The following is a 70,544-nucleotide window of genomic DNA, read 5'->3' as shown; positions in this document are numbered from 1 at the left end:
GTACCCCTGACACATTATGACATCATTTGTATCTACTCTCACCAGCTAAAATCCCTCACCCTGTTGTCCAGATCAGCTGAAACCCTAACCCACAAGCCCTCTGGGGCTCCACTTCTGTCTATATAAGGAGCTCTCTCCTCCCCAGTTGTCAGCTCCTCAGCTCAGTACTCCCCAGTTATTTACATACCACCTTCACACTTACCATCACATCTATACCTCACCACAGCCCTCATATGTGCAAATAACTACTGAACTCACTCTCAACTCTCACATACCTGTCATCGAACAACTTCATCTGGAACTAGACCAGACCTATCACTTGATTAAAACTTGCCAAGCATAGCTTGGTGGGTCTTGTTGACTGATAGCATAGAAGGGCAGAGTTTGCACCTCCATCATCCCCTTCTCCATTCAGCAAAAGGTTCTCAGGAACGCTTTTGAGTCTTACAGCGGTCTGGTTGACTTGGGCTGTCGCGGCTTGAGTGGTTTGAGCGGGTTGTGTGGTGTTAGACACTAGACCTGGTCGAGTGCGGAGAGGAAAAAAGGACAAAACGTATCAGATATGTTTTTAATGGTTTTGTATGTATATGTGTTGTTTTTTGGTTTTTATTATACTTTTGTTCGCGCGCTATGTCGGAAATAAAGAGAAAAAACTTGTCGTTTTTATTGGGTTTTACTTGTTTTTATGTAAAGAAACTGGTCTGTTTGCGGTAAAAACTTTGGATAATTGCTAATTCTAGCGGAAAAAAAAATGAGCAAAAATCAATTTAAGGTCAGTTTTGTCCGTGACAGGTACTCTAGGTAAAAGACACGATGAGGCCCCCAATTGTCAGCTATGTTTATGAAACTTAGGGTAAAAACCCGTCAGAAATAAGGGTTTTTGCCCTAGTGCTATAACTGTACTGAAATAAAACACTGGCAATAATGTGCCAAACTTGTTACGTGGTATTTAGCCACTACAAGGGTTTAAACACTCTTATATAAGAGGAAGGTATTTGTACTTAATAAGGTCTACTTATTAAGAACAGGGATAAATAAGGTTTTGGAGTAGAAATAGCTGGTAAGCGCTTAAACTGATTGGCTGCGCGTCAGAGGCGGTAGTCTTACAGCAACTATTTATAAAGATTTAACTGTAATAAATGCTTATAAGGGATATTGGCAATTTTTAAAGTTAAGATCTAGTGGGTTTCGTGCCAAAAGGGCAGAAATAAAGGAAGTGGTGGCTTTTAACAAGCCAGGGGAGAATTTTCACGAGTTAACTTACAGGTTAATGGGTGGTGAAATGTCTGAGGGGACAATACCAGTGGACCAGTTACCTCCTTATACTGGAGAGGTCACTGAGGGCGCTGAAATGTTCCCATTGGTTTTGGCTATGGGTAAATGCCAAGGGTAGACGTGTAATCTGCCTTGGTTATGGGTATTTTATTTGTACAATAGTACACAACTTCCCTTACTCCCACACGTGACATTTGTATAACCAATTGTCATGTGAAATAGCTTAATATGAAGTGTAATATCAATTTGTTATAAGTGTTACTCTCACCCGTGGTTCCTGTTTCACGGGGGAAAGGTATTTTACTAATTAATACAATTTTATGTATTTTAATTTATGTAAAGATTTTTTATGTAGTTTTCCTGCTCTTTGGAGCGCTTTATGGCTATATGTACATATATGAAAAAATGTATGAAGGAGTAGGAATGAGGGGTTCCTTTGAGTGGGTGACCCCCCTTAATTTAGGGTCATGCTAAATGCACCCCAAGAAATTACTTCATGTACACCAATAAAATGGGGTACCACGAGGGGTACCCCAAGAAAGTTGGGGTTCACCATTGTGCACCCCAAGTGCAATGGGGTTCCCACCTGGGCACCCCAAATATCTTGGGGTGGGGGACAGAAATCTCATGGAGAGGCTACATTTTGGGGTATAGGTTCCTGTACCCCAGATAAAATGGTGTACATTGTGGGTGCACCCCATATTCACAACTGGTCAACAAACTTGCACCCCAATTTCAAGTATGCAGCACAGCTTTTGGGGTGCATACAAGCCCCGAGATCGGTGTGTATTCAAGAGCATGTACCCCAAACAGTTTTTTTGTTTTTGAGCATTATTTCAACATTATTTCAACTTCAGATTGATAGTGAAGAAAGAAATAAAAACTAAAACACTATGAGATTGAGGTAAGAAAAAAAAATACAACCAAAGGCCGTCATCAAGAGGACAAAGACTGAGTAATCCCATCGCAGTAGAGAGCACGGCGTGCCTGGATATGATTCAACCAACTTTTCGCGTTTTTAGAAGTCACTCGGTTTGCCAATATAGGAGGCGGGATGGGTTTGACACCATCCTTTCCCACCACATTGGCTAAAACCCAATGATTGCCGTTGACATAGAGCAGATAAACCGGGTCAGATTGGCCCGAGGGGCCAACACGTAGCGGAAGGAAGGTGCAGGATTCTTCATTAGAGAGGAAAACAATTGGTCGCCCATAAGTGTTTGCGATTATCTGACCGTGACCTAACTTGGAAAGCCATTTGTTGGGCCCAATGGCTGATTCCTTGCATTCCACCTGTAGGCCTTCAAGAGCGGTTTTCATGGGTCCTTTGCCGCCCTGTAATTTTGTGTAAACATTCTTGTAATCGGTTGCTTCTTTGATCATCTCTGTCCTGACTTGGAACCACCCATCTTCTTTGTAACCAAGCGCTCGAGAAACACAATGAAAACCACAATTACCATTGGCGGTGGGATTGTAAACATTGGGAATGAACTGTTGGAGATGTTTGGGAATCTGGGATATGTATTCGGGCTAACCAATCAAAGCTCAAATAAGCACAATCCCAACAAAATACACAAGTTTAAAAGAAAGGAATACCTTAATGAGACCTGCCATCAGCCCATCTGGCCCGGTACCGTCGTTTTTGAAACTAGTTTCTTGGTATTTTTCAGTCGTGTCTCTAGTTTCTCCATCATCGTCGCTGTTGCTGCCATCATCGTTGCTCTTGCTGGAAGATTCTGTGTTTCCTGTGTCCGAATTTTCACTGTTTTCAAGCTACTCGTCTTCGGAAGGGTGAATATCTTTGCCTTCTATCTTGACTCATTTGGATTGCTTTCGTCTGGGCGCCTTCAAGGCATGTTTATTGGCCGCATTCTCACACTTTAGCTTTGCTTCAATAATCTCGAAACTGGAAGGATCTCTCTTCGTGGATGTGGAAGATCGTTTCTTGCCCGAAGGCCGACCTTTCTTTTTGGTTTTGACTTCGGGAGCTTGCACTGCAACTGCAATGTGAGTTCCTGCAACGATATTTTTGATTTGATCAAACAAATCCACAAGTTTTGTTGGTGTTTCGTGCGAGAGCGCCACGGCAAGCATCTTGAGTTCTTCATCCAAGTCAATTTCGGGTGTGTCAGACTTCTGAAATGGCACACGTTTTTAAACTCACATCAGTGATTGGATGGGATTCTTGTGGAGAAAGTAGGGACCTACCGTTATCTTGGGATTATACTTCAGATGCCACTGAAGGTGGAAATCATCTGGAGCCAAAGAATCACCGCTTTCCAGGATCTCTGCAATCTTATGCGTGCATGGTATTCCAAGTCCGATTTCTACTGTATGCGAGCATGGTTCTGTTCGATCAAAGTCTTTGAGATGGCCGAATTGCTGGAGCGATTCCTTGAGTGCAAATGTTGAGATGTTACCAAGAAGTGGGATGAAACACTTTGGCACGTTCACAAGAGTCTTGACAGTATCCCGACCGATTGACTCGTGTACCTGGTTGATTTGTGAGTCAACTGCAAGGGCTAATGACTTGAACACTGTTAGTAAGTCCCCGGTCGAGTTTTGGATGAAGGTTTTGAGGTAGGCATGGCCAGATTCAACACGAGAGGTGTTGAGGTTTCGGAGGTGGGGATACTGACAAGCCCATGCCACGATGAAGAGCTCCTTTACCGGGAGGATCGACGTCTCAATGTATTCCATTACAGCTGGACGTTTTGCAAGATGTTTCCTCAGAGCTTCAAGCCGTTCCAAATATATCGCAGGGGTTTTTGCTTGGGTGACTTGGCCCCAAACCTTCATGAATTCCTTCCACGGATTGGTTTTTGGTTTTTCTTGAGATTTGTTGTTTAACGATCAAGGTTTTGCTTTTTCTGGAGGTGGCGCAGGGAAATATCGTTTGCAATTTGTGGTGATGTTCTTGTTAAGGTGCCAAGTACAGAGATTCGCTCGAGAATCAGGAAAAACTTTGGCCAAAGCGGTGCGTAAGGTGCTGTCGCAATCGGTGATGAAAACTTTTGGGATCCGTTGGGGTCGCCAGACATGCTTCCTAAGGCTGTTGACTGCCCATACATAGCTCGGTATGTCTTCGTGAGCCATAACACAAAAACCAATGGAGAACAATCGGTTTGAAGCAGCCTGTCCAATGATGTGGAGCAATGGCAGATCATATTTGTTGGTCTTGTAAGTTGAATCTAACAGCGCCACGTGGTGATTTATCCAAGCAAGGTGGATCGAGCCGGGGTGAGCAAAGAAAATGTTTTCAATCGCACCAGTATCTTTTACTTTTACATCAAAGGACCAGTTGGATTCCTTCAAAACACACAAAAGAGCTTCGGTTGGCGATCTTCCGTCTAAATCCTCCCGACGAATTTTTTGGAGTGCATTGCTAACTGTCTTGTTTGTTGCAAAGGTTTCGTTATCGGAGGTTTGGAGTTGGAGTAAAATCTGAGCCGGCTTCAGATTTGATTGTGACAGCTTTCGAATTTCCTCAACTTGATCTGGAAGAAGCTGTTTGTGCGCGGAATGGGAAGAGGCTCCAGCTGATGCTTTGTGGTTGTGCTCGCCATGTCGGATCTCTAAGGTCCACGTCTTATTGGTAATCTTTTTGCTGGTGGGAATCGAGCCTTTCAGTTCAAACGGGCACATGATCTTTGATGTCGCAGTTTTGTGTCCAGACTTATTCATTACTGAGCCACAAAATTCCCCAGAACGATCGCACCAGATGTATACGTTTTTGTTTGCATTTGAGCGGGCCTTGAAGATCGCATATCCATGATGTCTGGCCCAGTTTTGACAGAATCTCACCAAGTCGTCCATGGAAACAAACTGAGCAGAAGGGGGAGGTTCTAATGGTTCTGAAAAATTAATATGAACGATAAATTGAATTTCAGCTTTGGTTGCTCTGGGAAAATAATCCAATTGAGAAAATCTTACCACCAGTTGTGTAATTGTAGTCTTTGAGATTGGTTACCACACCATTTTGAGAGGTTGGATTGGTGACAAGAGTATCATATTTGGTTGCTTGATCCGCGGATTCTTCCAAAGGTGAAATCGATTGGGCCGGAGTCGTGGATGCAGCTGTTTGAGAATCTATTTTTGCCAATCAAACAGTTGCAGCCGGTGTATCATCTGATTGAGACAAGGGAGGGATGATCAAAGACAATGAATTTGATGGAGGAGGTGACGGAGCCAAGGGAAGGTCCGAGGGAGGAGCCAAGGGGGGAGCAGAAGGAGCCAACGGGAGAGTCGAGGGAGCCAACGGGGGAGCCAAGGGAGCCAACGGAGGAGCCAAAGTAGCCAACGGAGGAGCCAAGGTAGTCAACGGTGTAAGACTCAAAAGTGGTAATGAAACCCTTTTGCTGAATGGTGAAGGGTATGATGGAGTTGCAAGCTCTGCCCTTCTGTTATCAGTCAACAAGACCCACCAAGCTCAGCTTGGCAAGTTTTATTAAGTGATAGGTCTGGTCTGTTCCAGATGAAATCTGTTTGACTGGCAACGTGTAAGTGTTTCAATTACTTTGTTATAAGGGTTGAATTGTTGTTATAAGGGTTGATTTATTGTTATAAGGGTTTTAGGATTTGAGTGTGGATGAGTGTTGGGTGACTTGTGAGTTCTGGGTGAGGAACTGGGGAGTAGGCCACTGGGGGTGGAGAGAGCTCCTTTTATAGACAAAAGTGGAGCCCGAAAGGGGCTTGTGGGTTAGGGTTTCAGCTAATCTAGACAACAGGGTGAGGGATTTTAGCCGGTGGGAGTAGATACAAATGATGTCATAACCCCTCAGGGGCGCATGAATGGTGTCAGAATATACAACAGAACATTCTAATGCATGCATGAGGTGACAGTAGACTGCATGAGCTGTCATACAGGGGTAATTAGTGTATACACAAAGTCTGAGGCTGCAGAAACAGTGTAAATGATGTCATACTATGTATATAAAGGAGTGTATGTAGTTAATATGTAATGAGTGTAGCCTGACAGGGAGATGTATGTTTGTATCCTGTGATATGTATAAGTGTACTACTGTGAAACTTGGGTTGAGGCAGGTGACAGCTGAGTTACTGGGGCTGGCCGTGTGATATGTGTCCATGAGGTGTAACTTCCACACCAGAGGGGGTCCAGGGGTGCTTCCAGTGGTGACTAGGGGTGAAATTGGCCGTAGAATCCATTTCTGGGGTCCATTTGGTGGTATCTTGAGGCCTAGTATGAGTAATTATGTGGCATAGAAAAAAACTTTTATTTTTCCACTTTTCCGTCTACCACAACGGAGGAGCCAAGGTAGCCAACGGAGGAGCTGAGGGATCGATTGGACAAGCCGAGGGAGGCCCTGGACCAAAATTTGCAAGAAGTTGTTGCATCTGTGCCCATACCTCTGGAGGTACGGTTATGCCGGTGGTTAATGGGGTGCTTGCAATGGTTTGTGATTTGTTTGGTAGGTTTGTCATTTTTGCAGATGAGGTCTGAGGTTTTGGCTTGCTTGGTGGTGTTGATTTCTCTGGGCTGAAGTATTTGCGGAGGGATCTAGTACATCGGAGACCGGTGAGATGAGACTGAGTTATGCACCCCAGATATTGATGGGTTGGTGTACGCGGGTGTGACACCCCAGATATATCTGGGGTTCCAAGCAGCTCACCCCTTTCGTGGGGGGTCACTCTATCATGAATTGGGTGTGGGGTATATGCACCCCAGCTATGATGGGGTTCCGGGGCTGTTCACCCCATTGATTTCATTGTGCTTGGTGTACCCTAGGGCTCACCCCAGGAGGCATGGGGTACAGGGGACGATACCCAATTTTTACTGGGGTGTGTGGATGTACACCCCAATTTATTTGGGGTATGGATGGGCTGCACCCCCTTTTGGTGTGCATGAAGTAATTTCTTGGGGTGCATTTAGCATGCCCCTTAATTTAACACGAGGATTTTGAATATTCAATAATATTTCAGGATTTGTAAATGGTTTACTAGTTTTTGCAGACTTTAGGATACTTGTTGTATCTCTAAGGCTGACAAGCAGAGCCAAGCTCCTTGGCTAATATTGTCTGTCCGGCATTTGGATATCTCACTGGAGCTGAGGGCGCTACCAAGCACTTACGCATGGTCCTGGACTCGGGAGCAAGTCATCATATGCTCAACTCCTTTGAGCTTTTCAATACGTCAACCCCAGTCCGAGTCAGTATTGCCACGGGCAATAAATGGGATCAAAAAGAGCTATTCGCCGTAGCAAAAGGCAACGCAACCTTACGCTTCTCAAATGGGGCATCCATAGTGTTGAAGGATGCCTTATACGTCCCAAACCTGACGCGCAGTCTCATTTCCTTTGCTCAGCTGATGGAGAACCAAGCCGCGATCACACCCTCGCCAACGGGCTTTGAAGTGAAGATTGACAACCTAAGCTCTCTTGCAATTGATACATCAAACTTCATCTTTGAGATCATCGGTCTTTGTGATTTGCAAGAGCAACCATCAGCAAATCTGACTGAAGTCAAAGCCGCCCCTACGCTTAGCGACTTCAAACTCTGGCACCGGCGCATGGGTCACGCAAGTAGAAAGCGCATTGAGACAATGCTCGGCAAGGCTCTACCCGCAGAGGAGACCAAGGCATGCAATTCTTGTATGAAAGGGAAGATTACTCGATTACCCTTTAATAGCCACTGCAAGCCAGCTCCTGTGCCTCTGGACACTGTCCATGCAGACTTGGTCGGTCCGATCTCCCCCGCAACCAATAGTGGGGCTCGTTACTTCCTGATGATAGTCGACCAATACTCCGGCTACATTCACACGGAGATTTTGAAGGAGAAGAGCGGAGCGTTGGCAGCCATATTGGAATTCAAGACGTTCTTCGAAAATCATACTGGCAAGTCAGTCAAGCGATTGATAACGGACGGCGGGGGCGAGTTCGTAAGCAAGAACCTTAGTGAAATACTGAAGGAGGCCGGCATTCAACATCACGTGTCACCGCCCTACACACCTCAACACAATGGATTCGCCGAAAGGGCCAATTGCACAGTCATTGGAATGACGAGGACGCAGATGATGCAGGCCAATATGGCCCCTGAATGGTGGGGCGAGGCGGTGAAGGCGGCAACAGCAACAACCAACAGCCTACCGTTGTTGTCAAAGAGCCGAGCTTCGCCTATCAAGCTCATGTTTCAAATGAAGCCAAATCTCAAGTTTTTCAGGCCGTTCGGCTGTTGGGCATGGATTGTCAAGCCCAAACAGAACAGGGGTCAGAAGTTTGGCCCTATCACGTGGGACGGTGTCATTCTAGGTTATGACAACGATTTTTCTTCTTATCGGATATATCGACCGGATGACAGAACTATTGTAACGTCAAAGCAAGTTCACTTTGACGAAACCGCTTTTCCGCAATGTGCGGCTCTGCGCAAAAGTCTCAATGTCTACGATCTCGACAAGCTACCGTCTTTCACCTCCTCCGAGCCAATGCCCTTCGCAGAGGAGCAGGACCTGGCTGATCAGCAAAGAGCCAAAGATGAGGAGCGCGAGGAGGAAGATGAGATCAATCAAATTCTAGGTGACATGCCCCCAGGGCCTCGTTTGGAAGATCAGGATGAGCTCACTGACGATGATGAAGGAGCAAGCCCTCGTCAAGAAGGAATCATTCCGGAGCCGCGGCAACCCAGAACCATCAAGGTCATCGGCCCAAAACACCCTACTCAGATTGTCAGTGACATTGATCCGGCTAATATTCGGAATTACAGTCGTCGGCAAATGTACCACACCACGGCTTTGACCGATCCGGCCAACCACAAGCAAGCCATGCGCTCAGCTGAATCGCTGAACTGGAAGGAGGCGGAATTGAAGGAAGCCGCTAACATGATCCAGCACGATGTCTGGCTGCAACGAGCTCAAGAACCCGCTGATGCTCCCATACCTGCCACATGGGCATTTTGGAAGAAGCTCGGTCCTGACAATCAGGTCACCGAGTTCAAGGCGCGCATCTGTGCGCAGGGCTTTTGACAGACTCACGGCGTTAACTTTGAATCAAGATTTGCCCCAACCGGTCGACCGTGCGCGCTGCGTCTTTTCATCTCTTTTGCAGTGGACAACAACCTTGCGATACATCAACTGGATGTTTGCAGTGCTTTTCTCACGTGTCCCCTCAAGGACAAAGTTACTCTTCTACCGCCACCCGGCCTTGAATTCCCGCCAAACACTGTTCTGGAGCTGAAGAAAGCGATATACGGCCTTTGACAAGCGCCTCTAGTCTGGTACAACCGACTGTTGACTTATCTGAAGAAAATCGGATTCACAATTTCAGTAGTGGACCCCTGTGTCTTCTATCGACGGGGTGTGTCCGGCCAAGAAGATATGTATGTATTTGCTCATGTAGATGATCTTGTCTTTGTTAGCAAGAACCCTCTGAAATTCAAGGCCAAGATGGAGGCCAAATTCAAGATCAAATACATGGCGGAGGCGGTATTCCTGCTGGGCATGAACATCAAGTGTTCTGTCGACGGCGTCCAAATAAATCAATCGCAGTTCATTGATTGCAAGCTGGAAGGATTTGGCTTTGATAAGCTTCATCCGGCCAGCTGTCCTCTGAATCCAAAGGCGTATCTCCGGAAAGCAACGCAGAAAGAAATCATTGAGTTTTGCAAGACCGGTGTCAATTACAGAGCGCTCATCGGCTCGCTTAACTACTTAAGCGTTCTGACTCGTCCCGACATCGCCTACGCGGTGAGCTTGTTATCACAGTATCTGGAATCTCCAGGCATGCTACACTATCATGCAGCAGTTCAGGTATATCGGTATCTTTCCTGCACTCGCAACTTGGGATTAACCTACGTTAAAAACAAGGATAACGCATTGAAGGCTTACGTTGACGCGGACTGGGGGAACTGTCCCGACACTCGCCGCTCATCTACTGGCTTTGCAATCATGTCCGGTACTCATTTGCTGGCATGGAAATCTTCTAAGCAAGCAACTGTCTCCTTGTCAACGACGGAGGCCAAGTACAAGGCGCTCTCGGACCTAGGCCGGGAGCTTGCCTGGTTATCGAATCTAATCTCCGAAGTGAAGATCAGACCAGAAGAACAGCACATTCAGGTCCTAGTGGACAACAAAGGGGCGATTGATCTGGCAAACAGCGAGACTTCGCAGAATAGTTTCAGGACCAAGCATATGTCAATACGCCTGCACTTTGTTCGGGAACTTGTGGTCCAAAAGCTCATCAAACTTGGCTACATCTGGTCAGAAGCCAATGCGGCTAATTTTCTCACTAAGCCCGTCAGCCGCGTTATCATTTGCAGAGCGCTGGAGCTCATTGGCATCAAATCCTTATCTCAGTCTGCTTCCAGCCTACCGGCTCGAAGCATGGCGGGATGTCAGGATTTGGGTACATCCCCGAATCAGAGGAAGCACAAGGCTAATAGATCTAACCCTATTGGGGACCAAGGTGAGCCCGCGCGACCTCCAGGTGCATGCAATATGCATGTCGCCCTCAGGCGGATGAAGCAGGCTAAAGCTAATTCATCCGCTCCCAATCCTTTAGCCACGTCAGCAACCGACGAAGCGCCCAAGCGACCCAAACAGGACAAAACACCTATCAGTTATGTGAGTCCGTTTGGGATAGCCTCAGCTAGGACAGATGGAGCTGATCAGAGCATCTTTACGATCTCGCAGCCCACTCGCATCCGACGCCATAGACCGACAAGGTTTCAGCCTCAGCAATAGAATCTCTAACCCCAACAACGGAGGTAAGATTATCGCTGTAGTGCCATAGTCATAAATGACTTTAGACTGACGGTTGTTCTTGTGCACAGCAACAGGAAACCGCGGTCCCAGATCCCTCCTTGCTTGTATTGGTGAATCTTGAGGAACAAGACCCACGAGCCTAAGTAACATAAATCTTACTTATCAGTGCATCCAACGGAGCGCAATCACTGACAAGATAAATCTTGTCAGCTCCCAGAACCCAAAGGTTTCTCCAGCTACACAGTAGCACTTTAGATTTACCAAATCTTATTCTTTCTCAGTACCGAGCGGATCTGCTCTTAGGTACACAATTGTTTTCCATTTCCATCTCTGTCTCCAAGATTGTTGGATTGACCATTCACTTACAAGAAATGAAATAACCTCTTAGTTGTGCAAAATCTAACACAGTCAAAGAGGCTGTAGAGCCCCTTCGACCGGAAGGGAATCCTTCCAGTTGAAGAGGCTGCAGAGCCCCTTTGACCGGAAGGGAATCCTTCCAGTCGCAGAGTCTGTAGAGCCCCTTTGACCGGAAGGGAATCCTTCCAGTCGAAGAGGCTGCAGAGCCCCTTGGACTGGTAGGGAATCCTTCCAGTCGAAGAGGCTGTAGAGCCCCTTCGACCGGAAGGGAATCCTTCCAGTCGTAGAGGCTGTAGAGCCCCTTCGACCGGAAGGGAATCCTTCCAGTTGAAGAGGCTGCAGAGCCCCCTCGACCGGAAGGGAATCCTTCCAGTCGAAGAGGCTGCAGAGCCCCTTCGACTGGAAGGCAATCCTTCCAGTCGAAGGCTGCAGCAATGGTGAAAGGCTGCGCTGCGCTACAAAAAGAGCCCGTTTTAGCGCAGCGCAGCGGGCGCCCGCTACGTGCCCGCCCCAAAAAGCTGTAGCGCAGCCATAAACCACTGCGCTACGGCTAAATGTAGCTCACTTGCGCTATTCCCCAGGTGAAAAAGCGCAAGCGCAGCGGGAAAAGCTGCGCTTTTGAGCTAATATAGTGCAGCGCAGCTGAAAAAAGCTTTTTGGCGCTAAAGTTGCGCTGCATGTGCTTTTCTGCTGTGAAAGCGCAATAGCGCAGCAGCTCTGATTTTTTTCGAGGCGGCAGCATAGCCCACAGTCGAGGTCTTGGATATGATGGATCCCAAGACCTCTGCTGTGCGCTGCAAGAGACTCCGGAGAGGGTGGCTGCTGGCTTTTCCAAATACCCCTTGGCTCCTCCAATTCATACATCCCACTGTGGTTTGGTACCTCAAGCTCTACTTCCCTCCCCTTCCTCAGTCTGTCGCCCCCATCATCTGTTCTTTCAGAGTTTTTGCTTCTCAATTTTTTTAGTTATGGCTGCCAAAGACAAAGACCCCAGACAATCAACCCCTCCAAACAATCCCGCCCTCGCCAGTGATCAACATCAATCAAACCACAGAGAATCTTCCCGTATGCGCACCCCAATTGCTTGTGACTGTCTTGCTTGTCCTGCGAGCTCTGCTTTGGTGAAACAAACATTCTATGGCGCAGCAAAGGTGTGCTCATCAGGTTGGTCTATTCTTTTGGTCCAAACAATCAAGCACTGCATTAGCAGCCACATGGGGCTGTGAAAAAATGTTATGTATACTTTTCCTCAACACTGATTCATTGTTTATTTCAAAATCATCTGATGTCCCCAAATGAAATGGTTTCACTTATTAAATTATATTTCTTCAGTGGCTGTGAGGGAGACTTTGCAATAGTGTCTGAATTAAACCTGATCTTAATGCACAGTCTGAGACAAGCAGCGGCGAAGCCGCCCTAAAAGTCTAGTCATAGGTAAGTGTGTATAGTCAGTGTGTTTTGGGCTTAACAGGTGGGAGAGACAGACCTTTGGAGAAGTTCTTGGTGGGGTTAATGGTGTGTTTGGTGAGGATTTTGGTGCCGTAGGCCACAAGCGCACAGAGAATCATTGTGTTTGGATCAAAGTGGTTGAGGGTGGAACGGCGGGCCGGGCGGGGTTGGAGTGCTACTTAGAGCATCTCCACCGCGGGTGCTAAACTGTGTTGCCAAATCTTTACAGATGGCCATTTTGCACCCGCTGGCGGGTACCCGCCACCTTTCAGGATGCAACTGTGTACCCTGGCAGGTACCCAGGGCTGTTGTGGAGTGAATTCCTTGAATTTTTACTATGATTGAACATCTCACACCGCCATGGGTACCTGCAAGGGGACACAGTTGCCTTGTGAAAGGTGGCGGGTACCTGCCAGCGGGTGCAAAATGGCCATCTCTACAAATCTTTGAGTTCCGTGACTGGGGCGCAGTTTTAGCAACCTGCAGCAAGGCAGCTTTGCACTGCGAGTTGCTATGATTGGCAGCTTGTGGTTTTGTGTTGCTGTTGGGGGAGAAGGTGAGAGTATCACATGAGAGATGTGTGATACTTGCAAGGGTGGCGCGAGGTTGGGGTGCTATCCTGTTTCCAAATTTGCGAACAGGATAGCTCCCAAGAGGCGAGTTGGCAGATTTGATGTATGTTTGGCACCCGCGGTGGCATTGCTAAAGCGGGTTTGGGGTGCTATATCTGGTTTAGCACCCGCGGTTGAGATGCTCTTAACACAAGTCCCGTCGTTTCAGGGGGCAAGCGGCGGGAAGCGCAGGCGGAGTGTGCCGCGGGGACGCGGGGTCCCTTCGGGACCCTCCGTTCAAGAGGCAGTTAAGCTATGTTGGAGGCCGGGATGACCAAGGTGGTAAACTTTAATCATCTTAGTCTAGAGTTATGCATATACCAAACATTGTACATATATGCATAACTGCGGCTGTGCAGCTCTTGTACTTAGTCTAATCATTGCGCCCGGTACCGGTCCTCTCTTTTTCTTCACCAAGATTGGACCAATACTGAGCGTACATGAGCTTACCCGTGACGCATCTCTTTCCGTCAGGTAAGCGTAATCAATACCAAGATTGGACCAATACCGAGCGTACATGAGCTTACCCGTGACACATCTCTTTCCGTCAGATTTGCATTCACTCATCCCTGAGTGTCTTACAAGCTACACCACCGGGTCAATTGGAGTGGGAGTGCCGCGCACGGACAGGCGTAGATCTTCAACCTTCAACCCAATCAAACCTTGTCTTCCTTTGACGGACAAATCAACCAACCAACAATTGGCGATATCATTGTAAGTACCTTTCTTCACTTATAACATCAATGAGCGCTGATCACTCGCTCTCTTAAACACAGCCCAACCAGTCTTGTAGACCGCATTAGCTCGCCAGCAAAACCTCAGCCCACCTCTCCCCACCCACAATGGCCACACCGAGCGCTGGACCGGACGATGCGGATAATGGATCCAAGCAGTCATTCTTGGAACTCGCCCAACAAGCCCAGGCGGCGCGAAATCTAATCATCAAATCTAGGGCCAAGATAGAAAGTCATAAATTCAAAGAGGCTTACCTCAAGAGGAAAATTAAAGCTTCTGAGCAGCACAGTAAGGAGCTCGACCTGATCATCCACAAAAAACAAATAATAGCAGATAAATTAAAACAAAACTCAGAGATGCAGGGCATGTAAGCAAAAACTAGACATGATCCACAGCTACGAGATAACTGCTTGCTGACTTTCTTTTTCTTCTTTCTTCTTTCTTTCTCCTTTCCAGACTCCTGTAATGGAAGAGCCATAACCTGCAAAAGCTCCACCTGCGCCAAAGGAAGCCAGATCAACTGGCATGGGTTGCTACAAAAAAATGGAAAGGGCTGCAATTCTGGAGGAAATAGAGAATTTCTGTGTCTCCAAAAAAAATCACACTCTATCTTTGTCTTTCCAAACCACAAACAACACTTCAGCTAATTTTGAATGTTTCTGCCAAGTTGCCCTTAAGAAAAGAAGAATCAATCATCAAAAAGCTACAAGAATTTTGCCAGAATCCAGATGGTGTTGTTGAACATTTGGAAATCTATGTATTAGCGGTTGAATTCACATGTTCAACAACACCGTCTGGATTCTGGCACATTTCTTGTAGCTTTTTGATGATTGATTCTTCTTTTCTTAAGGGCAACTTGGCCAAAACATTTGAAATTAGTTGAAGTGTCAGCCTTAGAGCCAGCGCAGCTGGCCTAAAGTCTGCCTTTTATCTCCATTTTATACCTAAATGTGTTTATATCTTTTTATCCTTAAGAAATAAGGTTGTTTTGACTTCAGACTCTGATTTCTCATGCAATTTTGACCCTAGTGCTCACTGATCACTTTCCAATATCTCTACTCCTTCATAGAGTTTGTGGTTTGTGACATGCATGGGCAGCAGCGCCCTGTAGTCGCGCCTGAGCGCTCCAAACCACATGTACAGGTGTGATTATGTCATCCAACTTTGAAAATTTTCGAAGTTAGGATTCTCCATGCAGCTGGAGGATCCACAGACTTCAGCACACCAGAACCACAACCCAGATAACCCCAGGATCACCACCAAAGAGTTGACAACACTCCCAGTATACCTACCGTCACAGGCGCCTAGGATATTGACAGTAAGTAACCTCTTTCACTGAACCTTTTTTATCTCAGAGGTACAACTCTGTGTCTTGCTTGATCTGCTCTTTTCTGCTGGCCTTTGCCTTCTCTTGATCACAGGGCTGTCCCTCCATAGCCGCTGGCCTTTGCCTCTTCTTGATCACAGGGCTGTCCCTTCATATCTGTTGGCCTTTGCCTCTTCTTGACCAAAGGGCTTTCCCTTCATATCTGCTGGCCTTTGCCTCAATCTTGGTCACAGGGCTGTCCCTTCATATCTGCCAGGATCCCTCCATGTTTCTTTGGTGAGAGGATGCTGTAGCACTCTCTAGCACAGCTTGGCAGCACTCTTCTGAAGAGGTAGCATTGCCAGTGGACGTGCATTCCCACCTGAATAACCTTGAATATCTGCTCATCTTGATCCTGCTCAGTTTCTCTCTCTCTTTCTCTCTCTCTCTTATATTTGTATTTTTCTTTATCCATAGAAATTCAAATATTCCCCCCTTCTTTCTTGTGTCCTGCTGTCACTATAGAGACTCAGGCTCACATGAAGTGTTGTTTATGGTTTGGAAAGACAAAGACAGAGTTGAGTGTTTGTGATTTTCTCAGAGACACAGAACTTCTCTATTTCCTCCAGGATGGCAGTCCTTTCCATTTTTGTGTAGCAACCCATACCAGTTGATCTGGCTTCCTTTGACGCAGGTGGAGCTTTTGCAGGTTATGGCTCTTTTGTTTCAGGAGTCTGGACTCTGGAAAGGAGAAAGAAAGAAGAAAGAAGAAAAAGAAAGTCAGCAAGCGGTTATCTTGTAGCTGTGGATCATGACTTGCTGATACAATTAAAATTATTTATCCTGCATTATCAGAATAAGACTCAGTATAACCTATTAGGGGGGTTCACAATTGAAATTTACAAAACTTTGGGACACATTTTTATAAGGTGTTTATGAACATTTTTTTTAGAATTGATAAATTGCACTGATTGATCAGTACTACCTGCTGCTGTGCATTTTCCCCAAATTTTGAAGTTTTGTTCATAAAGGCCTTAAATTTGGCTCCAAAGTTTAGTAAAATTCAATTATGAACCCCCCTATTGGGAGAGGATTTATGATTGATTATTCAAAGGAATGGCTAATCCAAGTTTATTAAAGACACAGTTTTATCTGAATGGTAAAAAACAAGATCAAGGGTTCCCCCTATAAAATAACAAAAGAGAGAAAAAAAAATCAAGGGTTTCCCCTTATGTAAAACTTCCAAAATATGACCGCAATAATCTCCATACAACACCAGGGGAGATATGTTCCCACTCCCCAGGGAGTGCCAGAGCTGACTTTTATGTGAGTTTTGGTTGGATGTGAGCCTGATGTGGATTAGTAACTCATCCCCAAAATAGTAAATTGCACTGCAAGAAAAACTCTAGAAACTGCTTGCAGTTGAGATGCAAGAGCTCAAGGCAAGCTGTGCCTCATGCAAGAATCAAGCACTGGTTGATTCAATTTCCATGCACATTGCATAATTTATGCAAGAGGGAGTCTAAGGTACAAAAAACTGAGTAAAGGCTCCAAAATACTGAGTCGATACCTGTGCAAATTCCCCTTTCATGTGAAAATTCCCCTTTCATGTGCACATACCCCTTTCATGTGCACATACCCCTTTCATTTGGATATATCCCTTTTGTATGTATTGACCCCTTTCATATAAATGTGTACATACCCCTTTATGTGCAAATACCCCTTTCATGTGCATGTATCCCTTTCATGTGTGTGTATCCTTTTCATGTGCGTGTATCCCTTTCATGTGCGTGTATCCCTTTCATGTGAGTGTATCCCTTTCACAATGTGTACATACCCCTTTCATCATGCTTTCATGACCCTTTCATGTTTACATGTCCCCTTTGAGTTTTTTACATCCTTTTCAACCCTTTCATTATTCAGGTTTACATACCCCTTTGATGTTTACATATCCCTTTCATGTGCAAATACCCCTTACTGCACATACCCCTTTCATGCATATATACCCCTTTCATGAATACATACCCCTTTCATGCATACATACCCCTTTCATCATGTGTACATATCCCTTCTATGTGTTAATACACCTTCTCACATTCCCCTTTCATGTTTACATATTCCTTTCATATGTACATATCCCCTTCATGTGTACATACCCTTTTTATATTATTCTGGCTGGATTCAATGGCACATGGAGTGTTTTCTAAAAGAAAATAAAAGGGTGCTCAGGGGGATGCTCATTTGCAAGTTTGAACATTTTTCTCAGCCTACTGCATGAGCTCTACAGCATGTTAAGCATTGAGATGCTGAACAAGGTACAAACTGAAGGTGCACCAGCATGGAATTTGGGTGTTTGACTGCAGCTTGAGCTGAGGCTTGATTCAAGCTTGCTGCATCTCAACTGCAAGCAGTTTCTAGAGTTTTTCTTGCAGTGTTGGATGGAGAAGTTAGTGAAAAGTCAGTCACAATTGATTTGGAAGTCAACACAATGTTGTGTAGAATTCTTTTGTTTTCTATGTACAACTGTAGGAAGAAATATGATGAAATGATATTTCACCAAAGTCCAACTCATCAATTGCTCCTGTTTACTGATTTTTAAGGATAGCAAAGCAAAATTCCCATTCTCAAAAGCAATTCCTCCAAAAAAATGGGTTTCTTGTAATTCACATTATATGCCCTGATGTACAAAATTAAACTAAAAGTCGACTTGGTATTATTGGGTTTAGATTTTTGGAATGTGGTAATGTTGCAGTCATTGAAATTGATACCCATTTTCTTGGAAATGTGGGAATTAATTTGAATTTGGCTGATAAAAATGACAAAAAACTGTTTTAATAGGGTGAAAGTCTGAGTTCAGTCAAGGTTGGATTGTGGTGCCAATTCACTTTGGCCATATATCCTGTCCTCCTCACAAAAATGATCTAGTGAATTTTATATTTTTTTGCTTTTCAAAATTCACATGTGCACATGCAAGTTAACCTTTTTGCACTTTGCTAATAGTCACCCTGATGTACGCGCGTACATTGAGGTGGAAATATCACAGGATGGGCCTTTCACAGCCACATGAAAAGTAAAAAATTTGTTTTGAGACACCAATTGTCCTCCTGATGTACGCGAGTACATGAGGGGGAAAAAATCACAGGCTGGGCCTTTCACATCTCCATGGAAAGGACACACTGGTCATGGAGCCAAGAAAGGACTATATTCTGGATGAGTTCTGGATGAATTATAGATGAGTTCTGGATGATTTTTTGGCAAGTTATGGTTTATTTTAGGATGATTTCCAACTGATTTCCACGCTGACTTCCAGTCTTGTTCATACCTATTCAATATTGCTTTACCAAAGGCCTCCAGCACAGTTATGGAAAAAAGTTACAGTAAGGCACTCCCTGGGGAGTGGGAACATATCTCCCCTGGTGCAATAATCATTCAAAAAATAAAATCTCAACCTAGCCCCCCAACAACAGCAGAGCTGTGTACTCAGGCTCACCCCAAGCCCGCGTCTAGTGCGCGGGTCAAAAGGGATGGACATGAAGGCCCCCGGCCAGCAGCTAAGGCTACGGACCCGTGGGGGGCCCACTCTTTGCCCCTCAGACTGCGCATGTGCAACAGCGGAGGGGTTGAGGGCAATGGATAGCTGGAAGTGCAGCGTCTCCAATTGCCCTGGGCAATCAATAATCTCAAACACTGCCTCTCTTTTAAGCAGTTTGTCCTTCGCTGCGTTGCTAGACTCGCCGCCGCCATTCTCTCAACTCGCTCTGAATCAAATTCACCGTTACCCTTGCCATGAATTGTACATATCCATTGTTGCTATCTGCAACCCACCGCCACACCACCCTATCAACGCTGTGCACTAACAAACCACCGTGGTGCAACCTGTTGGCTCTGGCGAATCACATGATGAAGCAATGTGTGAGTCAATCGGTCTTGGGCTTGCCGTTGTCGGACGAGTTGTGCACAACATGGGTGGCCAGTTGCGGGTAGATTCAACTGTGGGCCAGGGCTCAAAGTTTAGTATCACCTTACCTTTTGTGGTCCCGAAGAACAAAAACTCGCGTGGCGCGACTTCTGATGATTCCGGCAACATGAAGTCGATCGGCTCGGGCTCATTGCTAAGCAAACACACCACCAAGATGTCATCCAGTCAAGGGAGTACCGGAAGCAACCACGGCTCTGGCTCAATGGGTACATCAAGCAGCGGGATCGATGAGATTGTGGACGCGATAACTGGCGAAAGTAGCGGTCGAAATTCCTCTGAAGCTCCATATTTGCCCCGCTTGACCAGCTCCTTCCAAAACCAAAACCAAAGCAAGCCGCGCAAGTCAATCAGCTTTGGCTCGACCGGAGGGTCCAAGGGTAGCGGAAGTTCGCATTCCCTTGGTATTAACATGGGTGGCGAGATGGCTCGTTGTTGGATCAGCTTGGCAATCAGAGCCTCTCTAGCAGAGGGCTGCACAAGACACAGATGAGGATGTCTCAAGCTACCCCCTCTTCGCCAAGGCAGATGACAACGGATCGGACGATCAAACTGCCTAAATTGCCGGCCCAAGAGGGCAGTTCAAATATGGAGTCCGCCAAGTCTGAACCCCTCAAGCCTTCTCACCCGCCCTCCCAGACATCTCCTCCAAAGCCACCAAAGGAGAAAAAGAAGTCGTCCCCAAAGACCAAACGGCCCTCCCTCAACGACCCCGGAGAATCCGGCTCAACTACGCTCACTCCCGCCCGCGCCAATCATCTTCTTCCTCCCGACCGTACTCGGCCTGTCAGTCCCGGCCCCGTCCAACATATCAGTGATTATCAGAAACATAGTCTTACATAAACGTAGAAACATATGTTGTGATGGTTGGTCCGTGCCTTGATTCTTCACGTCTTTCTTACACGAGGTCTGTTGAACTAATTTTTGCTCTGTGCCGGGACTTGGAAGAACGGGCTGAATTCAGCTCCTCGACAGCTCTGCAACGCACAAGGGCCAACCGACGCCCTTGACACCCGCGTCCACCCCACCAATCTCGCGCACATTCAGCTGTATGTCACTCAACGCGCGAGCCGACCAGTCCGCCGCCGACCCGCTCTTGCATCGCTCTCTTGTCTCAAGCTTTAACAAGCTCCCTCCCACCCACAACGCATCCTTTGGCTGTGAATGTGTCGCACCCAACAACAATATCAGGAAAATTTTGCTTGCCTGTCCCCATCACCCTTTCCCACTCACCCTCCACTTGAAGAGTTTGCTTGAGAAAAGTGATGCTCATGAAGTAGTTCTCAAGTCAGCCAAGCCAGTTGATCAAAAATTGTTCTTTTGATTGTTTCTTTCTGTATTCTCAAGATTATCTTGTTTTGCAGCCACATATTTATGAGAGGTCAGCAATTAGGCAGATGGTAAACAAAAGAAATAAAGAAAAAAAAAAAAAAAAAAAAAACACCAAAACCAACTGCCTGTGAGACAGCAAAGGAATGTCTTTTGTTTTTCAGTTATGTATCCAGGATCATACATGTTCCTGGAGAGGTTAGCTGTGCACAGCAGCAAGCATGAATTCTAAAGGTACCAGCCAAACTTTATGTGAGCCTGAGTCTCTATAGTGACAACAGGACACAAGAAATGGGGGGGCAATAGTTGGATTTCTTGGGATAAAGAAACTACAACTATAAGAGAAAAAGAGAAAGAGAGAGAGAAACCAAGCAGGATAAGGAAAAGGAGAAGTACTAGGTTATTCTAGTGGGAATGCACGTCCACTGGCAATGCTACTCTTCAGAAGAGTGCTGCTAATCTGTGCTAGAAGTGCTACAGCTTCCTCTCAGGAGGGTATCTGGATTAGATAAGTTTAATCCAGCCACAATTTTTTAGCTTCCTTCTGGATAGTCAAGGTTCTTAAAGGGAAACCTGAGGGACAGCCCTGTAACCTAGATTTGAGGCAAAGGCCAAGTGATAATAAGGGACAGCCCTGTGATCAAGATAGAGGCAAAGGCCTGTGGATTTGGAGGGACAGCCCTGTGATCAAGAAGGAGGCAAAACCAGAAGAAGGAGCAGATCAAGCAAGACACAGAGTTGTACCTCTGAGATAAACAAGGTTCAGTGAAAGAGGTTACTTACTGTCAATATCCTAGGCGCCTGTGACGGTAGGTATACTGGGAGTATAGTAGGCTCTTTGGGGGTGATCCTGGAGTTATCTGGGTGGTGGTTCTGGTGTGCTGGAGTCTGTAGATCCGCCTCAGGCAAGGGGGATCCTGACTACGAAAATTTTCACAGTTTGCTTATGTAATTTACATATGTACATGTGGTTTGGCGCGCCTGGTAGCGCTGACACGTCACAACTGCGCAAGTGCGCCACAACTCAATAACTCAGGGAAGGAGTATAGTTACAAGGAAGTGATAAGTTGTAACTAGGGTTAAATTTGCATGAGGAAACAGAATATGAAGTCAAAACAAGGTTATCTCTTAAGATGAAAAAGATATGAAGTAATTTATATGTAACAAAGGTAGAACAGGCAGCTTTTAGGTCAGCTGTGATGACTCTAAGGCTGACACTTTATCTCCAGTCATAATGTCCATATACAATCACCTTAGGGAACCTAAGGTTAGGGAACCTAAGGACACCTACATACAATTGAGCCCTCCTGCTATACCACCATGGCTGGGACACAAGTGCTCAAAGCTAAGAGATTCTGGGCTATAAGCAGGTCCTAGAAAATTTGGAATGATTAAAAAAATTCATGCTTGGGAAGGAATTATTTTTGGTGAAACTTTTCTATAAATGGATAGTTGTAATAGAGGGGGGCCAGCCTTGCAGGGAAAACCTGATGTGTCTCAGGGATATTGGATATATTTGTATGAAGTTACACTTGGAGGCTAAATGGGGGGGGGGGGGGGAATGAGATTTGAATGCCGGGGAGAAAAGGAGAGTAAATAGAGAAGGTGAGTCAACTGAAGCTAAATTTTGCAGCGGCGAAGCCGCCTTGACCTCTAGTAGACTATATGTCAGAATTGTGTAATAATAATCCAAGTTTATTAAAAACACAGTTTCACAGAAACTAGGTTCATGGGTTTGGCCTGCAATTTTCTCAAAAACCCTGCCGGCCTCCTTGCCACTGAAAATTTTAACCCCCAAACTCCAAAGGGCCTTGGGTTGACCCCCAGCTGGTGCATGAGCAACAGGCAAAAAGGGGCCAGTAGACTGCCCTCCGCCCAGGAAGTGCTGGGAGGAAGAGGGGCCAATAAGCAACTTTTGCCTATGCAAGCGCAGTAGGTCATGAGATCACCGGTCAATTGAATCAACAAGGGGACAAACAGAAACACCCTCCCCCAGCAGATTTATAGTTAGTCCTCCACAAACTGTTGCCTTTGTACACCAGCCACAACAATTCCAGCTACAGCAAACAAATTCATCATCCACTGTACACAACCAGCCCCTACCGTTACATGTATCAGCCGCCAAGCTGAACCCGTATCCACCAACACGTTACCACAAAACTGTATCCGCGGCATCACCATCCATTCTTGTAACGGCTGCCGCTACCCCGCACCGTGTCATCCACAATATCAGGCACCCACTAAGATTTTTTGGTTTGCCACTCCGCAAGTGCCTTCCCCCAAAAGCTATTATGTACGTCCAATATACCAACACTCCTTACTCAATCCCCCACGCTACCCCACCATTGTTTCCAAATTGCAACCGCAAAAATCTGTTGTTTATTTTGCTGCTTGTGCTTGTGTAGAATATTTCTACAAGGTATGTTTGAATCACCTTTTTTTCTCTCTTTTTTCTCTCAAACGCAATGAATGTGTACAAACCTGTTGATATGACTCCCGCTGTTCTGAGGGGTCTTCAGATCCTTTCAGTGTCCAATGGATTAGAATTACTGTTGGTCCATTCACTGCATGGTCAAATAAGCCTGACTCAAATATTGATGACTTAATTCACAGCCTTCAAGAGCTCTAATACGCTCTCCCTGGTTGTGTTACTTGGTACAGATCTGAAAGCTCAAGGCCTGGATCTTCCAGATGTTGATGTTGTTATTCAGTTTGATCCTCTGCAGGATGTCCGCAATTTTTTTCATCAGATCTGATGGACCACAAGGGTAGGGAAAAGTGGACATACAATAATTTTCCTCCAAACAAATTGAGAACTAGAATTTAGCTGGAAACTGATCAACAGGACTTGCTCAAGGGTGATCCAAGTCATCCTGCTATTAATCCCTCTGCTGGAAGTGATAAAAATCTAGGATATTTTTCCTTGCCTTGCCTTGGCTTGACTTGACCTTTTTCTTCTTCTCATTATGTCATTCATTTATTATTTGTGTTAGTTATATGTCCGATTTTCTTGGGTGTACACCAGGGGAGATATGTTCCCACTCCCCAGGGAGTGCCTTACCGTAACTTTTTTCCATAACTGTGCTGGAGGCCTTTGGTAAAGCAATATTGAATAGGTATGAACAAGACTGGAAGTCAGCGTGGAAATCAGTTGGAAATCATTCTGAAATAAACCATAACTCGCCAAAAATTTATCCAGAACTCATCTATAATCCATCCAGAACTCATCCAGAATATAGTCCTTTCTTGGCTCCATGACCAGTGTGTCCTTTCCATGGAGATGTGAAAGGCCCAGCCTGTGATTTTTTCCCCCTCATGTACTCGCGTACATCAGGGGGACAATTGGTGTCTCAAAACAAATTTTTTACTTTTCATGTGGCTGTGAAAGGCCCATCCTGTGATATTTCCACCTCAATGTACGCGCGTACATCAGGGTGACTATTAGCAAAGTGCAAAAAGGTTAACTTGCATGTGCACATGTGAATTTTGAAAAGCAAAAAAATATAAAATTCACTAGATCATTTTCGTGAGGAGAACAGTATATATGGCCAAAGTGAATTGGCACCGCAATCCAACCTTGACTTAACTCAGACTTTCACCCTATTAAAACAGTTTTTTGTCATTTTTATCAGCCAAATTCAAATTAATTCCCGCATTTCCAAGAAAATGGGTTTCAATTTCAATGACTGCAACATTACCACATTCCAAAAATCTAAACCCAATAATACCAAGTCAACTTTTAGTTTAATTTTGTACATCCGGGCAAATAATGTGAATTACAAGAAACCCATTTTTTTGGAGGAATTGCTTTTGAGAATGGGAATTTTGCTTTGCTATCCTTAAAAATCAGTAAACAGGAGCAATTGATGAGTTGGACTTTGGTGAAATATCATTTCATCATATTTCTTCCTACAGTTGTACATAGAAAACAAAAGAATTCTACACAACATTGTGTTGAATTCCAAATCAATTGTGACTGACTTTTCACTAACTTCTTCATCCAATTTACTATTTTGGGGATGAGTTACTAATCCACATCAGGCTCACATCCAACCAAAACTCACATAAAATTCAGCTCTGGCACTCCCTGGGGAGTGGGAACATATCTCCCCTGGTGGTAGGCCTGATCAATTGGACCAGCTTTGAATTCAATCTTTCCCTAGTTATATAATGTGTGCAGTTTGTGCTGACTATGCAATTGATGCCTGTTTTGCCGTGCGGAAGACCCTGAGGGGTCCAAGGGCGCTTTTCCTTGTGGCGGCGATCCATTTGGCTGCCGCTTCTCGCCTGGTACTTGCCACAGGCCGCTGTGCCGCAGCTGCCCGTAGCAAGTGTGGGAAGAGAGGCAAGAGAGGGTTTCCCTCTCCTTGGCCTCGACCAGGGTGTGAGAAATGACAGTGATTCATTCCGGCAACTGCAACAAGAGACAGGAGTGGGTTCAGGCGTATACCCCCACTCCTGAGTGTATAGACGGGTGGGTGGGAGGTGCCTAAAGAAAATGGCGAGCGCTAGAAGTGGGCGAGGGGAGATCTAAGGGGAGGGAACACGTGAGGAGCGTGTCTCTCCCTCCGCTGGGGACTCTTATAAGAGTCCCTCTGGCGTGTAGTCGCGATCTGCATGACAGCTTGCTTCTCGCGGTCTGTGCGCCACCCAGCTCCGATCTCTCAGGTCTGCCCACTTAGCAGCCTCCATGGACGGAGGGGAGCTCCCGGTGCCCTACTTGCACCCCCGCAATCCATTTGGCTGCCGCTTCTCGCCTGGTACTTGCCACAGGCCGCTGTGCCGCAGCTGCCCGTAGCAAGTGTGGGAAGAAAGGCAAGAGAGGGTTTCCCTCTCCTTGGCCTCGACCAGGGTGTGAGAAATGACAGTGATTCATTTTGGCAACTGCAACAAGAGACAGGAGTGGGTTCAGGCGTATACCCAGAACTCAGGATTTCTGAGGGAGCCTGAGCCGCGCGTGAACCCCCAAAACTCCAGAAGAAAAACTGCAGAAAACGGAAACAATACAACACTCTCATTCTCTCTCAACCCCGTCTTCCCTGACGTTTGCGAGGATAGCTCTAGTGCGCTTGAGGGCGGCCGCGTCGTACAGCCTCAAGTAAAGTTTGTAGCACCGTGAGGTCCATTGTCCCAACAAACACAGATCTTCGGTGGACATGCCTAACGCGTGCCTCAGAGACGCCCCCCCGACGCGGAAACTGTGACCCAGGACGCTGGGGTAACCGCCGTGTTCAAGTGCTGTTTGGATGCGCGAGATCACGTCTCGTCAAGTAAGATGGAACCGAGTGCGACCTTCGTGGTAGCCAAATAAGGATGTCCTGGTCGTGCCCAACTCAGCCAGGCGTCGTCTGAGCGCGTCCACGGGGCACAAAATTCCTCTCTGCTTCGTGAGCACGATGAGTTGGGCGCCACCTGGACCGGCGGTTTTTGCGGACCTTAGTGTCAGAGTCGCTATCTCGCCCCCCGTTTCGCCGGTCGTAAAGGTGACATCTGTGGTTAACAACGATGTGGCGTAAGGCAACGTGCCTTGCCGCTTCGACTACGTCAGTTCCCCCAGCCGAGCGAGGCCCCAGAACGCGACTAAGGCCAGGTCAGCCACGGCGCGGTCGAAATTAGTCCCCCCGAACCTGGCGCGGTCGAAATTAGTCCCCCCGAACCTGATGTTGGCGATGGCCAACAATTGCCACAACATCACTGGTGGTTTGGGGGACCGTAGTGCAGTCGTAGCGTCAACCCTAGCAGAAGAACGTAGGATTAGACCTATGCGTGCCTCGTTCCAGGCCGGGAATGCAGCGGAGTGGAAGTTGTGCCACGCCCGGAGGCCAGATATGTATTGGCCGAGAGTCGAGGAATTCACTTTGCCGGCATTGGAGGTGTGTGCGTTGCGCCCTGCCCACACGCAAAACCGTTTGAGCGTCTCGCCTGAAATCGGAAGCGCGCCCAGTGGCTCGTTGCATGTGGCGCAAAACTTCAAAAACTTTTTTACCGCGCAATTGTATCCGTTTAGCGTGGATTCCTTCCAGCCTCCCAGGATCACCAGATCTGCCACGGATGGCGTGCGCGAGACCAAGCCGTTGGTTAAAAAACAGTGAAATTTGTCGAAAGGAGCTGAAGGCCCCGCGGGGACGATAGGCATCGCGGGAAGGTGAGAAGAAGAAGAGATGGTACAAAGGTCTTTAGGTAAAAAATGGGATACAATCACAACATGTCGAGGGGCACGTAGTGAGGGAAAAGAACTCGTTGGGTGTGGCGGCCGTGGAACGGGGAGGAGGAGAAAAATTAAAAAAGGATAGCAATATTCAAGCTATCAGCTCTTAAGCATGGAAAAGTACAGGTGTCAAGTCCTCCGGGATCAGGAACCAGACCCTGTCCTGTGCCTTGTGTGGACCCTGCACGCCTCGTGACAAGCCATCCGCGGTGTTCTCCTTCGATACGACCCGTTTAGGAGTCACATCTAGTTGAACTTTCACCAGGAGTGCTTGTATCATTTTCCACTCCTCATTCACGTGGATGTCCCTCGATTTCCTTGAAGTCAGGACGCTTTCCGTTGTCGTGTTGTCAGTCCAAACGATGAAATTTGTTCCCCTGACTACCCAGTCCAGCTCTTGCAACATGAGGATACCAATACGAATGGCGACTGTCTCTGCCCATGCGATAGTCCTGTGTGGCTTGGGCCCCCGCCAGCATTCCTTCAACCTAAGTTGACACCAGCGATGCCCAATGATAACGCCGATCCCGAAACTAGTCAAGGCGTCGCCGACCCAGCTGATCTCAACTTCCTTTGACACGGGAATAAGTCGAGTGCAGGTGAAATCCGACAGAGTGTCAAGCCAAAATTCTAAGTCGGTTTTTACGTCCTTGGGAATTGACCGCTGGGCCCAGAATCTCTTCCATTGAGTCAACCAAAGAAACGTGGTTAAGACGGCCGGCTAGTATTTCCACCTCGTTGAAACAAAACGCACCGCCTGGCTCTAGGAAAAACTTGATTTGACTTATTCGTTCTGTCAATTTAGCCTCTGGGAGGCGTACCGTGCCGTCTGCGCTGTTTGAGATAAAACCAATGTATTTTTGTTCATCTGCGAATTCAGAACATTTATCTTTATTTGTTGCCACGCCTAGAATCAACGACCGTTCTACGATGTCTGTGATTTTGCACTGCGAAGTAGGGAGCTTAACAAATAAATTGTCGTCAACCCATCTGAAAACCTTCACAACGTCGAACTCGGATTCCATCAAGCGCTTCCAGGCGTCTGCCGGTTTCCCAAAAGAACTGCAACCCGCTACACCCCCGAAAGTGATACGCGTGTTGAGGTACAGGTGTCCTTCCAAATCCTTCACCATTAAGAATGGCCATTGCCTAGGGGCCGTAGGGATCTGCCTGTAGGCCTTTTCCCAGTCGAAAATGGCTAGGCTCCAAGGTCCTTGATTGGACTTAAAGAAATTCGCGACGATCTTGAAATTGTCCCACGTTGTCTTGAAGTCCGTCTTGTCGACGAAAGAGTTTACCGAAGGTATTTCTGCGTCGTTTTGTGGGAAGGAGAGGTTGTTGATTGGCCTCATCTTCCCGTCTGCGTTTACCACCGAACCTAAAGGACTGGTCCTGAAGAAAGGAAATATCCTTGCAACCTCCTCGTGCGTAAAGGGTCCAAACATTTGGGACGCTGACACCTCTTCACTTATTGACTTTTGAATCTTTTCCCGTGCCTCAATCGCCGAGCTGTGATTCTCAGGAGTGAACCACCTCATAACTCCGACGACATGATCCGGAATGCCTTGATCAAACCCCTCCTTGAAACCTGTAATAATTCCCTCTAATTCTGGCAGGAGACCCGCGGTTTTTAACGCTTTTTCCCATTCAGGGACGTTCATTTTGCATGATACTGCTAAAGGCCAATGTGTTCTTCACAAGACACATGGCAAGGGATTAAACAAAACATACCGTCAAAAAACAAAGATCACGAAAGAAAAAGCCAAAACAGGTTTGAAACCGCAAGGAAAAAAAGTCTCTGAAGCCTAAATATGATAGATACAGGCAGGACAAGCAAAATGTCTTGCCCTATTGTTCGATAAGCACACTCCAGACCCTCTCCATTGAGAAGCGGTCGAAACGAGGAAAAGGAAACCTCCGCTTTTAAGAAAAATCCAGAAAGGTGCCGCGAGACATGTACTCGTAGCGTGAAGAACAAGCAATGTACAACCTACTTCTTTTGGTTGACAGCTGGCCCGTTACCCTGACCATTTCCTCCGCCTCTCCCATGTCGACGTTCCACAAACCCTTCGACCGAGAAGTTAGAACCTTGATATCCTTTATTGCATTTTCTCGAGTCGAACGGCGCATACGGAGTCGGTTGATGATAAGAGTTACTGCCTGACGCGTGCTTGTTTTGATCTCTAAAACCTCGGCCCCTAAACTGGTTTGATTGACGTCTGCAATGGGGATACGTCGGCGAATCGTAAAACTGATCTGTGTTGTGATGATAGTGTTGCGCCGCGCCGTACATTGGGGTGTGGTGTTGATGGAAACCTTGAAAATATGATTGGTGGCGGTCAAAACCACTTGGGATAGGTGAAGGGACCATGAGATGTGCGACACCAACTTCAGGATCCGCATAGGAGTATTCTTGACCTGGGGCGTATTTATTCTCTTTCCACCCCGCTTCCCCAAAAGTCCTAACCACAGTGTAAACCTCCTCGATGAGTGTTTGTTGACGAACCGAAATGTCTTGAATGGCGGACCCTTCGTCAGACGCGATCCTGTGCGCGAAGGCCGAGTCGCGAATCGCCATATTGTACCGTAAAGCGGTCATGAATCCGTATCCGCTTTGAGCAATGACGTCACAGTGTTCTTTGTGCGTCAACAACCTTGCTGCAAAGAGACCCATGCCGTAGACATCGCGCAAAGTTAGATAAAAATTTCAATGGTTGATCGTCCAATCGGAATGAGTTTCAGTCCACTCGGACGCGTAGGCCAGACCTTTATAAGCCCGCTCAGTTTCAGCGGATCTGACATGCCTGAAAGTGATATGTGCCTTGATAGTGCGTTTCTTCCAATATGTGATACCCAACAGCCATAAATATGCGAATTTCCAATGTAAATGTGTCTTCATAAATTACTCACCGTTATTGAAAATAGTTAACGGGATTGGAGCTTTCAAAGCTTTAATATTCTCGTCAAAATAGGGGGTGAACCCCACGTCGTGATGACTCGAAACTGCTCCCACCGCATGAATCAAACCGTGTTCGCGCTCAGTCGCTATGGATTTAGGAACGACATCCGGTTTCACCGTTTAAAAGGACTGGAGTTGCCGACACCGTTCGCAAAACAGGAGGCTTGGAAACTGGTCCGACGGGCTCATCCATCGCGGCCAACATGTTAGATAGATACTTGCATAAAATCTTATCGCCGGCGGACTGCGCTTCTTTCACCTTCGCCCATAAATGTGCGCGTTCTTCTTCCAAATCTGAAGACACCTCTATAGCCGGTGGAGGCATGTTGGTCGCCTTTAGCACGTCTTTCACCGTCTCCTTAGACAATCTTGGTACCGAGATGATAGAATCAACATCTAAAATTCTGTCCGCTGTTATGTGAATGCAACCAAATAAACATGCATCCCCAAGGATTGTGATTGAAACTTCTAATAATTGCAATCTTAACTTACCTTCGTCCCCTTGATCTCCCTCCTCTTCTGGGGAACCTATGTTCTCCTCTACAGCACAATCTTTCTCCCCGGTGGTTTGAGATGCTGCTTTAAGGGTTGCAGCAGGCGTAAGAAGCGATTCTGCCACAGCTGAGTCTTCTCTACGCGTGTTTTCATTGACTCGCTTCGCTGCTAACGCCCTGGTAACGTTCTTTTCGACCATTTTTCTATGCGCTAATAAAATGGGCGTATAGCAACTAGCTTTATATCAGCATTGAGTTGCCTTATGCGTGCAGTACGCAAAGAAAGGAAACCTGAGCCACCTCACAATAATTTAATGGGGTCTTATGAATCTAGAACCTTCAAAAGTATTCACTATTGTTGGAATGATAAACTTCACGTGCTAAATAAATTTACGTCGAAGCCCCCAAGCCAGAATCATCAGCTCTAATACAGTCAGGAGATGAAACTCGATATCAATCAACCTACTTAGATCTTTTGGCGTGGATGTCCTTATGATCACAGAGTAAATATGAAGTACAGGTCTTTTGCCGTAAACGGCTTGTGACGTAGACGGCTAGAGAAAGGGTTCTGTCGTAGATCGTTTTAGAGCTGAACGCGTAATTGAAGTCTGCTTGGTCACAGTAACATCAATGAGTCAGAACGATATTCATGCGTTTATGCAGAATGAGAGATGTCGGCTCATAACAAATTTGTGTGAAACATTTGAACCTTGTGGCGATAGAGGCCTGTTGGTTCGGATAGGCTTGTGCTTCTCCAACCTTGTGGTGACTGAGACCTTCTGGTTTGCGGACAAAAACGGGATATGATCAAGTAACCTTGTGGTAAATACCTGTTGGCTGATCTATGAGGATGGAAAACTATGTTTCTAGTTGAGTCGCGAAGATGGAAAACTATGGTTCTACGAATTGTTGGACTTTTATCAATGCAGATATGCGAGAACTATGCCTAAAGAAAATGGCGAGCGCTAGAAGTGGGCGAGGGGAGATCTAAGGGGAGGGAACACGTGAGGAGCGTGTCTCTCCCTCCGCTGGGGACTCTTATTAGAGTCTCTCTGGCGTGTAGTCGCGATCTGCATGACAGCTTGCTTCTCGCGGTCTGTGCGCCACCCAGCTCCGATCTCTCAGGTCTGCCCACTTAGCAGCCTCCATGGACGGAGGGTGTAAAGCTGTGGATCCTGAAGTCTAAGTGGATGATAGAAAAACTCCCCCAAGGGACATAATATTTCGAATGAGTGAAGGTATATATAGTGAAATGTAAATACATACTTGGGTTGATGAGCAAAGATAAAACCATGAGAAACTATAAATATAGAAAATATGCTAATGTAGGAATGTGACAGCATGAGAAAGTACATAAATAGAAATAAAACCATATTTTGACATAACACTCCCCCCCTCATCAACCACGGAAAAACAGAAAAGACACAACAATGGAAGAAATATAAAATAATCAGAAATAAATGAGTACAAAAATAAAAAATATAAAACAAAGAGACAAGGAATAGGTGATGAAATTAAAGTATAATAAAAGTGAGAGAAGATAGGAAAACTGATTGGAAAGAGAGACAGTAAAAAATTCCAGTCGATGACAACGCCCCGCCGAGATCTGCACAATATAAGATGTATATGGTTAGCATCCAAAGAACCAATCAGTCGCCGACACCTGTTTGGGGTCCTGAAGGGAGACGAACAGATGCGGGGGGTGCATGTTCATCGCAGCCAGCGCATACTTCCCCCCCTTTACTTGCCAATGTGGAGGATTGCAAACGCAATCCGACTGCCGCTAAAAACTCCGAAACTTTCCGCCACCCAAGAGCCTTGGTGAAGATATCGGCCAATTGGTTGTCGGTGGAAATCCACTCGAGGCGGACCTTCTTCAGATAAAGAAGTTCATTGATGATATGGAACTCTCGATCCACATGGCGGTGTTCCTTTCGAGTGCGACAATCCGAGCTGATTTGAACGGCGGCCTTGTTGTCGCAAAGCATCAACGGAGGAGGAAGGTCAAAAAAATGAGAGATGATTTACGATAATACACAGGTGTCCTTTGAAGCAAAAGACAGCACCATATATTCCGCCTGGCATGTGGATCGCGCCACACACGTCTGTCTTTTGGAAGACCACAAAACAGGCGCCCCCCATACAGTCGAGATGAATCCGTGTACTGAGCGAGATGCCTCGCCACCCCAGTTGGCGTCGACGTAAGTGGTAATACCATTGTTGAGGGGGCGGGAAGCGACAATTGGCAGTGCAAGATTAGCACTGTAGCGGATATATGAGATAAGGTGATCAAGAGCCTCCCAGTGCGATTCATCCGGTACCATGGAGAACCTAGCAAGGAAATTCACTGTGAAAGTGATGTCTGGTCGCGAACCTGCGGCTAGATAAAGCAGACAGCCAACACGGGAGAGGTATTCAATATCCATTGAACCGTCCGAAGGATTTGATTGAAGGTTGGTTGAGGCGATAGGAGTGCGAGTCTTGATGGAGGATTGCTGCATAGAAATGATTTTTTTGATCAACATTGGTTGATCAATGGTGAAACCGCCTTTCACCTCTCGCACCCGGAGGCCAACAATGCTAGATAGGGATGAATCCCATTTTAGGTCGAGCACCGAAGACAAACAATCTTTTAGAGACTCCAATAGCGACTGCAAACTAGCCGTGAACAGGCCATCATCTACATGTACCCATAGATACACCATGTCAGCTCCGGATCGATAGACGTATGTCGACTGGTCCTTGAGGGCCGGGAAAAATCCAATCTTCTCCAATTGTGACTTCAGATGTAGCCACCAACATCGTGCCGCCTGGCGCGTTCCGTACAGTGCCTTCCGGAGCTTGAGGACACAACCTGGTTTGGCTTTTACACCTGGCAGAGGACGAATAAAAACCTCATGGTCAATATCACTGTGCAAAAAAGCGCTTTTGACGTCGAAAGAAGCCACAGGCCAGCGGAGCCGCGACGCCATTGCCAGTAGGATCCGCAGCGCAGGAAACGTCGGGGTTGGCGCGAAGGTGTCGCCAAAATTCCTGCCGTGAATTTGTTTGAAACCTTGGCCCACGATCCGTGCCTTGAACTTTGAGATCTGTCCCTCCTGAGTCCGCTTAAGTGCAAAGACCCATCGGCATGTGAGGATGTCTCTGGCCTCTGCCTCGGGGACCTCCTCCCAAACTCAGAGATCAACCATCATTCCTACCTCCGCATCGATTGCGGCCTTCCATTCGGCCCGTAGCGTCGAGTTGATTGCTTGCTGATAGGTAAACGGAGCATCTGACGTGAAAGATGATTCCAAAACTGCGGACTCCAAAACCGCATCCTGAAACTCCAATTCTCGTAGCTCACTGAAATCCCCTAGGCGATCAACACGGATTGAGTTGAGAACTGCGTTGACTGACCCTGAGTTAGTCATCTGGGACGGGAGATCATCTTCATGAAAGATTACTGAGGCGCCACGTTCGAGCTTCTTCGAGTTTGGGTTCCACAAGAGCCATCCATGCGAGTCATCGAGAACACCGACGTGAATGAGAGCCGTCGACCGTGGGACAAATTGCTTTGGGTAATTTATGTCATGGAGATAAGCACGACAACCAAATACCCGAACCATATCGAGAGATGGCTTTTTCTTCAGCAAAAGTTCATAAGGAGATTTTTCAGCACCAGTGTGGACAATGCGGTTGAAAATGTACGCTGATTGCTTGAAAGCCAAAAACCAAAGGGAGTTAGGCAACTTAGCGTGTATTAAAAAGGTCCTCGCCATATCCAAAAGAGTCCGATTTGTCCGTTTGACATTTCCATTTTGATGATGTTCATAGGGAACGCTCAACTCATGGCCAATGTCGTTGTCTTTGAGAAACTTGTTAAATTTATTTGACGTTAACTCGCCGGCATTGTCCGAGCGGATGGTCTTCACTCGGTGCAGGGTGAGTCGATTGAAGTCGAGAATCCAGTCTGATACCGCCTTGCCAGCCGATGCCTTGCTCTTTAAACCAACAACCAATGTCATCCGCGAGAAGATATCATGTATCACCAATCCGTAGGTACTGCCATTGAGGGCCTCAGGAAAAGGGCCAACCAAATCTATGGCAACAATGTCACCAGGTGCATCTGCTAGCTCACGTGAAGGGGACTGAACAGGAGTATGTGTGCTTTTCGAAAGAGAACAAGAATGACATTTGGTTTTTGGGAGGGATAGTTTCTTCATTGGAATACCGGAAACACACTGGCAATTGATAGTTTGATTGAAGAACCGGACGGCGATGTGACCGAGTCGAGCATGCCACAGACTGGAAGCGGAGATGGATGAAAGATGGGGAGAAAGATAACAAGACTTTAGGGAAGCAGACGATGAAGGAGATGGAATGAACCATCGGTATTGATTGATATATGTTGAAAATTTTCGATCGTGCTGATTGAGTATAAAACGACCGTCGACAAAATCCACCTTTCCGTCCCACCTATCAAAAAACCCAATGGAAATAACGGTCCCAGAGATCCTCGGAACAAGCAGTACATTTTTCAGATGTAATTCGCCAAAACGCGTCGGAATCACGGCATCCCCAATGCCATCTACGGGAATGCGGTCTTGAGAAGCGACACGCAGCCGTAAATTAGCCGGGCGGAGAGTGACAAAAAATGATGGGTGTGACGTTACATGGTGGGTAGCGCCAGTGTCACACAGAGGGTCCTCCGGGTTTTCAGGTGGTGCCGAAATAGATGCGAGCTTGCCTGACTGGGTGATGAGACGTCCAGAGATGACGTTAGATTTCTTTGGCCTCCACGGCGGATTCTTCTTGCGAGGATCTTCCAGCGGCGGTAAGTTGCTCTTCACACGTGGGCAGTCCGGCGCCCAGTGTCCCCACTCCCAGCAAACATTGCAGGGAAAATCGGCCGTGAGGTGCTGCTTGGCCCATTCGTCCGGAGGAGGGACCGAAGAAGTCGACGTCGACTGGCCTCCTTGACCCGAATGCCTGGGCACACCCCGTGATCCTCGAAAACCACCGCGCCCGCGAGTACCGCGGAATGAGCCGGAATGTCCGCCACGATAACCCTGGGACGACATTGCCATTGCCAAGGCTGTCCCCAAAGCCGATGCCGATTGATGGAGCCGGGTCGCCATTTGTAGAATCTCCTCCGGGCTGATCTCGAAATCCGGTTTGATTGCAATCCGGTGTGAGAACTCCTTTGGGATGGGTTGGCAGTCCTTTGAGGGGGAAATAACAATATGATATTCCAGCTAAGTAATACTACTGTTACGGGTGGTTTGAAAGACCTGCCCCTCTATTATACTACACAGAATTCTGACAACAAATTTATTTATTGTTGTGGCGTGACTTTATGATGGAGAAAACTTGTATGTAGTAGTCTCTATCAGACCTAGATCAGTTTTAACAAGTACAAGGTGCGTATACAACCTCTATATGGCAAGATGGGCAAAGAATATAATCAAGTGAGAATATGTTTTGTTGGGTTTTTAATGGTTTCAGCAGAGGGAAATGATGATGGAGTGTGGTATGGGATTTCTATGTTAATGTATGATGACTGTGTCTTCCGTGATGATGGCAAAATGATGACTGGTGACCACTGAGCTGGGGTGCCTGGGTGATGATGGAAAAATGGTGGGAGGAGGGCCTCCTTATATATTCTTTTCTGAGTTATTTTTGCTGGTGAGGGCTGCACTTGAGGCATTTCTGCTGGTGGTGACCCTGTGGATTGCACTGCTTCTGCCAGGGGTGCATAACTTAAACCGATGTTCCGCATGACCATGTGTGATTTGTACTTTTTAAGGCAAAGTCCACCTAGGTTGGTTGCACTGCCAAAGTGGAGGCTTTCTGACCGCATGCATCGATGTAAGGTCCGTGCAAATCTGTTGAGTTGTTGAGTGGAGGCCTAGTCGATGCAGTTTCCAACGCGCAGGTTGCGTGAGGTGATCTGTAGCTAATAGTGGAGGCCTGCCTAACTAGTAAATCTAACTATACTCTTCTATATATGCATGCCTTTTATGATTTATATGAATTTCCACCTGGGTATGGCCTGTACTAAACCTATAATTGTAACTAACTTCTAAACTAAAAGAGCTAGCTGGGTAGTTGAAGTGAGTGACTAGGGTTAAGTTTGTATTTAGAATCTATTTCTCTAATAATATTCTATCATATGCTAGTATTGTAGGCTGTGAGTTGAGGTTTTGGCAGTTTTGTTGCGCGCAACAGATCTGGATCACCACACCGGGCATCCATGGAATCAGCGATGGTTTGCTGATAGCGGTGGGCGGTGGAGTGGAAAGACAAAGATAATAACTTATCTTTAGTCAATCCCCCCAGCCTCTCATCCAGATCGTACCAGCTCCGCTTTAAAGCCTCACAGCTGAACGATAGCGAGTCTGATGCATCTGGGGCCTGTGCAATGTCAGACCAACGCCTTAGGAGGAGAGACCAGGAGGTGCCAGCAAATCGCCCCTTCAAAGACTTGTAGGCCCCATACGCTGTCAACCCGTTGAGGGAAGAGCGCAGCGCCGGATCGATCGAATGTTGAAGAAGCGCCAGAATACCGTCCGAAGTTGCCGGGTCCGTGGCCGAAGTGTCCGTCTCGAAAAAATTTGCATTCTGAGTGACGCCTTTGACAGTGTTGATGATCGCAGCCAACCACAGAGGAAAGTTGGTCCCGTCCAGTGACAACTGAGGTTCGACCGACTTGCCGAGTTGATGCCAACGAAGTTGACTCGCGACTTGAGTGGTTGAAGCCGTCGCGATGGTCTGGTTGGTGTTGGTGAGATTTCGGATCAGGAGCACTTTGAGCAAGTTGTCGTCGATGCCGCCTAGGCCAGACTTCTCAAGTTCTCGAGCAAGTATGGTATCAAGAGATTCAGATGATTTCTGCTCGTTGTCGGACTGTTCTCCTGGCTGAGGATGATCGGATTGAATGGGGTTGACGGAGGAAGAAGGGAAAGGGATATTGGAGTTATCTTGAGACATGGTATCGGACAAGAGTGAAGAGTTGGCGGATATAAAGGGATTAGAGTCGAAAGACGCTTCGGGGATGGAAGGTAGAGGGCGTCGAGGGGGTGTTACTCGAGCAGTGAAGTCTGGAGTAACAAGGTCTGGACGATCGGAACGTGTATTAACCATAAACTTGAAAATCCGGCAAACACGGATGGGTGATTTGGCGGAGTCAAAAAACTAAATGTGTTTATAGAGCTATGTGTGGGGATTTAAGCTTCACGGAAGGATGAAACTTTAGAGGACTTGAATATCTTCACGAAAGGATGAAGATAGGATCGGATCGAAAGGAAAAACCCCGCTGGTCACAGCGCGGGCTCATAACCTGTAAAGCTGTGGATCCTGAAGTCTAAGTGGATGATAGAAAAACTCCCCCAAGGGACATAATATTTCGAATGAGTGAAGGTATATATAGTGAAATGTAAATACATACTTGGGTTGATGAGCAAAGATAAAACCATGAGAAACTATAAATATAGAAAATATGCTAATGTAGGAATGTGACAGCATGAGAAAGTACATAAATAGAAATAAAACCATATTTTGACATAACAGAGGGGAGCTCCCGGTGCCCTACTCGCACCCCCGCAATGAACTGATTTGTCTCAGCAGTTGATTTCTGCAGTCGAAGTTCCGCTTGCGCCTGATCGTGCTCCCCCCCAGTGCGCGCGGCGGCCGCCCGCAGTTCAACCGGCCAGATAAGCTTTCCTCCGGTCGGCTGACAAGGAATCGTTTGGCTTGAATTACATAAATCCAGGTTCAGGTTTATCTCTCCAACGATCCCCAATTTGCCAGCCTCTCGAAAGATATCACGATGTCCAGCCCTTCTGAAGTCGCTACTCAGGTAAGTACCTTATCCTAAGAGCTTTCATCATTTACATCAACTGATTCAAACGTATCACTCTTTTGTATTTGATTTCCTTCTGAATATGACGATCTCAGTTCGTACAATTTTAGTGAGTGTCTTTTTCCTCTCCTTCGTGACACCCAACCTTTTACGATCGTTGGATATTGATGGTCTAAACGTATCACCTCCCTGGTCCGAATACCATCTACCAAACTGAAACAGTTATGAAAAATTGTGCGTAATTTTCATCATGAATTCATCGCCTGCACCTTCCTGATTCTGAGACAAATACGCCCTTGGCAGTGATACGGACCGGAGTCAACTAGCACCACTCTACGTGAGACCAGTCAAACATTTTATTTGGCTGATCTACCAGGAACACTGACTCGATCGAATCCGGGATGATCAACTCTAGCGCGAAACGTCTATGCTGACATTCGAAGCCAGCCCATACCTCGGGACTGCGAATATTGTCAAGAAGCTCCAAGAGTTGCCGTTCACCAAGGTGACCCACCAAGTACACACGCTCGATGCTCAGCCCTCTAACTCGGCCAACCCAAGCATCATCGTGCTTGTCACTGGTGCACTCCAAGTTGGTCTGATTCCCATTTGTTTATTATACCTTGCCCCATGCTTCGAGTTTTGATCTTTTTCATCTCGTTCCTTAATGGCCTCCTTCTCAATCCTCTCTCCTAGGTCGACGGTGAAGCGAACCCCCTCAGGTTCTCTCAAGCGTTCCATCTTGTTCAGGAAAATGGAACCTACTTTGTCCTCAATGATGTTTTCCGACTCGTATATGTCAGTCAACGTTTCTCACTATCGATCACAAAGTCTCATCGAGCCCGTCAAGCTTTAAAGCCCTGCTGACCAGCTTGTGGCTGTATTTCATCCTTGTTTTTATATATATATATATAAACTTTATACAAACGGCGTCTACTTCTGCAGGGCTAACCCAGACAACAGTATTAACGGTGACAGCGATCAGCCTTGTTTGAAATATATGCGAGCTACTTGACTAGGAAATACATCGATGCCTCAAGGATTGTTTTTGAAAGCAAAACAAAATTTCAGTTCTGCCCAATTTCAAGACCCCAGCCGGGAGGTCCTCTAATTGACTATCATTCGGGTTGTCCCGAATAGACCCGTAGGTTAGCTCCAGTTTTACTAAGACTCTTTCTAGCCACACAGCTTGAGTTTACGGCTTTAGGTAGTACTTGTAAGATGTATAAATATATGATTGGTTGGACCAATCCCAGCAATCAACGAGATACATACTTCTGGGATTAAGAGGCAAGTAATTAATCAGCTGATTTGCCACACTGTGCAGCTTTCAAATTCAGTCAATTGAGGGTAATGGCATCAGTTGTCAAGTAACTGCAATTGTTTGATGTGTGGTTGAGGACAATCTGAGTTATGGTTTGTAACCTGAAAATACCCATGCATGTGGTGGTAATTACCTGTTGAATTTCTGTTGTCCACCTAAAATCACTCGGCCTCACACCAACGGTGAAACAAATACAATACATGTATCTGTATCTGCCTGTATTTGTATCTGTTTTGCACCCAATACTATTTATTTGTATTGTATTCAAAGACCAATACTGTACAAATGTATTCAAACCTTGGTATCTTGTTGCAAATACAGCCCAATACAAGATACTGTATTTTTACGTTTTTTGATAGTTTTTCTGTATACAGTCCACAGTGGCCAAAAACAAGAAAATCAAGTTTTAATAATTTATTGATACAATACTATGGTATTGTATCTTCAGGCAGATACAATACATTTGTATTTACAATTTTGTATTTTTCAACAGATACAATACACAAGTATCTGAAGATACTGTATTGTATAGTATCTGTTTCACCATTGCTCACACACTGCCTTGTTTAACTGCACCTACCATCCTTCAGTGTTTGTCAACTCTTGCTCCAGTTCACTCTCCATCCCCCACCTCACCTTCCCGATTACTTTATGTACTCCTCAACTCTTCAAAAACTCATCCGCCCATGAGACCACACAAGGAGTTTACTGTTTCAGGAACGACCGAGCCCCCTCTTCAGAAACAACGCCCCCATCTCATTCTGCCATTGGCACAGGTATTCGCCCGGATCAGCGCACACTCTTATGCGATACAAAGTCGATTGAGTTGATTCGAGGCGAGGCTGAGTTATTTGCGAAGTTTGCAAATATGTGACTGTAAGCAAACCTGACATTGATAGGCTTACCCGTCATAGGTCGATGTCAAGACTCTCGGGCACAATTCCTTTTGGGTCGTTGTTGTTCCAACCTCCATGATGTTGAAATGATTAAATAAAAGTCTTTCTCTGTTACAGCTAAAACAGAACAACATGAAAAAACAACGAGGAGAAAGAGGCCCAATGGTACATGCGGGAGACTGCTTAACATACATGGGTTTAAAGAGGTGCCAGCGTTTCGTGGATGGGCCGAAGAATATGGTCAGATATGTGGATATAGTCAGGATATAGGTCGAAGAAATTGTCTGCTCAAGAGATTGTCATTTCTGGAGTGGGAGAGGGGGAATGTACAGCGTAATTTGCATATAGAAACTCAGATATAGAATGCGGGAGTAAAAATTGAAAGCGTTGAATAAATTAGTTTGCCTTAAAGAAAGGAGACGAGCGCTGCTTGCCGATTTTGAAGAGTTTGAAAGGTTTGAAAGGTGATCTCAGACTGCGGGGGGCGCTGTGAGTGTCGCTAGAAGACTCCTCCGTAATCGATGGCAGATACTCGGTAGGACTGGAAGGGATGCTTTCGAGCTTGCAGCTCGGGCGCTGGGATTTCGTGTCTGAATCCTGAGTGACCGGGCGGTAGAGGGTCCCGTTGGGGACCTGGAAGACCTTCCAGTAATCCGCCCGGGTCGCCGAGCCGTACCCGCCGTCTTCGCTCAAGGCTGGGATGCTGAAAACTTCCAGAGAACACGGAATCTGCGATGGGTATTCTTGCTTCTCTCGAGCATCCGATAAGGTCTCGGTACCTTCGTCAAACCTCCCCTGCAGCCGGAAGGGGTGCATCACAAGTGCAAGTCAGAAATCCTGCTGTTATGAGCGCAATCCTGAGCCCCCTAAAAATCATAAACTGACCAAATGTAGCAGGCAAATGGCGCAATTGAAGATTACCTCGCAAGCATACAAACAGAAGTTGAGGCCTGCTTCTTGGTAATCAATTCGAGAACGCCCACCCATGAGCTGTAACATTGTTTCAATCAGCCTCTGGCTTTCCGAGCAGGTATCATTCGAGAGTGGGCAAGATGTCTAGAGGTTCAGTAGGCAGGGTGGTAGTAGACTCACCAACAGAGCCACTGAGAAATTTTGGTGAGCATGTTCATAATCTTCGAGAGAAAAGAGGAGGGCCCCAAGCTGAAAGTATTCTACGGGCGAGGCCGATTGATCAGAGACTGCCGCTTGGAAGCAGTCGACGGCGGATGGATAATCGCCCAAGCCAGCCTGAACCATGCCCATGTTGAAACAGATCCTAGGCGAGCGAGAGATCATCTACATTCGGCCAGAGAAAACCCGGATCAGACAACAAATTTCAATCTCAGGATTCGGATTTTAAGAGAGAGTTGTTCAAACAGCAACCTGCCTCGAAGACATAGAGTGAGCGGTCTAAATCTTGGTTATCAAAGTATTTTAGCGCCCTCGTCCAAGTTCGGTCGGTGTAGATTTGATGATTCATTTTTTTCAATTGCAAGACAGATAATGAGAGTGGGAGTAGTTGAGGACTAGTGGGGGCTGACGCGAAATCGAGGCAGTTAATTGAACGACGGAAGGCTTTCAATCCAAGGATGGCTATGCTACGTGGGGGAGTGAGAAAAGATTGAGGACAAGAGGGGGCGGGTAACGCTGCCAACGTTAATGAAGAGCATATATACCGGGGTCGAAGTGCTGATGAGGTGCTGCACTGCCGTCTGACTTATCGAAAACCAATGACAAATAGACGATTATTAACACTCGAAGAAGCTTGAAGTTTGTAGCCTTTGGTTGTAAGGTTGAACCCTAGCTGACAGCACATGGCTGAAGCGAAGGACCTCAGATCCGGCAAACATGGCCATGGACCGCTGAGCTTCGTTGACACATTTTGAGGCGAGCACGTTGAGGGTCCAAATTTTAGATGCTTGCGCATTCCTCCAAGCAGACGGAGGTGTTGCCCAGTTTCCCAAGTGTCAGACCGTGCTAGCACTGTCGGATCAAACGTAACCTAACGTAACCAGGCAGTAGGCTCAGCTAGGGACCGATGCCACTCAGGTACCGCAAAAGCTTGCCGATTCTGCTGAGCCCAGACGCGAAGTCAGAGGTGATCGACGACGAGGCCGATGTTCAAACTTGCCTGACTCCACCACGGAACCTGTTGCGTATCATCTTGACAAACAGCACCAACTGTGTATGAGCATCAATATCTCCAGCGTTCTGTGGCAAACTCGATCGATTACCGTACGTAAAATTGTTCCACCCTATCGATCCTTGATTGTTGGCCCCCTACTAATTATAAGGCCAATAACTTAAATGTAAATAAAGTCTCGGCGTGGGGTCCATGGCCTTCCATGAGTGCGTAAGCTTGATTTAAATATATGTTTATGTATGCGCTATCACGCTCTCGCCAACGATTCCAGGTCTGCTCAGTCCGGGATACGAGCCGGCTTGCATGTGCAAGTGAGCGGCGGTTTCTCACTGATGTGACGTGGATAAAAGGAGTGTTGGGCCCTGCGGATGGTTCGAAGGCGAGCCATGTGTCTCCCGTCTCATAAGCTTCAGGCAGTTTTCCCTCCGTGGGTCGTGAATGTGGCCATCCCCGGGCCCAACGATGGGGGGCAGACACGACGTTGCGCTAGCACAAGGACGGGAGGACGGTGGAGGCCAACGCAGCCCTCCGTCGTCCCCAATTGAGCAAATGCTGTGCCGACAAGTTCTTTTTACCTATGGAAGACACGGAATTGAGACATGGTTCTGACGGACGATCATCTGTTACAAAGCATGTTTCCCATTAGAGTAGATGCCGACTGCATGTGCCCTCTTTATACCTCCCCTAGTCGGTTTGTACCCCCTTTCCTCCCTCCACCTGCCTCCATTTCCCTCCACCTGGAACAAGTGGAGCGAGGTGGAGGAGTTCCCGTCGCAATTGATGCACAAAACGTAGACACTTGAAACTCCCGTTCGAATCGCAATGGTCGATGAACAGCAATTCCGCCCCCACTTGCCCGCGCGTGATGGCTCCGCGGGAAAGACATGCACGAAGTAGAATCAAGCGCAAGGAACCAGACATTCTGCAGTGCGACAAGACGCTGGTCGACGGGTCACCAGGAAAAAACAATAGTCCCTTGGAGACAAGTGACATTTGACAACTTTGGTTGCAGCTCCAAAGTGGCTCTGATCCTGTGCCACCTGTGCCCTTGGTGCTCAGTGTGTTTCAGTGGTTTATGTACATACATGTCCTCATGGCTCAGTGCTCACTGGCCCAGCTCAAGGATCCCCAGTGCCACCCAGCATTGTTCATTCTGGCACATTTCTGCACTAACAGTGAGCCACTGAGCTATGAGCCTATGACCGTTGGGTCCAAGTTCAACAAGCCTGCCTAGGCCTGCCTCTTTATGTACAGCAAAGGCAGGGAAGTTTGTGCTGTTACACACATATGTAAAATACTTCCCCTCATTGATCAACGCATGCCCGTCCCCGGGGGGCACGCCCACGCCCACGCCCTTTGAAAAGGATGTGTGGGGCCGCATGCCCTGTATTTGCCAAGGGCGTGCAAGTGAAAGGGTGTGCACGCCCCTGCATGGGCGTGCACCTTGGCTGCTCGCCGAGAGGTATCCCTCTTGACGAGCAGGCATATACACATCCCTGCTCGCCGAGAGCCCCTCGGCGAGCAGGCACATGTGCACCTGCCCGCCGAGGGGCTCTCGGTGAGCAGGCTCGGCGGGCAGGTGTATGTATACCTGCTCGCCGAGAAGTAAGCCCCTCGGCGAGCAGGTATACGTACATCTGCCTGCCGAGGGGCTCTCGGCGAGCAGGGATGTCATGTATGCCTGCTCGCCGGGGGCTCTCGGCGAGCAGTGATGTGTATGTGTATGCCTGCTCACCGAGAGGTATCTCTCTCAGCGAGCCCCCTGCACGCCCTTGCATGCCCATGTAGGGGTGTGCACCCTCTTGCACGCCCATACAGGGGCATGCCTTGCACCCCCATACAGGGGTGTGCACGCCCTCCGCAAATACAGGGTGTGTGGCCCTACACACCCTTTTTGAAGGGTGTGCGGCCCCACACGCCCTTTTTGAAGGGTGTGGTGGGCTGGGCGTGCACCAGGGGCAATGCCCTTGTCCCAGTGCCAATGTAGAGAGAGGGGTGTTGAACAACTCAGGTACCTGTTGCTTGAGCAGATTAGTCCTGAGCAGATGCACATCACAAGCTGTGTGTGCACATGGCAGAATGAGCTACACTAGCTGCTGCTGGCTGTGCAAGGCAAACAAATGTATACTCAGTTATTGCATTTGTGCGTTGATGTACCAGCTGTGGATAGATGGCCAGAGCTGTTCAAATGTCACTTGCTGCCAAGGGAACATTGTTTTTTCCTGGTGGGTTGTCCTGGTAGTGGTACGCATCCGGCCTTTGAATTCTTCCTTTGCCGGATATGCACGCCATCCTCATCCCCCCTTCTCTTTCCTCTCCTGGCTCTCCGGGGCCTGTTTATACTACCTTCGAAGCAATATTTGAAAGTGGGACATGAAAAATCATCAGGCAAAAGGTATGTGTGGTTTCATCACTCTAAATATTCACAATTTGTACTTTATGCACACCCACAATATTACAGCTTGGTTCTATTTCCTTTAAATCCACATTTTCGTTTTTATTTATTTTTTCTATGACAGTATCCTGGACGATGGACATTTTATTACTATTGTGACCAGAAGATCAATTATATTCATGAGTCTAGTCATAATGATGAACGGTTTTGCTGAACAGCTTGGGTGAATTGGCGGAGGCTACAAGAGCGCGTTGAGATACTTCCGAGGACTTCTTGGGATCTCCAGGCTGAGCGTCACTGCTCAGTGGCATGCAAAGAGCCATCTTCTGGCAAAAAAGATTTGATTTCGATTTCTGCCGAGTTTGTCGACTCCCATAGCTGGCAAGGAATCTTGTGTTGATTCGGGTCCATTCTAGCAACGAAGGGTAGTTACTGTTAGGACATAGGTATGCTTATACCTAGTCATATGTTAGCCGACTGCGGCGTAGCTTGTACCTAGTATATATAGTGTTTCCGCCTCTCCAGAGCAATGATAGGTATGCTAGCGCGACCATATCATAACAGGTCATGAGCCCCTAAAAGTATTTCGCTAAACACATCAGTACAACCGTGAAAATCTTCAAACCATTTTCAACTTCCATATTCTCTTAAAGCTACTCTTTTGTAAAACGAAGTGAAGGTCGCGGGGTACCAACAAGCTTGAAAACCTTGTTGCGAGTTGAGAAAAGTTCTATCTATTCGTTTTCGTCGGATATTGACGCTTTCTCCTGGCCAGTTTAGGCTCATTTTCATAATACGGACGAGTAGATAGTCCTGAGTAACCTCTTGCTTTCAACGTTTTGCTTCTTGGTACGAGGCTTCCAGGACTCGGATACTTAAGTCTGCTTACTTCATTTCCACTTTATACATAACTTCATATACTCCTTTTCCCCAAAGACCGAGCAACAATTCCCCTACCCACTACTCAGCCTGCAATACAACAACCTCAGATTACCCAACCAGCCTACTCCCCACCACCATCCACAAAAAATACTCTTCATCCTTCCCCCGTAAACTCAGAAAACCTTGTCCCAACAACACCAAACAATCCTCCCCCTAACCCGTCATCCCCTGCTGCAACAATTCCACCTCCCGCCAACTACTCCCCTTACCCAAACATGCCCGACTTTGCATCCCATTCTTACCCGTATCCCTATCCCTATTATCCATACCCGTACCACCCAGCATATCCTCCACCACCTGCACAACCAAATCCGAATACTGTCCCACAACCCACATCACCATTTACTCCCTACACCGACACCACCCCAACACCTGTTCCCAGGCACAACAACCCCAAGACACAATCCCGTCAAGATCAACTGGACAGAACTCTGGCCGACAACCGATCCCGACGTCTTGCCTTTGAAGATCGAAAAATGACTGCGACCACCATCAACGCAGCCGTCAACTCTTGTCGTGACCGCGACCGCCTTCTTGTCGATGGATCCAATTATCAGAAGTGGGCTCGTCGCATCAAGGAATTGGCGTCCCAATTTCTCTGGGACAAAGACTTCTTCTCCAAGACTAACACCAACATTCACGACGAGAAGATTGGACGGGCCATCCTTCTCAATTCAATCGATCCAGCACTCAAAGATGAAGTGTCGCTCAAGAAGACATGTCAGTCAGCTTTCTCCACCATCAAGAGCCGATTCTCCTCAATCTGCCGAGCGGCGCAGATGGCGGCTTTTGAAGAACTCCTTACCCAGGACCCACAATCTTTTCCAACCGTGGCGGCGTGCGGCTTGGCGATGCTTGACTCTGTCGCGGATCTGAAGAGCCTCAACATCGATATGTCCGGCGATCACATTCTTGGCTTGCTCCTTCAAAGGAACCTGCGCGATGGACCGGCAAAACGAGAATTTGTTCAACGAGTCGAAAACCAAATGTTCAACTCAGTTTTGAATGAGACCCCCTCTTTCGACGAGTTACTAAAAATTCTGTATGCATGCAACCGTCAAGTTTCCTTTTCCTCTTCCGACACTTCTTCTATCACTGTTCCTCCCGAACTCCCGTCTTCCTACCTCCCCACCGCTACGGACAAGCAGATTACAGAGGCTGCAGACAATTGTGTGCCAGAAATATCGGCAAATGCCGTGCGCAACATTAACTGCCACATATGCAAGCAGCCCGGCCACTGGTCTAATGAGTGTCCAGCCCGCAAGAAACCTGGTACCGGTCGCTCAGGACTTCCTTCCAACACTCGCCCACCCGCCCAGCCGTTTCCCAATTATCAGCCTTTCTGCCCCATAGTGGTCTCCCCCAACTTTATCCCTTTTGGACCACCCTATAACTTTCCCAATACTCCGTTCATTCCAAATCATTTCTACCCAAACAACGTCCAGTCCTCTCCCGCTGTCGCCAACCCTCCACAACAACAAAGAACTCTCCCACCGAACCGCCAATATGATTCGTACAAACCCAACTACCCCAAACGCCAACAGGCGGTCTCGGCGAAGAACGTTGAAGTGGGTAGTGTAGAGGACGAGCTAGCTGAATTTCAGATTAGCGGTGGAGCCACGGCTGATGCAATCGGGGCCGCACCAGAGATCATATCCGACACAGGTGCCTCCAATCACCTCACAGGCGACAGGTTCGCATTATTTGATTTTACTGCTCTCCAGAAACCAATTCCCCTGAGAGTGGCAACTAATGGTTGCAATGATCATATAACAGGGATCGGGACCCTGATTTTTCCTGGGAAGAATGGAATGAACGTCTGCGTTAGAGGTGTGATGTACTGTGAGACTGCTTGCACTACTCACCAGGAAAAAAAAGTAGTCAGTTGATGACAACTGACATAACACAGCTCTGGTTTCAGCTCCAAAGCTACTCCATCTGCTAGTTAAGGGCTGGCTGGCACACAGCTCAGTGCCCATTTTGGCACAGCTGAAGCCTCTAGCTTGCATTTTTCACAAGCTGCTCCTCAGCTTTGTCCCAGGCACAGCTGCTGCTCAGCCTTGGCCCAGGCCCAGCTGCCCCTCAGTCTTGGCACAGGAAAAGCCACTGCTCAGCCTTTGCTTGAGCAAGAACGGGTGTTGATAAACGCACACCCGTCCCCCGGGGGCACACCCTCGCCCACGCCCTTCGAAAAGGGCGTGTGGCGCTGGTTGGGTGTAACACACCCTTGAAGGATGTCTCCCGCGCGCGCGGGAACAATCCTTCAAGGGGGGAATATGCGGACCGGTCAGGTGGACCGCACGCCCTTTATCAAGGGTGTGCGAGTCGAAGGGCATGCACGCCGCTGTATGGGCGTGCGAGGGCGTGCACGCCCCCACATGGGCGTTCACGGGCGTGCACCATGGCTCGTTGGGAGCCCCTCGGCGGGCAGGTGCAAGTATACCTGCTCGCCGAGAGCCCCTCGGCGGGCAGGTACAGATCCCACCTCGCCGAGAGCCTCTCGGAGAGCAGGTATACATGCACCTGCTCGCCGAGAGCCTTGCCTGCTCGCCGAGAAGAATAACTCTCGGCGAGCAGGTATACAAACACCTGCCCGCCCCCCTCGGCGGGTAGGTGTATGTATCCCTGCTCGCCGAGAAGGATAACTCTCGGCGAGCAGGTGCATGTATACCTGCTCACCGAGAGCCCCTCGGCGGGCAGGTGCATGTATACCTGCTCGCCGAGAGAAATCCTCGGCGAGCAGGCATACAGATCCCACCTCGCCGAGAGCCTCTCGGCGAGCAGGTATACATACACCTGCCCGCCGAGCCTGCTCACCGAGAGCCCCTCGGCGGGCAGGTGCATTTATACCTCCTCGGCGAGCAGGCATACATATCCCACCTCGCCAAGAGCCTCTCGGCGAGCAGGTATACTTGCACCTGCCCGACGAGGGGCTCTTGGCGAGCGGGCTCGGCGGGAGGTGCATGTATACCTGCTCGCCGAGAGAAATCCATGGCGAGCAGGCATACACCTCTCGGCGAGCAGGCATACATATCCCCGCTCGCCGAGAGCCTTGCCTGCTCGCCGAGAAGGATAACTCTCGGCGAGCAGGTATACAAACACTTGCCCGGCGAGCCTGCTCGCCAAGAGCCCCTCGGCGGGCAGGTTCAAGTATACCTGCTCCCGAGAGGCCCTCGGCGAGGTGGGATCTGTATGCCTGCTCGCCGAGGATTCCTCTCGGCGAGCAGGTATAAATGCACCTGCCCGCCGAGGGGCTCTCGGTGAGCAGGCTTGGTGGGCAGGTATATGTATACCTTCTCGCCAAGAGGCTCTCGGCGAGGTGGGATCTGTATGCCTGCTCGCCGATAATTTCTCTCGGCGAGCAGGTATACATGCACCTGCCCGCCGAGGGGCTCTCGGTGAGCAGGTATACATGCCCTGCTCGCCGAGAGTTATCCTTCTCGCGAGCAGGCAAGGCTCTCGGCGAGGTGGGATCTGTACCTGCCCGCCGAGGGGCTCTAGGTGAGCAGGCTTGGCGGGCAGGTGTTTGTATACTTGCTCGCCGAGAGTTATCCTTCTCGGCGAGCAGGGATACATACACCTACCCGCCGAGGGGCTCTCGGCGAGCAGGTATATGTATGTACATGCACCTGCCCACCGAGGGGCTCTCGGCGAGCAGGCACGGTGCACGCTTGTCACGCCTATGTGGGGGCGTGCACGCCCTCGCACGCCCTTGATAAAGCTTTTCAAAGGGGGTGGGCGTGGGCGTGCCCCCGGGGGACGGGTGTGCATTTATCAATGCCCGTTCTTGCTCAGGCAAAGGCTGAGCAGCAGCTGGGCCTGGGCCAAGGCTGAGCAGCAGCTGGGCCTGGGCCAAGGCTGAGCAGCAGCTGGGCCTGGGCCAAGGCTGAGCAGCAGCTGGGCCTGGGCCAAGGCTGAGCAGCAGCTGGGCCTGGGCCAAGGCTGAGCAGCAGCTGGGCCTGGGACAAAGCTGAGGATCAGCTTGTGAAAATTGCACTAGAGGCTGGATAGCCAGCTGGAGCAGGTGTCATGTCAGTTGTCATCTAGTGACTACTGATTTTTCCTGGTGACTCTTATTTCCCCATCGGCTCTCCGCCGAGCTAAGCTAACCATTAACTACAACTCAACCACAGACACTTTTGTATTTCGGTCTGCTGATGGCACCGTCCTACTGGAAAGCCCGATGGACAAGAATAAGCTCTGTTGGACTCTTCCGCAGCCAATACAACCTTCCCACAGGTCCGGTCAAGCCAGAGATATCGCAATTGCCTCCTCCGTTGCTGATGCAAATATGTCCCACAATGCTTCCAAAATTTCCCTTACGTCCTCTGTTACCCCTTCTCTCCCTATCATCTACGCGTCCGCTCCTATTCATTCCTCCAGTCCTGTCAAGTCCGATGACTCCATTTTTCAATTTCCCGTAGAGAAATATAACTTTGATTGGCATGCATCTGACTTGACAAAAGATGAGCTCACACTCCTTTTCTGGCATTGACTATTTGGTCATGCAGGTATCCGCAGGATAAGAAAGATGATTAAACTTAATCTGGGAGTTGGTCTGCCTGCAGACATACCTAAGGGCGATATCAAATGCCCGGTTTGCATGATAGCAAAAGGGACTCGTTCCAATCACTTACTGCCAACGTATAGACCTACGGAAGTTTTAGGCATCATCGCGTGTGATTTAATGGGACCTTTTGAGATTCCAACGTTCGGTGAGGGTCGCTATGTGATGACCATCAGAGACCTGGCTAGCTCTTACAGCGAGGTTAAGATAATGAGTAAGAAGAGTGATGCGACTAAACTACTGATTGCCCAGATTTTACGCTTTGAGACAGAGACAGGCAAACAAGTCAAATGTGTCCGCTCGGACAATGGTGGCAAATTTGAGTCAAAGGCACTTGCGACGTTTCTTCAGGGAAAGGGTATCAAAGCCAAGCGATCCCTTCCATACCATCACTATCAGAACGGTGCGATTGAACGGTACAATTGGACGGTGTCAGACATGGGCAGGTCGGTTCTCACGGACAGCCTATTGCCGAGAAGTTACTGGGGATTTGCCTTTCTGTGGGCAAACTACACCCTCAACAGGATCCCTAAAAAAGTAAGTGGCCACAAGACCCCTTTTGAGGCCTTTTTTGGCTACAAACCAGCCATGGATCATCTGCGGATATTTGGCAGCAAAGCTTTTGTCCTGATCCCTCCTGAAAAACGCAAACGACTGGATGACCGTGCAGTGGAAGGACGTGTGATTGGATATGTCGATGGGAGCAAAGGTTGGATGTTCTGGATTCCGTCACTTAACAAAATTGTAAACTCCGCATGGGCTCAATTTGCTGAAGACCCGCTGAAACTGACTACCGGTTCTAAGAGCCCCCAGGATAACATTGATCCATCCTTACTTACCCCCAATCAAACTGCAGCCAGCCCGATGACGCCAGTCGCAACAGCTCTTTGATTTGTCATGGCAGCGGATCTGGGGGACTTTAGTGATGAAGTCATTGTTCAAAAACAAGAGGACCACCAAGATCAATTGCAGCAAATTACAAAATCTCCGACTCCGGTTCCCAAGAAGTACAAGGACATTCTGAAACACCCAGAGAAAGAGGCGTGGTTGAAGGCCATCCAAGAAGAGCTTCAAAATCTGTTCCGCCATCAGATCTGGACGATCGAGCTGGTACCGCATGGAAAAAGAGTCATGGGTGCCAGGTGGGTCTTCGTTGAAAAACGGACGTCCAATGGCAAATTGATCAAATTGAAGGCCAGGTATGTGGCAAAAGGCTACGCCCAGATTGCAGGGGTGGAGTTTATGGACACCTTCGCCCCAACAGCGACTTTTGTTTTGCTACGCTTGCTACTAACCATCGCAGCCAAATGTAACTGGCCCGTTTACTCGTTTGATTTTGTAGCTGCATACCTTCACTCGCCGATCGACGAAGACATTTGGGTGCGACCACCGGAAGGTCTCGAAGTTCCCAAGGGATATGCTTGCAAACTACAAAAAGCCCTGTATGGTACAAAGCAAGCAGCGAGGTGCTGGTGGAAACACCTACAGACCAAACTGAAACAACTTGGGTACACACCTAGTCAATTCGATAACTCACTCTACATCCTGCAGCATCAGCAACACAAAGGAGCGATCTGGGTTCATGTCGATGATGGCGTTGTCACAGGATCAAACGATGAAATCCTACGGAAGCTGGAAGCAGATCTAAAAGACTGTCTAGAGATCAAATGGCAAGAAGGTGTTGAGACCATTGTTGGCGTGGAGGTTACACGATCAGAAGGTCAGTTCTCACTAAGACAGACTAAGCTAATTGACAAGATCTTGGAAGAACATTGGGACCAACGTTCTTTAGCAAAGACGCCTCTACCTTCCGGTTACTCGGCGGATACAGATACCAAAGGAGAGGGCAAACCCGAAACGTCTACAGCTTATCTGTCTTTGGTCGGCAGCCTGAGCTACCTGGCGGTGGGGACGCGACCGGACATTGCTTTTGCGGTGAACTATATGGCCCGTTTCAGCTCTAGCCCAACACCGGGTCACTGGAAAGCGTTGCGCCACATAGTTAATTATATTGCTAACACCAAAGATAGATTGCTGATCATCAGACCTCAAGAAATGTCCCAACCCCTGAAATGCTACAGCGACACAGGATGGGGAGGAGAATTCCAGCGATCATCATACGGTATTTTCCTGTCTTTCTACGGTGCCCCTATACTTTGGATTGCTAGACGACTACACACTGTGGCGGCGTCAACATGCCAAGCAGAATATATGGCGCTAGGCATGGCGACACGACAACTACTGTGGGTTCAACAACTCATTGAATAAATTCTTGGACATCGGTTCTGTGGTCTCCTGGTATGTGATAATGAAGCCGCAATAAAAGTAGGAAAAGATGACAGTTCTAACAAGCGCACAAGACACACTGAACGGGAATACTATATTACTAACCAAGCTCTCTTTGAAAACAAAGCCACCCTGTCGTGGATCTCCACAGACAAACAATTAGCCGACATACTGACCAAGGCACTGACTCCGGAAAAACATGAGTCTTTGGCCAGGCAGGTGCAAGGCGAAATATAGACATCTCCGCCTAGTTGTCAGGGGGGATGTTAGGACATAGGTATGCTTATACCTAGTCATATGTTAGCCGACTGCGGCGTAGCTTGTACCTAGTATATATAGTGTTTCCGCCTCTCCAGAGCAATGATAGGTATGCTAGCGCGACCATATCATAACAGTTACGTTACGTTGCGTTATCCGCGCAATTTTGGTAACGTAACTACCCCCGTTATCCGGGGCCCCCCGTTACTTTACTAGTAACGGGGTCATTTCAGGCCCCGCGCGTAACGTAACGGGCCTCATTTGTGAGGCCCGTTATCGCGTTATCCCCCGGATAACGCGATAACGGACCGTTTAAGGCTTTTTAGCCTCATTTTTTGCCCGTTCTCAAGGGCTCCGCGCGCCCGGATAACGCAACGAGCATAAAAAAACCGGCTCAACGTGTTGCGATAACGTAATTGCACTGCCGTTACGCGTAACGCGTAGATAACGACAAAAATTTCGTTACGTTACCGTTATCTACGCGTTACGCGTAGCGTAACTACCCTTCGTTGATTCTAGAGGAAGCGCCTTGCGGATTTCCTGAAACTTGCGCCGCCCGAATCGATTCTTCCTGGTATAACCTCCACTATTTAGTCAACAAGCAGCGACACGATTAGCGGATATGAAGGTACAATATATTATAGTTGAAATTGGGCATGGAGAAGGGCGCCGGGTAGGAAATGCACACATTGCTAGGTGATTGGCAACGCAGACCACACGCCAGAAGCAGTCGCGAGCCGCAAGGCAACCCTCGCCAATACGGTCTAGGGGCGACGATGCAGTTGGGGCACTGTCAGTATTGCTGCATAGCGGAAGGGCCAAGTACAACGATTGGCTTACGATCTGATCACATCGGTGCTTCGCGTGATGCCGAAAAGGAGACTCACCACCAAAGTCATCATCACGAAGATCATTCCCACTGATCTCAAGAGCAGATGAACTGGAACATCCTTAAGCAAGAGGTCATCAGAGTCGGCCAGTGATTGGTCTGAGTGCGGGTCAAGTCTATTGAGCTACTACGGCAAACCTATCAGCTGCGGGATGGAGATAGTTTAAGTTGGAGATTTAGTCTTATGAAAACCCTAACCCTAGATGTAGATTCCGCATACACAACTTCTGCCACTGTATCCATTTCTTCATTCTTCTCATATTGTTTTCATCAATACTCAAACCAACCTTATCACCTTTGTCTCCAGGTATGCCTGACATATTTCACTGACTTTCATTCCCCATCTTTGCTCAATCATCTCACTCATTGGTTCATCATTTCTCCGATCATCTCAGGTGTGCTTTCTCATAAGTCAACTAGACTTCTTTGTCCGCATGTTCTAATGACGTGCTATTATTATCAAGGTGTGCTTTCTCATAAGTCAACTAGACTTCTTTGTCCGCGTGTTCTAATAATGTACTGTTATTATCAAGGTGTTCCCGGCTGCTTGACCATTCAAGTCGGTGTGGTGAATTATATAGGCATGTGTGGTAGAATGTCCACTCGGGGATAGCGCGGGCGGGAATGCACAGAGCGGCTCAGGCAGAGTGCATTCCGGTGACATAAGCACTGAGGATGATGTCAGAAAAGCACACTAAGAAAGCTCACAGAAAGTCACGCGCGGACTGGAATGCACAGATTGTGGATTTTGGATTGGGTATTTGGACCGGAGCGGAAAGACAGGGCTGGACTGCGGCGGACTACACATGTGGACTGGTAGCAGCAGCGCCTCAGCAGGTGAGCCACAACAGCCAAAGCGGGTTCCACCAGCCGGTGGAACTGGGGTGGAGGCGGTGGGGGGAGACTGACTGGCGGGGGCTAGACAGAGGACGGTGGGAGGTCAAGCGTTGGAGATGAGCAGAGTCTGGGTGAATGACGTGCGGAAAGCAGGCGGAGCTGAAGGACTAGTGCGGGATCGGGTGGGAGCGGTGACATGCGTGGAGGGAAGGACAGGAAAAGGCTCATGGATTTCTCTTCTCTTTTCCTTATCCTATTATCCTATCATCTTACGGATTACTCATTTATTGTACTTACACAGACGGACGTACTAGAGTATTAGGAGAGTTATACGTGACCTTATCTTTACTTTCAGAGCTACTGGCAGATTCTGTGCTTGCGGAGTGCGGAGCTTTTATTCACTTGCGGATTATTACGCTACAGATCAGGCTCAGAGAGGAGTGCTGAAGGCTAGCAGATAGTAGCAGTGCGGAGCCAAGACACCAATAATCACACAGCCCGGACACAAATATTCTTGAAGAGGGCGGTTAGCGGACATTTCAACTGAAATACCAGCCTTTATTCTCACATCGGGTCTGGAGGATAACCCACAAAATTGATGATCTCTCTTTGTGATTTCGTACACGCTTAACCTGGTGTGAACAGCTTGATCAACACTGGCTTCTGGGGAAATCTGCGGCCAGTGTCAGCGGTGGATGATGCTTGCCTTTGATGATTGATTGCCCGCACAGTGGATCTTGCTTTGGTATTTGCGAACGAATAGCCAAAACATGGTGACAAAAGTCTGCCGGGCAGGACAGTGCTCGAGGTGTCAGTAATTCCGCCACATATTGAAAGAAGATCGAATGCCTCCGCTGCAGCTTCTCCTCAACGTTGCTCACCAGGCACGTCAAGCAGAGGAGTGCCAGTAAGACGCTTTCTACGACATGGAAACAGTATATCAGGCGGTCTATGAGAATGTTGGCTTCATCCTTGAGTTTTGCTGTTTGCTCTTTGACTTGGAGCAGTTGAGTCGTAAGCTCGATTGTTCTTTCGACGGGAATCGATGGAGCTCTCAGTTGGTCCCAGGTAGAAGAGCCCTGCTTCAAACAATCCAAGATCTTGCTGGCTGCGACTGCAAACAGCTTGTGGGCAAAAAGTTGCCATGTGAAGAGGGGGATGACTGTAGCAACGCCAAATAGCGGGAAGCCAAGAAGTATTGCATTGAGTATGGTTGGTGATGGAGTCCATCTGCTCAGTCTATTTGCGGTGTCTCCTTGAGCCTCGTTGTCACAATAGCTACAATAGTCCAGGATGTTTCAAACAGGTCAGTAGGCGTAGATCTCTAATCATCTCCAGACTGTGTGAACTTTTGAGTATAGTGTTGTCAGTTTGGATGATTTGGAGGATGATTTTGGAACTCAAGCAACTCATCACATTGCGACCAAGAAGCAGTGCATGACACTCCAGTACGTGAGCATTTAACCAAGGAACAGAAGTGCTATGCTGTCGAGCGGGACGGCGCAAGGGAAGATGAGCTGGCATTTAGTCCGAGCCTGATTACTGTCGGAATACAGTTTCCGCTGCGCAAGGCGCCAAGAGGCGCAGGGGAGATACAAGCTTCGATGCACTGCAACGTAAGCCGCTTGTTTCATCCCTCTAGACACAAGCCACAGTCAATTGACTGACACGTCTCACATCCGCTACAGCAGGTCAGACGAGCGACAAGAACCCAAGGGCGCAACACCCGAGCTCAGAACTTAGCAACGTCAGGGAAGCCGCAGGTCTCGGAGATTTGAACCTGTGAGTATTTAAGAGAGTCGTTCGAGCCAGGAGTTGAGGCATCTAGACTAACCATTGCTCAACTCACTTAGCTCGCTCTCCACCAGAATAACCACCAGCCCTCCAAGCCTAACCACTTGCATAAGTTCACCGAACAATGAGTGAGTCTTTCTCTTAGTATCATTCACCGCAATGTGTGTAGATATCTAACGCAGGCGTTGCCAAATCAATCAGTCCTAACCAGACAGCTCCATTGTCGATCTAACGGATAACCGTCAAGACGAGCGTGCAGACTACAAGAGGTACTTCCTCTTCATCTTAGCTGAGAAGCAACCAGGCGACATGCTGATACCTTGCATGCTTTCGCCCCAGAACTCTTAACTCTCCTGTCTTTAGCCGATCCCTTCCAGTTCCCAAGCCTCGTGCTCCTTCCCCGTATTTCCATACTCCAGCTCAGTAGCAAGGTTTCTTCACCTGCTCTTAGGTGAATATTGTTTAATCTTCCCATCTCACCAATGTTTCACTGTTCACTCTCAGCGTCATGCCATTTCATGTACATACTTCTTTAGTGGCTAGTTTCTAACATAGAAATAAATCTTAGTTGTCTCAAATTTTACAGATTTACAGTCTCGGATAGCTCAAACAACGTCGACCCAAACCCAGCAACTAGGAGCAGGATCGAAGATGCCAACCTCTACTCGCCAAGGATCACTTCCCCCAGCCAACGCTCCAAACTCCGGAGCGGCAGTCACTTCGAAAACCAAAGAAGAAAAAGACATCATAGTGATTCCCACCTTCAACGGCAGTAATTATGCGAATTGGCAAAACGCAATGAGCGCGTATATGGAATACAAGAAACTCTGGCCCGTAGTCGAAAAGGACACGTCGGAATCAAACGACGAGAAAATCAAGGAACAAAAACTCGAAGCTTGGCTTATCTTAAACTCCAAGATTGTTCCCGAAATCTTGACTAGTCTCAGCAGTACGTGCGGTCGCGATCCCCACAAGATATGGATGCAATTAAAAAACAACTACGCCACTGCCACGATCTACGGAATATACAGAGTATGGTCACAGTATCTGAGAATCTCATACAACGACGATTTGCTGAAGTACATCATCAAAGTCGAAGCCGCGCTAGCGGAAATCAGCACGATCGGCCTAAATGTTATGAACGAACTCATAAGTGTCAGCATCATAGAAACCATCACCGAAAGAAGACCCATAGTCATGGAACGGATTCTTGGTGACATGGAAACGTTGGCGAACCCGTTTTTGCTCTTGGACAAGCTCAGATTGATTGCGAATCACGAACAAGTAACAAAGCTGAAGACGATTTCAAATGGGCCCGGATCCGATCCACCGGCAGGCACGGCTCTCTCAACCACAACAAACCCAAGAAAAAGACCGTTTGCTGCATGCAAGCAAGGAAGACACAATCCGGACGCTTCACATCCAGAAGAGCTATGCTGGACGCTACACCCAGAACTTCGTCCAACAAAGAAAAGGGCCACCAATATGCACACCACCACTGCCGGATCGGGATCAACGCAAAGCTTTGCATGCCAAACTTCATCGCAGAAAGTCAAAAAGGACTCGGTCATTCTGGACTCTGGTGCAAGCCAGCACATGTTCAACTCGATCGGTTATTTCACCGACTCATTTGAAGTGAACATTCCAATTGTTACAGGGTCCGGAACCAAAAATCCGGAAATGATTGGAACCCGACAAGGCACTGTGAAGCTAAAATTCGATAACGGGCCAACAATCATCCTGCGTAATGCCCTCTACGTCCCAAACTTGTCCACCAATCTCGTCTCCTTCGCACAGCTCATCAAGGAAAGAGCGGAAATCACCAACAAGGATGGAAGAATGATAGTCAAGCTGAATGATGAACATAGCCTTCTAATCAACACCGAAGAAAACCTATTTCGCATTGAAGGCGTCATCCCACCAACGCAAGCTTTGTTCAGCACCGTCGTGATTTCCCCGACCAACACTTTCACGACATGGCACCAGAGATTCGGCCATGCCAGCGCAGCAAGGATCAAAGCAATCATTGGCGATCAGAACATGACGAGGGAAAGGTCTGCCTGCTCAGCCTGTATGCAAGGAAAGATGGTAAAACTACCATTCAAGGGTCACTTCTCCCCCACTGAGCAGTCTCTCGACGTCGTGCATGGCGACTTAGTTGGCCCTATTCGGCCAGCCACAAACAGCGGATTTCGCTACTTTCTTACGCTTGTCAATCAGCACACCAGGTACATTCACGTCAGCCTTCTCAAAGAAAAATCAGATGCAGTTTCCTCGATCATAGACTTCAAAACAAGATTTGAAAAGCAGACGGGAAATCAAATCAAGAAGATCGTGACAGATGGTGGAGGCGAGTTTTGCAACAAGGCCCTTGGCGAAATTCTTCAACAAGAGGGTATACAACACAACATCTCTCCACCCTACACCCCTCAGCATAACGGTATCGCGGAACGCGCGAACAGGACGATCATTGAAATGACACGCTGTATCCTGCTGCAGGCCAATCTGGCTGCCGAGTGGTGGGGCGAGGCGGTAATCACCGCTGCAGCTATAACCAACTTGCTACCCTCACTCTCCAAATCGCGCTCAGCACCGATAACACTTTTCCTGAAGCTGCGCCCAAACATCAAGTTTTTCAAACCTTTCGGCTGCCGCGCCTGGGTTCTAAAGGAGAAGGTCAAACGTGACAACAAGTTCGACTCCATTGCCTGGGAAGGCACAATGATCGGATACGCGAATGATTTCTCCGCCTACCGGATCCTACGTCATGAGGACCAAGCAATCATAGTCACCAGACAAGTCAGATTCGAAGAAAATGTTTTTCCGGTATGTCAAACAGTGAATCGCAGCCACGACACGCTTGAAAGTCTCGAATCGTCTCTCCCAATCTTCAATGCAGATCTGATTCTACCGTTTGATGAAACTTCAAACGTTGAGCACGATGACGAGTCCAGAGAAAAAGACGACGACCTTGAGAACTCTCCTGTGGATTCGCATCCGGTCAGTCCCGAAACTGGAAAACGGTGGATTTACGTCAAGGACTTCGCTCCGGCGGAGAAAATTGATAGCTTGGTGAATCAAGCCAATATCATTGAAGGGAAACAAGCGCGGAAGCCAGTCTGCTACGTAGCCATTTCAACAGACCCCAAATCACACCATCACGCCATGAAGTGCCAAGACAAACAGCAATGGATTGAAGCCAAATTAAAGGAAATCAACAATATGCGGAAACATCAAGTCTGGATTGAAAGGAAAAGAAGACCTACCAACAACCCGATTGCCTCGACTTGGGTGTACCGGAAAAAGCTTGGACCCGACAACCAAGTCATCGAGTACAAGGCCAGGATCTGTGCTCAGGGCTTTTGACAAACGTTCGGGGTGAACTTTGAACTCAAGTATGCTCCGACAGGAAAGCCGGCCTCTCTCCGCCTAATCCTATTGTTCGCCGTAAACAACAACCTGCAAATCCATCAACTCGATGTGAGAAGCGCATTCCTCACTTGCCCACTTGAAGACACGGTCACCCTAACCCCACCTCAAGGATACAACTGCCCAACGGAAACAGTCTTTGAACTAAAGAAGGCCATCTACGGCCTTAAGCAGGCCTCCTTGGTGTGGTACAAGAGACTCAGTGATTATCTCAAGACCATTGGATTCTCGACCTTGGTTTCTGATCCATGTGTGTTTTATCGGACATCTGGCACTCCAACTTGGCTGTACTGTCATGTTGATGACATTGTCATCGTCAGCAGCAATCCGGCGGTCTTCAAAGAAGAAATGGAACGAGAATTTGATATCAAGTACCTGGGGGAGGCCTCCTTCCTGCTTGGCATGAACATTGATTGGACCGAGAACCACCCTCACATTCATCAAACACAGTACATTGAGAGGAAGTTAATCGAATTCGGTCTTGACTCAGCGATTCCAGCAACCTGTCCGATGAACCCAAAGACTCACCTCAAGGCAGCAACTCCCAGTGAAATTGAAGAACTATCAAGGCTCAATGTGAACTACCGTGCGCTAATTGGCTCGCTCAACTATTTGAGCGTACTCACTCGCCCTGACATATCATACGCCGTGAGCGTTCTCTCTCAGCACCTCGAGAAGCCGGGTATTCAGCACTTCTATGCCGCTCAGCGGGTGTTTCGTTACCTACTCGGCACGAAACACGTGGGGCTTGTCTTCACGAAGTCACCCAGCCTAGAAATCCGAGCCCATGTTGACTCCGATTGGGGCAACTGTCCCGACACAAGAAGATCAGCGACTGGATATGCAGTCTTAACTAGATCACAGCTCATATCTTGGAAGGCATCTCGTCAATCAACAGTATCACTTTCATCAACAGAAGCTGAGTACAAGGCACTATCAGACCTAGGCCGAGAAATAGCATGGTTAGCAAACTTAATCAATGAAATAAATCTAGACTACACACCGCATCAACTATTTGTGGGTGTTGACAATCAAGGCGCAATAGATCTAGCAAGAAGCGAGATTTCCCAAAACGGATTTCGCACCAAGCACATGGACATAAGGCTTCACTTCGTCCGCGAGCTTGTCACATCAAAGTTGATCGTTCTCCACTACATCCGAACCATCAATAACTTCGCCGACTTCCTAACCAAGCCAACAGGAAGATGTTCAATCAGAAGGTCACTTCAAGCAATAGGAGTCATCGCAGCTCCCTCATCTGCCTCGAGCATAGCTGCTCAAGGCAACCCAGCCTGTCGGAATACAGTTTCCGCTGCGCAAGGCGCCAAGAGGCGCAGGGGAGATACAAGCTTCGATGCACTGCAACGTAAGCCGCTTGTTTCATCCCTCTAGACACAAGCCACAGTCAATTGACTGACACGTCTCACATCCGCTACAGCAGGTCAGACGAGCGACAAGAACCCAAGGGCGCAACACCCGAGCTCAGAACTTAGCAACGTCAGGGAAGCCGCAGGTCTCGGAGATTTGAACCTGTGAGTGTTTAAGAGAGTCGTTCGAGCCAGGAGTTGAGGCATCTAGACTAACCATTGCTCAACTCACTTAGCTCGCTCTCCACCAGAATAACCACCAGCCCTCCAAGCCTAACCACTCGCATAAGTTCACCGAACAACGAGTGAGTCTTTCTCTTAGTATCATTCACCGCAATGTGTGTAGATATCTAACGCAGGCGTTGCCAAATCAATCAGTCCTAACCAGACAGCTCCATTGTCGATCTAACGGATAACCGTCAAGACGAGTGTGCAGACTACAAGAGGTACTTCCTCTTCATCTTAGCTGAGAAGCAACCAGGCGACATGCTGATACCTTGCATGCTTTCGCCCCAGAACTCTTAACTCTCCTGTCTTTAGCCGATCCCTTCCAGTTCCCAAGCCTCGTGCTCCTTCCCCGTATTTCCATACTCCAGCTCAGTAGCAAGGTTTCTTCACCTGCTCTTAGGTGAATATTGTTTAATCTTCCCATCTCACCAATGTTTCACTGTTCACTCTCAGCGTCATGCCATTTCATGTACATACTTCTTTAGTGGCTAGTTTCTAACATAGAAATAAATCTTAGTTGTCTCAAATTTTACAATTACAAATGCCAAGAACTTACGACGGTTCGAGTTGCGAGTGTGCGGCGTATCCAACCGAGTGCGAATTCTTGAGGAGTGTCAGAATGAAGGATTGAGAAGCCAGAGAGCCCATGAGCTGGGACGTGGTCATCACGATGCCGGGATTGACCCAGATCAACGGGGTCTTGGAAACTTGAGCAGGAAAAGAAGCCAAACTCGGCTAAAAGTAAGAAGAAGATGAGTGATTGTGTATGTGGTTGAAGCGTCAAGGTTTGCCATTTGCGCCCGTGTGGTCTTAGGCTCCGGAAAAGCCAGCGGGATTGCTTCATGCCCCGAAGGCAGGGCAGCCGCAAGAGGGCAACACAGAACACAGCGATGGGCAGATGGAAGATGAGAAAGACGAGGATGAAGGTGGCTGCGAGGTTGATGAGGAAGGCGAACGGATGAGGATCGGCTGGGATGGCGCTGCAGTCGAATTCTTCGTGGCCGGTCGACGTGCGCCGCTGGAGGCCCGCCGTCTCTTCGCCGACGGCCATCGGCAGTCGCTCGCACGCTGCACTTTCCGTGGTCGGTCCCTGCCGGAGCGCCCCGAGGCTTCATCTGCAAAGCGGAGCTGGTGGACGGATGTGGAGGCACACCATCCCGGCGGCTTGGCCCTCTGGCCCTCGGCCGAAGACTGGCCCCTACAATATCCGGATGGACTAAAGGGAGCCAGTTCGGATGCGAATCGTGTGAAGATGCAGCACTGAGCTGGATGCCAAGTCACATCTGTCGAGCTGCATGCTCGTCTGCACGGCCGGCCTCTCGTCGGGGAGCCGGGGAGCCTCTGGTCACCGGTGCAGTCGCATCTCCTTGGTGTCGCTGGATAAACCCCGTCGGGCCAAGTGAGCTCGTCGGACAAAGTGTGTCCGACACCCCGTCGGACCGCGCTGTCCGCGAGGAGTGGTGCTGCTGCTGGAGTGGCGTTTCTCTGCGACCAGCACCCAATTAATTACTCCGCACAAGATGACTCTGGCCATCCTCAAGCGTCTGATCCTCCGCCACGGGCTTTCGGTAAGCAGCCTGCCGCACACATCGAACAGCCACTGACCCCAGCATCTGCTCTCGCCCCCAGGCCGCCCTCCCGCGCAACAACGCCTTCCTCCGTCCCCACCCGGCCCCGAGTGCTGTCCTAGCCTGCATCCACACCCCGCCCCCAACGATCCTCTCGGGCTTCTTTCGCCCTCTCAGGCTCTCCCCGAACGGCCTCCCCTTGCACGCACGCCAGTCTGCCGCTTTCTCCCCTGCGTGGGTAAGCCCGACATCCGCTATGCCATGCTGCGAAAACAGCTACTGACGATCGGCTCGCGACAGGTCTTTGGCCGCTCTGCGCAGCCGCCATTCGAGCCGCTTCTGCGCCCCCCTTTCCGGGCATCATACTCCCCTGGCCCCGCCACCGCGCGCGGCCCGAATATAGCAGACCAAGCAAACCAGCTCATCACGGCCTTTCGCGCAGCCCAGCCCGCCTCAAGCCCTCTGGTCGATGAGATCGTGCACGACTTGGTTGCCGCTCGGTTTGCGTTGCCCGTCCCCTCCGCCGACTATTAGCAGTCAAACCCCTCTCTCCTACGAGTCTTCCCTCGCCCCTTCTTTACCCTAGCCATCTGCTTATCTCCCCCTGCTGTGCACTTGTTCACCTGTACTGTACCTGCTAAGATGTTTCCAACGTTGCCATGTATATATCTCCATCCGATCTGGCCTGATCCTTCCACAACTCGTGTATTTTAAACTCATCCCCCACACACTGCAAGGCAGCTGTCAGCTGGCTACAGAGCCACTGTGACAAGAACAAACATGAAAGAACAAGTCGTTATTGCCACTAAAAATATATAAAAACTAGAATATTATTCCATATTCTAAATATATATGCCTAATTCAAGCTAGGGTACTACCCTTCAAGGTATCCCTCATTGTTACTCCTTGCTGGGGTATGTATGTACACTCTGAGGGTCCAAAACAGGCAATCTCAAGGAATGGAGGCGCGGAGGCGTGGGTTTGGAGAAACGCCGGATCCGGAGAGAAGACACGAAACATCGACCCTGGCCAGCCACCAACCAAACCAAACCAAACCACATGGACTCGCCAACGAAGAGCATCGCATGGGACAACAACAGGATCCTGGTCAAGTACGTCTTGAGCGCATCCAACCCATCCAGCAGATTGACTGACCGAGCCCACACATCTTGCACTCCAGCTCGACTCCATCGGACAAGAGCCCAGCAACCAGTCCCCAGCAGGAGCAACAGGAAGACAGCGCGCAGGAATCATACATGAAGGAGCTCCTCGCGGAAACACAAGCACCGCTGGCCGAGCTCTCGACGGCCTCCGAGCAGCCCAGTAGCCCCCTCTGTGCCCCGCCGGTCCGTCCCAGCAGCACCCGGCTTGCAGACGACCCGTTCCACACCGACTTGCACTTCCCCGACGGCCGCTCCTTCAGCTTGGGCCCGGAAACACAGAAGGCCCGGATGTCCATGGAGAACAACGCCCGGCTCCTCCAGCAGGAACTCTCGCTCGAGCACAGCTCCCTCTTCTCGCACTTCCAACCCGACTCCCAGCGCGCTCTGTCTGCCCCCAATCACAGCCCTCCGACCCCCCCAGCCCTCTCCTCCCCCCAAAAAGACACCACAACACGGGCCGTCGAAATAGAAGACTCGCACGATGAAAGCATTCCCGCCGCAAAAGGCAGAAAGAGCCCGCCGGCCGAAGAAGAAGACGAAGACGAAGCAACTGAGCGCTCCATCCATCCTCATCACGCCAACCGAGACCCGCACAGGATTCGAGAGGACACCCCCAGTCCACCGCCATCTTCCTCATCAGACGCCGGCCAGGACGGCGCGATGGCTCTCCAAAGCACCTATTCTGGGCAAGAAGCGCCGCACCCGCCGGACGTCACGCTCCACCTCACGCCCCTCGCTCACGCCTCTCCTCTCCCCGACGACACACTTCCCACTACCCAAGAGGACAAGCGTCCGGCGGCCGAAGACGAGCAGGCTCGCCACGGGAGTGCTCCTCATCCGCAAGGGAAACGTCTGCTGATCGAAGAAGAAGAATCAGCAATAGCGCCGGCCAATCCATCGTCATCAGACACCGGCCAGGACGGCGCGATTCCTCTGCAAAGTACCTATTCAGGGGAAGACGGCGCACGCTCGCCGCACCCGCCAGACGTCACGCTCGACCTCGCCTTCGACCAGGACGGCCAGCTGGAAGACTCGCACGAGCTCGACTCGGGCCTCCCGGCCCCGCTCGGTCCGCGGTCCAAACCACTTTTCTTCGCCGGCCCATCGACGCCGCGATCCGGAAAACGATCGGCCAGGCGCTCCGCATCCTCGGACCCCCCGTCTGCGCTGCTCGACGCCTCGTCTGCCCGCGACGAGAGCACTCTGGCCAGAGGCGCATCCCAGCCCGCTGCCCGCCGAGCCGATACCCCCACACCAGACCCAGCTCCCGTCCCGCGCGCAAAGCCTACCCCGCTCGCTGGCTCGCAGGACTCAGCGGAGAGAAACGGGGGCCGGGCGGCGCACAGACACGCCACCAGTCCGGTCGAGCCGACTACTCGGATGGACGCCCGTGTCTCGCCCGCCGACGCTAGCATCAGCCGGGACGGTGCCCAGACGCCCGCAGCTGCTGGCCGCCTCCACGAAGACCCTGGCCACGAGCCGCCGGACCAATCGGCACACGACGCCGGTCTCCCGCCCGGCTCTCAGCCGTCGTCGCCACGTCCGGACGGCCTGTCCGGGCGTACCGAAACGGCTCGGGCATCTCAGCTGCTGCAGAGGGGCGTCGATGAGCACCCTCCTGCTGGACAAGCACAGTCTGGATCGCAGCGGAGCAGCCCAGTCTCTGACGAACCCCCACGCAGTGACATGCCGCCGCAGCGGGACGATCCCGATGTCGCCGCTCACCAGCCTCCCACATCCCCATCGGCCTCGCGAGACGAGTCTTCCACAGGAAGGAACGAACAGACCGGGCCGATCGAGACCGCCGCCCAGGCCTCTCCCGCCGCGCCGGCCGCAGCCCCCGGCCCCGCGCCCACTCGGCGCCAAAGAAGCGTCCGCTCGGCCGGCCAGAAACGCAAGAGAGCTCACTTCCAACCCGACCTGGACACCCACCCGGCGCTCCCCGAATCGGACGAGGAGGACTCGATGCGGCTGGAGCCAAGGAGAGCGCGCACCGCGGCTGGCTCGCGCCGAGATCCTCCAGCCTCCCGTCCGGCTCCCTCAACCAGGCCGGTCAAACAGACGTCCACCACTTCTCCCGTCGTCTCTGTTGTGGTCCCGCGGCTGCGCAAGGCCAAGGCGGCCCGGGCCGTGCGAAGCAAAGCCGTGCGGACGCCAGGGCCAGCGCCCTCGGACGCGCCTGCGGCCATCCCGGTGCCCCGGGTGCTAGCGTGGCGGACGGACTGGGAGGCGTTTGGGCCGGGGACAGTGGTGTCGGTGACGCCGGACAAAGTGGTAGTGCGGTACGACGACGGGGTTGAGGAGGCGCGGGAGGTGGGGCAGCTGCGGCTGTGCCACATCGGGGCGGGGGATGTGGTGCAGTACATCGGGACGGATCTGGCGGAGGGCGAGTCGCAGGTGACGGGTGTGCGGAAGGCGAAGCGGGTGGTGCGGGTGGAGAAGGCGGAGGAGTGTGCGGGGACGCCGATCAGCTCGCGGCACGACCTTCTGGTGACCTGCGAGGCGAGCGAGGACGGGTCGGCGACGGGGCCCGCAGGGGAGAGCCGGTTCCTGGTCGAGGCGGTCATGCTCGTCCCGCCGGGCCCGCGCCGCCACACCGGGCTGAAGGACCGGCTGCTCCCGCAACAGATCGTGCACGAGCTCCGCGAGCTGATGAAGGCGCACAGCGGCGTGGGCATGCGGGCCAAGCTGGCCGTCCCCCCGCCCCGCCCCGCCCCGCTGGGCGCCCTCTTCCACGGCCTCGGCATCCTCCTCACCGGCGCCGCCCCGCCGCTCGCCCCCAGGCCGGCCTCCTCCCGCAAACCCACCCCTTCGTCCCCCACCCGCTCCCAGGTCGAGCAGCTCATCCGCGACCACCACGGCCTCGTCATCGCCAAGGTCTCCGAGCTCTACGAGATCACCGGCACCGACCTGGCCCTCGACCCTTCCGAGCTCCCCGCTCCCCTCGACCCGGACCTTTCCTACCGCCTCTCGCCCGCCCCTAAGCACGAGAAGCTGCGGGCCATCCTCCTCGTCGCCGACGCGCCGGTCAAAACGCTGAAATATCTGATGGCTTTAGCCCTAGGGATCCCGTGTGTGTCGACGAAATGGGTGACACACAGCTGCGACCAAGTGAGTCCCCCCCCCTCTCTCTCTCTCTGTTGACCCGGTGTTTTCTGACATGATGGGGTGGATGGAAGGGATATGCGCTGGACTGGGAGAAGTACTTGATCGGCCCCGGGCCCTCCGTCTTCCTCGGCGCCGTCCCCGCCCTCGTCAACCTCCAGCTCCCCATCCTCCACCGCCCCGCCCACCACCTCCGCGCCGTCTTCGACGCGCGCGAGCCGCTGCTGATCCTGCGAGACAAGTCGGTGGTCTATGTGTCTTCGAAGGCCAAGCCGAAGAGCGACGTCAGTCTTTACCCTCTCTTTCCTGTTTCCCATCGGCATGGGAGGACTGACGAGCTGTTTGTTGTGGGCAGTGGAACGAGACCGTGAAGCCGATCCTGTGCGCGAGCGGGGCGACGCGGCTGGGCTTCGTGGAGACGAAGGGGCTAGCCGAGGCCGCGAAGCGGGGGGGTCTGCGGGGGATCGACTACGTGCTCCTGGAGGACGGGCTGGCGCTGCCGGCGGCCGTCCGGCCGCCGCCCGCGCCGCCGTCCAAGCGCCGCAGGCTGGCCCGCTCCGCCTCCGCCGCCAGCACCGCCAGCGACCTGCTCCCCCCCGCCGTCGCCCTCCCCGTCGCCCTCGATCTCCCGGCCAGAGTCGTCGACTTCGAGTGGCTCAAACAGTCCCTTATCTACGGCCGCGTCCTGCCGCCCCAGCTGTTCGCCGCCGCCCCCTGATGTCCTGGCCCTCGCATCTGTCCACACATATCCTCTAGACCCTCCCCCGATATCCTTGCCCTCTCATCTGTCCACACATATCCTCTAGACCCTCTCCCGATATCCTTGCCCTCTCATCTGTGCACAGATATCCTCTAGAACCTCCCCCGATATCCTGGCCCTCTCATCTGTCCACACATATTCTCTAGAACCTCCCCCCATATTCTTGCTTCGCTCTCCTTGCCCCTCCTCGTGTGTGTGTGCCCAACCCCAGGCCCCCGTCCTCGCCCGTTTCCTTGACCCAAAACCCCCCTCTTGCGGGGGAAACAGAACCCACCCAGCCCGGCTCCGTCCGCCCCTCCTGTACCCCCACACTCCTCGCCTCGCTCCCGTCCATTGTTGTCTCTTCTGTTCTTGCATGTATCAGCGCACGGCGCGCCCGCCCACTTGTCTCGTTCTTGGCATAATACAACCACACATCCATCGTGCGCATGCTGCTTTTGGGAGAAAGGATGGCACGGACAAACGCGCAGCAAGCTGAGAGCCCGACCACGTCCTTGAGATAACGGCCCCATCTGCAGATGGGCGGGGGTCGGGCAATTCTCGGTTGAGGGCACAGGGGGCGTCGTGATTGCCTTGGCACAAAGCAAGCGCCATCCCCGTCGGCCGGGCATTCTCCAACGGGATTGCACCGCGCGAGGTTCCAATGGGTTTGCCCGCATCCTCAGTCGAGCTTAACGAAGCCTCTCCGAAGGAGAGGCCCCCCTCCTCTGACAGGGGGGCTCACGATTCCATTGAATTGTGCATCCCCTACCCAGTACGGCCTCTTCCAAAGCATCTTGGAACACTCCCGCGAGCACGGGGCCGTGCAGTTCGAGCGGCCCCACCCGACATCTAAGCAGTTGCTTTTCCGCGCTCAAGGATCACAGGTCACCCTGCCCCGAGGAGCGACTGGGCTCAAGCCTGGGATCCCCTGGCCCTGTGAGACGAGGGCAATGCGCTCACCTAGAGTATGCACCTCGCGCCGGCCAAGATGCTGGTAATATTCCAGCTCGCGGGCGAGGCGGGACGAATCTGGTCGATGTGATTGAACAGCCTCGCCGGCCGGGAGAGGTTGCTCTCGGCCAACCGTGAATGGATTGTCAAGTTTCTTATTGAAACTATCGCCTCGGAACCATTAATCCTCAGTTACGCTTGTATGCTAACAGCTAATGGTGGGGGATGATCGGGAAGAGGATACATGCAGGCACACACCGCGGGCCTCCCGTACGGACTCCAGCAGCCAGCGCATGTCAGGCACGGCGCCCTGGACGTCACGGACGACGGAGCAGGACGGGTCGTCCCTGAGCTCGACCCTGCATCGGGCGACGCTTGCACGCGAGCCTGTTCGGCCTGGGATCCGGAGCACCCGAACAGCAGGTGTTTTCGCTTGACGAATCCTACTGAAACCTTGAACAAGCATCCAGTCAGTCGTCTGGCGGTTGTTTTGCACTAGGGAGAGGCGGAAGGGCTCTACCATGATGGACAATCGGGTGATGGTGTCGTGGGCTGGGTTGTTGCTTCAGGGGCCGAAGGGCGAGGTGGCCGGGGCGTTTGGCGGTTGGTTGGCCTGTGGGGAGCAGTGATGGCCCCGGAATCGGAGCCCGGCAGCCCCTGGGCCGGCTGGGTCACTCGGGACGGTTGTGAGCCCGCCAGTGTGGCGGGATGGGATTCACGGGGGGAATATATTCATGCTCTTTTTTTTACAAGTGCAGATTTGATTTGACTTTGCACACTATGCATATGTAGACTCAAACAAAGTTAATATGGGATAAGCCCCAGAGGAAACAAACATACAGAAGAGGAGAATTATGACTGAGTGCCGGGGGATTGTTCAAGGAGGGAAAGAGCGTAGAGGGAGGGTGAAGGAGACCATAGAAACATCACGCTCGTTACAGCCAAACCATCAGTAAAAAAAACCCAAAAAAAAGAAACCTTTGGAATCCGGCGCGTTTGGATCATGGGATCGGCGTCCACCAATTCACCAACGCCCTGCTGCTAGTAAGTCGCACATGAAGGTTCCTTCCCACTCTGACCCCCGGGCACCAGTCACTCACATTCGCGTTGCGTGCCGGCGCTCCTGGAAAGCCTGATCAAATGCATCCGATGCGGGAAGCTTAGCTGGGCAGGATGCGGGCTCCACGTCGGCGACCTGTTAGACAAGGTGAGTGTCCAAAAGTATGTCTTTCGCCAGCGGCGCCGTTAAAGCGTATATGTTATGTGTTTGTGTGTGCGCAGATCCCCTGGGAGCTGAAGTGCCACTGCTGCAGCGCCAGCTCCCGAAGGCGCGAATAACGTTCTGGCCCGGCTCGGCTCGGCAAGTTCGCGGCTCTTCGAACGGACGCTCGCCCCTTCTCCCGCCCC

The 70,544-nt window shown here is 49.6% G+C and overlaps 10 protein-coding genes across 10 annotated transcripts; 7 read left to right on the top strand and 3 right to left on the bottom strand.

The window, feature by feature from the left end:
- Positions 1–14,245: 14,245 nt before the first annotated feature.
- PtA15_17A70 (uncharacterized protein) lies at positions 14,246–14,509 on the top strand (the record flags this gene model as incomplete). The annotated part of the gene is made up of 1 exon (XM_053164575.1): positions 14,246–14,509. The coding sequence occupies one exon, from the start codon at positions 14,246–14,248 to the stop codon at positions 14,507–14,509; it is 264 nt and encodes an 87-aa protein (XP_053028144.1).
- Positions 14,510–19,352: 4,843 nt separating this feature from the next.
- Positions 19,353–19,913, top strand: PtA15_17A69 (uncharacterized protein; the record flags this gene model as incomplete). Its single annotated transcript, XM_053164573.1, has 1 exon — positions 19,353–19,913. One exon carries the CDS (start codon positions 19,353–19,355, stop codon positions 19,911–19,913), a length of 561 nt encoding a protein of 186 aa, XP_053028143.1.
- A 35-nt stretch (positions 19,914–19,948) lies between these two features.
- Positions 19,949–20,263, top strand: PtA15_17A68 (uncharacterized protein; the record flags this gene model as incomplete). The annotated part of the gene is made up of 1 exon (XM_053164572.1): positions 19,949–20,263. One exon carries the CDS (start codon positions 19,949–19,951, stop codon positions 20,261–20,263), a length of 315 nt encoding a protein of 104 aa, XP_053028142.1.
- A 9,747-nt stretch (positions 20,264–30,010) lies between these two features.
- Positions 30,011–30,610, bottom strand: PtA15_17A67 (uncharacterized protein; the record flags this gene model as incomplete). The annotated part of the gene is made up of 2 exons (XM_053164571.1): positions 30,011–30,327; positions 30,409–30,610. 2 exons carry the CDS (start codon positions 30,608–30,610, stop codon positions 30,011–30,013), a joined length of 519 nt encoding a protein of 172 aa, XP_053028141.1.
- Positions 30,611–38,220: 7,610 nt separating this feature from the next.
- Positions 38,221–39,120, top strand: PtA15_17A66 (uncharacterized protein; the record flags this gene model as incomplete). The annotated part of the gene is made up of 6 exons (XM_053164570.1): positions 38,221–38,250; positions 38,349–38,362; positions 38,476–38,487; positions 38,557–38,590; positions 38,669–38,845; positions 38,950–39,120. The coding sequence occupies 6 exons, from the start codon at positions 38,221–38,223 to the stop codon at positions 39,118–39,120; spliced, it is 438 nt and encodes a 145-aa protein (XP_053028140.1).
- A 1,749-nt stretch (positions 39,121–40,869) lies between these two features.
- Positions 40,870–41,953, bottom strand: PtA15_17A65 (uncharacterized protein; the record flags this gene model as incomplete). Its single annotated transcript, XM_053164569.1, has 4 exons — positions 40,870–41,268; positions 41,359–41,463; positions 41,566–41,769; positions 41,861–41,953. 4 exons carry the CDS (start codon positions 41,951–41,953, stop codon positions 40,870–40,872), a joined length of 801 nt encoding a protein of 266 aa, XP_053028139.1.
- Positions 41,954–62,506: 20,553 nt separating this feature from the next.
- PtA15_17A64 (uncharacterized protein) lies at positions 62,507–62,872 on the top strand (the record flags this gene model as incomplete). The annotated part of the gene is made up of 1 exon (XM_053164568.1): positions 62,507–62,872. One exon carries the CDS (start codon positions 62,507–62,509, stop codon positions 62,870–62,872), a length of 366 nt encoding a protein of 121 aa, XP_053028138.1.
- A 256-nt stretch (positions 62,873–63,128) lies between these two features.
- PtA15_17A63 (uncharacterized protein) lies at positions 63,129–63,710 on the top strand (the record flags this gene model as incomplete). The annotated part of the gene is made up of 3 exons (XM_053164567.1): positions 63,129–63,176; positions 63,238–63,414; positions 63,477–63,710. The coding sequence occupies 3 exons, from the start codon at positions 63,129–63,131 to the stop codon at positions 63,708–63,710; spliced, it is 459 nt and encodes a 152-aa protein (XP_053028137.1).
- Positions 63,711–64,235: 525 nt separating this feature from the next.
- Positions 64,236–68,300, top strand: PtA15_17A62 (uncharacterized protein; the record flags this gene model as incomplete). Its single annotated transcript, XM_053164566.1, has 5 exons — positions 64,236–64,288; positions 64,357–67,450; positions 67,519–67,728; positions 67,800–67,896; positions 68,290–68,300. 5 exons carry the CDS (start codon positions 64,236–64,238, stop codon positions 68,298–68,300), a joined length of 3,465 nt encoding a protein of 1,154 aa, XP_053028136.1.
- Positions 68,301–69,057: 757 nt separating this feature from the next.
- Positions 69,058–69,660, bottom strand: PtA15_17A61 (uncharacterized protein; the record flags this gene model as incomplete). Its single annotated transcript, XM_053164565.1, has 2 exons — positions 69,058–69,308; positions 69,396–69,660. 2 exons carry the CDS (start codon positions 69,658–69,660, stop codon positions 69,058–69,060), a joined length of 516 nt encoding a protein of 171 aa, XP_053028135.1.
- Between the last annotated feature and the right edge of the window lie 884 nt (positions 69,661–70,544).

Source organism: Puccinia triticina, chromosome 17A (assembly GCF_026914185.1).
Source record: "Puccinia triticina chromosome 17A, complete sequence".
In the NCBI taxonomy this organism is placed as follows: Eukaryota; Fungi; Basidiomycota; class Pucciniomycetes; order Pucciniales; family Pucciniaceae; genus Puccinia; species Puccinia triticina.
The sequence above is the reverse complement of the archived record's forward strand: the minus strand, read 5'-3'. Positions and strand labels throughout refer to the sequence as shown.